General features: G+C 46.7%; 1 protein-coding gene across 1 annotated transcript; it reads right to left on the bottom strand.

Annotated features, from left to right (window-relative positions):
• Positions 1 to 39,586: 39,586 nt before the first annotated feature.
• On the bottom strand, positions 39,587 to 43,589 carry MC3R (melanocortin 3 receptor). Its single transcript, XM_077336351.1, has one exon. The coding sequence runs from the start codon at positions 42,979 to 42,981 to the stop codon at positions 41,995 to 41,997; it is 987 nt and encodes a 328-aa protein (XP_077192466.1). The 5' UTR covers positions 42,982 to 43,589; the 3' UTR covers positions 39,587 to 41,994.
• Positions 43,590 to 72,089: the final 28,500 nt, after the last annotated feature.

Genomic DNA, 72,089 nt, shown 5'->3' with positions numbered 1-72,089 from the left:
ACAACAGAACACTGGTCAAGCCATGGTGGGGAGTCCGGCCAACCAGAAGGAACCTCATTCTGGCTTCCACCTTCCACTTCAGACATATGCAGAAATAAGGGCCTATTCTGCACACACTGGATAATGCACTTTCAGTGCTTTTGCAGTTGGATTTTTCTGTGCAGAACAGGAAAATCTGCTTCTAAAGTGCACTGAAAGTGCATTATCCAACATGTGCAGAATGGAATGAGGGGCAAAACTGAAGCCAGTGTTGTATAGTAGTTAAAGAGTGGTCACCTCTAATTTGGAGAGCCCAGTTGGGTCACAGTTCTCTAAGAGTTTGATGAAATCTGAACATGCTGGAAAAGTGGGCAAATGGGAACAAAATGCAAATCAATAAGGAAAAGTCCGGAGTTCTACATCTGGGTCACAAAAATGAGACGCATGAATACTGGATGGGAGATATACTTCTCGGTAGCAGTGTGGGTAAACAAGATCTTGGAATACTTGTGGAGTGTAAGCTGTGGACTGTAAGCTGAATATAAGTAGACAGTGTGCTGCAGTGGTAAAGAAAGTGAATGGAGGGTATCAACAGAGGCATCTTATTAAAATTCCTAGATGCCATACTCCCACTGCACTGGTTAGACTGCACCTGCAGTCCTGTGTGCAGCTCTGGAGGCCTCACTTCAAAAAGGATCTGGGCAGAATTGAAGGGGGTTCAGAGGAGAGCGATGATCCGGGGCCTGGGGACCAAGCCCCAGGAGGAAAGGCTGAGGGATTTAGGAATGTTCAGCCTGGTCATGAGGAGGTTGAGAGGGGACACGATGGCTCTCTTTAAGTTATCTGAAAGTTTGACACTTGGAGGAGGGCAGTTCTTGTTGGCAGCAGGGGATAGGACCTACCGTAATGCGTTTAAATTATGTGTAGAACAATATCGGCTTGATATCAGGAAAAAATTCACAGAGTAGTTCGGCAGTGGAAGAGTCTGCTTAAGGAGGTGGTGAGCTCCCCCTCACTGGCAGTCTTCAAGCAGTGGCTGTGCAGTTACTTATCACGGATGCTTTAGGCTGATCCTGCATTGAGCAGGAGGTTAGCCAATGGCCCGTATGACCCCTTCCAACTCTATGATTCTAAGAAGAAGACTTGGTTTTTATGCCTCACTTTTCACTACCCAAAGGAGTCTCAATGCAGCCTTCCCTTCCTCTCCCCACAACAGACGCCCCACGAGGCAGGTGTGGCCGAGAGTGGTCTGACAGAACTGCTCTTTGAGAACATTTCTAACAGGGCTGTGACTTGCCCAAGGGCACCAAGCTGGCTGCCTGTGGAGGAGTGGGGAATCGAACTCTGTCCTGCAGAGCAGCAGCCATCACTCTTAACCTCGATACCAAACAGTTTTGAGTTCAGCCTTTCTGACAGTTTCACAGGTCGAGGAGGCGCAAAGATGACAGATCTGTTCTGCCCAAAGCACATCGTTAAGAAATCCTTTCCTATTTCATTATTGACAACATCCTGCGGTTTGACATGCTGAGCCAGATAACCTGCTCCAGTAGTTTTCCAGCCTGTTTGATCGAATTAGTGAGTCATCTTTGCAGCCGCTATAATTATGAAGAACTTGGCATCGCAGCCTGCTGTTAAATGAACTGTAAGTCTGCTCTATTATCTTTTACTCATTTCCCAGTTTCCTCTCATCTCTCCAAAACATCTCGTCAGTCTCTGAGGCACTGCAGAATTCAGATCTAATGGTTATTATTAATAATAATAATAATAATAATAATAATAATATTTGATTTATTTCCTGCCACTCCCTGGGTAGGCTCGTGGTGGGTAACAGTTGTCTTGAAAATCCCAATTAGAACCCCATTAAAAGACATTAAAAATCATAACATGGCGGCAGCCAATCACAAGCTACTCCCACCTGCCAAGGCAATAGAGAATGGGGGAGATGATGTATACTTCAGACCCCCCCGGGGGGGGACAACGCTCTACCTCGCAGACCCCAGCCTCAACCATAAACCTGGCGGAAGAGCTCCGTTTTACAGGCCCTGCGGAATGCTGACAAATCCCGCAGGGCCCGCAGCTCACCCGGGAGCTCACTCCACCCGGTGGGGGCCAGGACAGAGAAAGCCCTGGCCCTGGTCGAGGCTAGGCGCGCTTGTCTAGGGCCGGGAACGACCAATAGATTTTCCCCCGCAGAGCGTAATGCCCTGCGGGGGACATAGGGCGATAGGCGGTCCCTCAAGTATGTGGGTCCCAACTCGCATAAAGCCTTAAAGGTTAATACCAAAACCTTGAACCGGATCCGGGCTGCCTCAGCACCGGCTGGATGTGGGCACTCCAAGATGTACCAGTGAGGACCCTAGCAGCTGCATTTTGCACTAGCTGAAGTTTCCGGATCAAGGACAAGGGGAGGCCCGCGTAGAGCGAGTTACAGAAATCTAGTCTGGAGGTGACCGTCGCATGGATCACGGTAGCTAAGTTATCAGGGGACAGGGAGGGTGCTAGTAGCCAGGCTTGGCGAAGGTGGAAAAATGCCTGGCCTGCTACTCTCTTGACGATGTTAAGTTGTGCCCCTGCCAGGTTGGGCAAACGCGCTTCCTGGTTGTACTGCAGAACATCATAGCTCCCCTCTGAAATGAATAAACCCCAAGATTTTGGTTCCCTCAACCTTTTTGAGCCAGCTGACACCTCTGGAATTCTGGTGGGCACATCTCCAAAATGGCTGCCATAAAATGGCTACCACTAGAGGCGGAGCTAGCTGTGAAATGGTTGCCCCAGCTTCTCTTCAGTCACATGGTGAAGAGCCTTGTGCTGTGGTGACAACTTCATATTAAAAAAAAATCTCCACAGCCTATCAAATCTCCAGTTGCCAATCAAATGATTTGGTCATAAGAGCTCCACCTTGCCCCACCCACTTTCTAAAAAACCCTCACTACTTGGCATGCACCAGGGGTGACATGGTCCCCATGTTGGGGATGGAGACCAGTGCCCAAGACCAGCAGTCCCCAATCTTTTTACGGTTGAGGACCGCCTCCGGGGGTGGGGAAGAGCCGGTGGCCTGGGCGCTGTACATGTGCGTTTTTGCCAGCAGGGGGTGCTAACGCACATGCACAGAGTTGACGTGCATGTGCGTTTTTGCCAGCAAGGGGGGCTAACACGCATGTGCAGGAACTCCGTGCATGTGTGTTTTTGCCAGTAGGGGGCGCTAATGTGCGTGCATGGCAGCTCTGTGCATGTGTATTTGTGTCCGACAGTGTGCTGGCAGGCGCGCCTGCCTTTTACCCCCCCTCTTGCAGCAAGAAGCTAGCCGGGCCTTGAGCGAAGCGGCCACCAAAGTGGCCACTTCACTCACGGCCTGGTGAGCTTCTCGCTGCAGGGGGGGGGGAGAGGCAGGCGTGGCTGCCGATGGCTCGTTACAGAGGCCTTTATGGCCCGGTACCGGGCCGCGGACCGGGGGTTGATGACTGGGCAATATATTGACCTGGATTCAACCACATTCTGAAGACCCCTGCCCTCCTTGTACAATTACAGCCTCCTTTACAGCACCATCTTAGACTAACCCCTATTGCACCGTGACTGCCAGATATATCTGACCAATCAGAAAGCATTAAATACGAGACTTTACAACGGGGTCGCCCTAACTGAAAAGAAAAGCTCCAAAGGTCACTGGCACAGGGGGTTGGTCCGTTTACTCGATATCTCTCTCCATCTTGCCATAATTGCCCCCACCTGGTCTAGCTGCCTCACATACGGCTCGGTCAAGGGGAAAAAAAAAATCACAAATAGGTGCCAAGATGAAGCCATTAGATGCTTTTTTGGATTGCGCTTTTAGCTTTGCAAGGCAGAGGGGGGGGGGTCTTGTTGTTCCTGAATCTTGGGCAAAAGGTTGATTAATATTCAAAGACTGTTTGCGAAAGGAACAGCAGAAAGCCTCGTTCTTTCAGAACGCTCTTCTATAACTGCTCAAAGAAATGTAGCTCTGCATGTCCAATCAGTTCTGGGTATTGATTCACTGTCTCCCTCCCTTCTCTAATTGGCAGTGGCTTCAGACTTGTTATGGGTTAATTCAATGCCGACTTTATGGAATTGTTATGTATGGCAGGACCTCTGCCTCACAGGCTGGCACCCTGTCTTTCCACAACCAGTAGTACTGTGCAATAGTCTAGGCTTGTGCCAAAGCCAGACCCTGTTGAAACCTGACAAGACACTGATGGGACTAACTCCATCTTGGACCTCCCCCTTCAGCTTGTCCTTCATTACAGGTTAGGAATCACGGGTACCGCCTGACTCAGGAATTGCTTTCCTCCTTCTCATCCACCCCATTGTATTGCTGATTGAGTGGCCTGGCTAACATCTGTTTGCTCAGGGGCTCCTAGGCATGACTCTTTGTCTTATGCCGATGACTCATGCTTGGCCCCTCTGCCAGGGAAATCTCTTCCCCCAAACTCAGCAGCTAGACCTATTGAGACATGATCATAGAATCATAGAATCATAGAGTTGGAAGGGGCCATACAGGGCATCTAGTCCAACCCCCTGCTCAACGCAGGATCAGCCTAAAGCATCCTAAAGCATCCAAGAAAAGTGTGTATCCAACCTTTGCTTGAAGACTGCCAGTGATATCTCCTTTACTTAGAAGCCATTAACTCCTTTGTCTAAGCCCATCAACACCATCTCCGGATCTGGCCAGGGCATTGCCCAACATCCTGTTCCATGGAAAATTCCATCATTTGCTTACCTGGGTTTCATCACGTAGCCCCCTCACCAAAAACATATATAAACAGTGACTTCACAAAGCCACCTCATGCTTTCTGAGTCAGGACCCATAAGAAACACTCTTCACGCTGGTTCATGCTGCTGTTCTCTACCTCTCTACTCTCTCTTCAAGACCAGTAATTATATTGAAAACCTCTTTTCCCACTCTATTTTCCCTTATAGACTGATTACTAGTGTGCTCGATATATATATTTGCCTATTTTAATACTTTCCTTCCAATAAAGATTGTTATTATTTTTACTATATACCTGTTATCTGCCTTGAATTCTTAAGGGTGTAATCACCTTGTAAACATTGGCAAACAATCCATTTTGCTATGTTAGCACCCCTTGCAAAGCAAATTCCCCACAGCTGAATATACACGTGTCACAGGACACGTGGGTAAGTGCGTTTCTGGTAACAGAATACAGTTAAGGAATGCAAATGACAAGGAAACATTGAACACATCAACAAATCTTAGGATGCACAGACATTAAGAAGGAAACCTGCCAAGAGAAAGATTGCCTTTCTCAACTTTTTTACTAATGAGAACCCCCTATGGCTCTCCAGATGTCCATGGACCACAAGTACCATGAGCCAGGCTGGCAGGGGCTCATGGTTATTGTGGTCCATAGACATCTAGTGAGCCACAGTTTGGCTGCACCTATACACATGAAGTAGGTGATTCTCTAGCTTTCGGGCAAAACTGTATGGTAGCAGTGACTATAGAGGAAACAGAGTGATGTTAATATTAGTAGATCCCTACAAATTTTAATTTATGTAACCAGTTTGGGATTGAATTATATACCCAAGAAACTATAAGAGATTAAGTTATTTCCAACAATATTATTTCCAACAGACATTATTAGGGAAGATTGAGATTACAGTATTGAGACTTCACCGGTGAAGGAAGCAAAAATGGAATCCGTTTTGAAATTGCTTTTGATATTTTGAACATTAAATCCCTTCGCCATCGCCAGCTTGAGACTTTTTTCCTTTTAAAGCATAAAAACTGAGCAGGAAAAAAAAAGATTTCCTTCATAAAGAACCTTTCAGAAATAGATTTGATGCCATTGTTTCGTTAGACCCTGTGGCCTTCAGAGATAGAGCCCATTCTCCTGTAGATGCCATTTAGAACCAACATTCATTGAATTTATTTGCATTTATTTCTTCATTTATATACTTTTCACCCCACCTTTCTGCCTTGGACTCAAGGCAGCACATATAGACAACTGACTACTTATCGTGGCCTGTCAACCCTTGTCAAAATTTCCAAGAAAAGTTTCCTGAACACCTTGAAATTCACTCGACACGTATCTCATTTTATATAGAACTTTATTTTTGAATGGCGAATTCCCTCACACTGCAGTAACTCAGTTTTCTTATCATCTTGGCCTCTTATACACAGAGGCAGCTACTGTGTGCTGCTGCCATCCTGTTGCGGCAGGCCAGGATGCCCCGCTGTTCCCTGTGTATGCACGGGGGCAGGGAATGCTGGGCTGCCCTGGCATAGTGTGTGCGTGCGCGCTGAACGCTGGGGCCAGAAGGTAAGCCAGTGCGGCAGGGTGTGGGGGAAAGTGTGGATGGCCCAGGGAGGGAGTGGGGAGCCCAGGCCCCCTCCGCAAGCCCAGGTGTGGGCAGGGGATCGCCCGCAGGGGTGCGTGGTGTCGCCACAGGGACACCATAGGGTTGGGGCTAGGCAGGCCGACAAGCCTGGCGCTGGCGATTACGCACAGTGCCGGCCCGCCGCAGCCCCGGCTCACCCAGGAAGTTACGGAAGATGCCGCGGTCACGTAACACGGTCGTTCCATAGCTCTGGGCCAGGAGGCGCCTACGCTGGTGGCACATTGGTGATTTTAACGGAGGCGTCCTGCTGCCAGCGCGGGCATTCTGGCCCGTGCATAATAATAATAATAATAATAATAATAATAATTATTATTATTATTATTATTATTATTATTATTATTATTATTATTATTATTATTATTATTATATTTATACCCCGCCTCCCCCCGAAGGCTCGAGGCGGCACTTATAAGGCGGCACTTATTACTTCATAAGAGGCCCTTGTGAAGTAATAAGGGGGATTTTACCACACATTCGGTACAGACAGACTTAAAGGGATGGCTGCCACAGTAACTCCCACCCCGGTTGTCTCTCCCCCACTCTTGCAGCAGGAGAACATCGAGGAGGGATGATCTGTTTGGCTGAGCCTGGGAGTACAGAATTGTCAAAACTCCCACACTACTTTCTTAACAGCTTCAGCCTGATTTTAATATGATACCAGGAAAGCCAGGGAAACAACTGCCACTCCATACCCCCAATGGCTGCTTAGTTTAACCCAGCTCACCCCACCTATGTTTTCAATGTTAGAGTTTAATAGAGAGATTCCTAGTTCCCTGCGGCTGGTGGGCTGATGTTGAAGACACGATGTTGTCATAGACTGAGTGAGGCCATTGCTCTCTCAAGGTCAGAGTAGTCTTAGTTGTGACCTCGCGTGGCTTTCCAGGATGTCAGGCTGAGGTAGGCCCAGTTTAAGGATTCATGGGGCCCTAGCAGAGCACACTCAATATGCCAGCAAATTTGGAAAACTCAACAATGGCCACAGGATTGGAAAAGGTCAGTTTACATTCCAATTCCAAAGAAGGGCAATGCCAAAGAATGTTCAAACTACCGCACCATTGCACTAATTTCTCATGCTAGCAAAGTTATGCTCAAAATCCTACAAGCTAGGCTCCAGCAATATGTGGACCGAGAACTTCCAGAAGTACAGGCAGGATTTCGAAGAGGCAGAGGAACTAGAGATCAAATTGCCAACATACGCTTGATCATGGAGAAAGCTAGGGAGTACCAGAAGAACGTCTACTTCTGCTTCATTGACTATGCTAAAGCCTTTGATTGTGTGGAACACAACAAATTGTGGCAAGTTCTTAAAGAGATGGGAATACCAGAGCATCTTATTTGTCTCTTGAGAAATTTATATGCAGGTCAAGAAGCAACAGTGAGAACTGAACATGGAATCACTGACTGGTTCAAAATTGAGAAAGGAGTTCGGCAAGGCTGTATACTGTCACCTTGCCTATTTAACTTGTATGCAGAGCACATCATGAGAAATGCGGGATTAGAGGAGTCACAAATTGGGATCAAGATTGCAGGGAGAAATATCAACAACCTCAGATATGCAGATGATACCACTCTAATGGCAGAAAGTGAAGAGGAACTAAAGAGCCTGTTGATGCGGGTGAAGGAGGAGAGTGCAAAAGTTGGCTTGAAACTCAACATCAAGAAAACAAAGATCATGGCATCCGGCCCTCTCAATTCCTGGCAAATAGAAGGGGAAGAAATGGAGATAGTGACAGATTTTATTTTCCTGGGCTCCAAGATCACTGCAGATGGGGACTGCAGCAAAGAAATTAAAAGACGCTTGCTCCTGGGGAGGAAAGCTATGGCAAATCTAGACAGCATCGTAAAAAGCAGAGACATCACCCTGCCAACAAAAGTGCGTTTAGTCAAGGCTATGGTCTTCCCAGTTGCAATGTATGGCTGCGAAAGTTGGACCATAAGGAAGGCCGAGCATCAAAGAATTGAGGCTTTTGAACTCTGGTGCTGGAGAAGACTCTTGCGAGTCCCTTGGACTGCAAGGCGAACAAACCGGTCAGTCCTAGAGGAGATCAACCCTGACTGCTCTTTAGAAGGCCAGATCCTGAAGATGAAACTCAAATATTTTGGCCACCTCATGAGAAGGAAGGACTCCCTGGAGAAGAGCCTAATGCTGGGAGCGATCGAGGGCAAAAGAAGAAGGGGACGACAGAGAATGAGGTGGCTGGATGGAGTCACTGAAGCAGTAGGTGCAAACTTAAATGGACTCCAGGGAATGGTAGAGGACAGGAAGGCCTGGAGGATCATTGTCCATGGGGTCGCGATTGGTCGGACACGACTTCGCATATAACAACAACAAGCAGAGCACAATAGATGCTGTTGCTTGTGATGAGTCTGTGAGTTCGGCAGACCGAGACGCAATTTCTTCGGAAACAATCAGCTCTTTCTTAACACCAGTTCCAAGAAGAAACGCCAAACAGCGAACAACAAAACTCATTGAACTTAAATGCATTTCAGAGAGCTCCACCAAGGAACCTGATTGGCCCATAATGAGGAATTACTATTGGACCATTTTCAGAGTCTGATTGGTTATTGGCTAGTTCATGATTCTAAACATTTGCATGCTGCCAGTCCCAGGATGAACGCCTACATACACAATAACTTTTGCTGCAAAAGGAACAGTGCAACATACCTTCATCCCCTTGGTTTCTTGAACCTTGTTGGTACCCCCTTCCAGTATCTCAAGGTGGAGGTCTTTCACATCACCTATGACATGGACCTTTTAAGTGGAGATGATGGGGATTGAAACTGGGACCTCCTGCAGGTGAAGCAGAGGCTCTGCCTCTGAGCAACAACCCACAAGCAGTAGAAAAACACCTCATGAAAACAAATAAAACCAAAACTAAAATGCATATTTAAAAGCACAGGTAAGCAGGAATAAAAACACAGGTCACTGCGGGAGTATCAGAAAAAAACCTGGCAAAACAGGGACCGAAGGAGACAGATGGATAGCCACGGGCAGGCTGTGCCATAATTTTGATGCCATGACTGTGAAAGCCCGTTCTCAGGATGCTACCCGCCTTGTGTCAAAAGGCAGAGGCACCTGATTAAGAGCTTTGAAGCTTGGTAGGTCCATATGGGAGTAGTTGGCCCTTCAGGTCTGCTGGTGTCAAGCCATATAGGCCTTTAAAGGACAACACCAGCACCTTGAATTGTGCTCATAAACAGTTTGGAAGCAAGCAGAGAAGGGCCAAGAGTGGAGTGATAGGGCCCCTATGACCCATTCCAGTATATATCCTGGCTGCAGCATTCTGTACCAACTGAAGTCTTTGAACACTTTCCAAGGGCAGCCCTACCTAGAATGCATTGCAGTAATCTAGCCCATTGGCATTCTGCCTATATTAGATAATGCACTTTCAATCCGCTTGAGCAGCGGATTTTCCTATTTCGCATAGGAAACTTCAGCTGCAGAAGTAAATTGAGAGTGCATGACCCAACGTGTGTGGAATCAAATTTCAACAAGTCCTAAACTATTGCAGATGAGAGTATTTCTGAAAGAGCAAAGCTTCCTCCATTCTCGTCAAAGTCCGTCACTTGATATCATTATTTTTATACAATCCAAACAATCTGTCTCAGTCTCTTTGCTTCTATCCATTATTTCATGCTTTTAAGTCCAAGAACATGTTTTGATACCTCCTCTTGCTGTCTTAATAAAGGAGAATTATTCATAAAGCGAATCAACAACATATTGCAATCTACATTTTGGATGCGTTTGAGCTGAGCTGTGTTAAAATGCTGAAATATGGGAAACAGAATCCTAATGAGCCACATAGGAAGCCATATGTCCTTACCTGGAAATTAAGATCATAGGGAGAGGCCCTCCTGACTTCCCCATCAATCAAAAACACTTGTTCTGTAGATACACAAGAGATGGCCTTTTTAGTGGCAGCCTCCATGATTATGGAACACCTTCCTTGCGATGTTTCTGGGTTCGGAAACAGAGGCCAGAAAAATAAGAAGAGTTCAAACCTTTTTTTTTTTAATCTAAGGAGCAACTCCACAGGTTTATGCAAGCACTTAACTAGCAGGACTACTGACTTGACCATGTGACCTCAGGGAAGGTTTTCCAATTAACTTACTAGTCTAATATAAGGAAATATCTTGAAAGTGTGAGGTTTATTACTGCACTACAGTCCACCTCAGTCTTTAGGAGGGAGCAGAAAACAGTTTTATTTTGGATTATATTTATTTAAAGCAATCCTACTTTGTGATTTTAAATGATGGATGTATCACGTTGATGTATTTTATTTATATTGGAAGTAGGGGATATGTGATTTGGCTTGGATAAGGATGAAAAACCTCATGTCAATACATATTCAGGTAGTTTTCGGTCCTGTCTGAGACTAATCACAATCCCCCATTAGTTTAGATGAGCTAAATCAAAGAAGCCCAAACTGAACTTGGTTGGGTTTGGCCGACTCTGAAAGACCCCATTGATTGAGAAAGAGGATCAGCTGTTTCTTGGGGTTTTTTCTGCCTTGCAGGATCAGTTAATTGGCACTGGGTCTTTAAACTTCTCTTTAGCAGAGCCGGTCTGATGCTGTAGAGCAGGGGTAGTCAAACTGTGGCCCTCCAGATGTCCTGGACTACAATTCCCAGAAGCCCCTGCCAGCAAATGCTGGCAGGGGCTTCTGGGAATTGTAGTCCATGGACATCTGGAGGGCTGCAGTTTGACTACCCCTGCTGTAGAGAGCCAGCTGTTTCTCAGGCTCCAATGAAGCTGAATTGATTCAGGTAAACCCGAATCATGGGAACTGAATTGTGCTGAGCCAATTCAGTACGAATTGATTAAGTACGCATCAAAATTGTACTGAATTTTTTAGTGTGCACATCCCTAGGCTGACTTGAACTCCATAAGGAAGAAAGGTGACTAATAAATTTTCAACAAATAAATTAATCTATGTATTTAGAACTTGTGGTCCCTAAAGCCAGTGACTGTTGGGTGCACCCCTACGAACTTGGGAGGCAATCTGCCAAGAAGAAGATAGAGTCAGGTGGGTAGCTGTGGTGGTCTGAAGCAGGAAAACCAAGTTTGAGTCAATTGGCACCTTGAAGACCAATGAAGTGTAATTTCTTTTTATTTATTTATTTATTTATTTTTCAATTTATTGCCTGCCGCTCCCAGAAGGCTCACAGCGGGTTAAAGGGAAAGGTAAAGGTATCCCCTGTGCAAGCACCGAGTCATGCCTGACCCTTGGGGTGACGCCCTCCAGCGTTTTCATGGCAGACTCAATACGGGGTGGTTTGCCAGTGCCTTCCCCAGTCATTACCGTTTACCCCTGAGCAAGCTGGGTACTCATTTTACCGACCTCGGAAGGATGGAAGGCTGAGTCAACCTTGAGCCGGCTGCTGGGATTGAACTCCCAACGTCATGGGTAAAGCTTTCAGGCGGCTGCCTTACCACTCTGCGCCACAAGAGGCTCTCACAGCGGGATACAACCGTCTAAATAAAACCCCCAATAAAATCCCCTTAAAACAGTCATAAAATCAGATTACATACATAAAAACCCATAAGACACAGTGGCAAACTCACCCAGCTCTAACAATATTCCCAGTATCATCTTAGAGGGGGAGGGAGGAAGAGGGCGCAGATGGAATTCTGGGTATAAGCTTTCATGTGCATGCACACTGCTTCAAATACAGTGAAACAAATATACCTGAACACGTGCGCTTGCATACAAAACCTTATCCCTTGGATAAAATTTTGTGGGTCTTCAAGGTGCCGCTAGACAAGCAGAAGGTTTCGTCAAATTGCAGATTATGATGGAGAACACTGAGAGATCCCGAGATCCCTCACATTTTGGAGCAATGGAGGAAGAAGAAAAGAATTTAGCATCTTTAGAGATGCCCACCTGGATTCCAACTACTCAGATCTTGGTGATCCGAAGCAAGATGCCCTCGGGTGAGGCTGCACTGCTAAGGTCAGTTTTCGGAGAGTGTGGTCCACTGAATAAAATAGGACTTGCTTCTGAACAGACCAGTGGCAGGAGCTGCTATCTCCCTTTCAACTTACCATTTCCACTCATTTGCTTGGGGAACCTCGGAGAGATCCCCGTCACCTCGGGGGGGGGGGGTGTAGGGCTGCCAACCCACTTGGAGAAAAACAACCTGTCCTTTTAATAAAGGTATTTCTCAGGTGTTGTTAGTAAACCCCATGCAATGAAAACCTTGGGAGGGAAGGTGTGCATGGGATAGCCCATTGTCGTCCAGTCTTGAAAGCTAAAGAGAGTTGGCATCTGGAAGAGAAGCCCCCAAGGAAGACTGTAGAGGAAAGTGATAAGAAAGCACCTCTGCTTCTCACTCACCTTTCAATCTCCGTTGTGGGGCTGCCACAAGTCGGCTGCGGCACAATGGAAAGCTTTCAGCTGCCCATTTCCATGTTTTAAGCCGCTATTAGGGGAACAGAACATTTTCCTGCAGGCCTCCAGGCAGCCCTAACCGTGAAGTTAACTAGCATCTTTTAAAGAAGCATTTCCATACAGTGCCTTTGTGGCATAGCATGATGGGAATGTACTTTCAGCAGGACTCTGTAATATAGATCTCTCAAGTCCTTAAAATGATGACAACATAGAGTTGCCAGGAAATTATAAATGCCTACCTGTACATTTCATTTGTATTTCAGCCAAAGCATTCCTGCCAGGCAATCATGCACTATAATAATTGGGAACAGTTGTTAAACAAATTGTGGGCGGGGGAATGGCCTATACCTTGCCCAGGTGCCAAAACGGAGGCGATTTGCAAGGAAATCATCTCCTAATTTGCCTCCACACGGTTTTTACCAAGAAATTGTTTTATATTCCCTGTGAGTTTGCTGGTACAATAAAGTTAATAGGCACCAGACATTCGGGCTTAAAAAAAAAGAAGAAGGAATTATTAGTCGGCCATCAACAGTTTCGAATAGATTAAAATGCCTCTAATTTGCAGAGCGAATGATATGTGCTCTGACATCTATCAAAATCATTTGACAGTTTCCGTCTCACGGAGGCAGGAGCTGCCTTATTGACAATGAATAAATTTTTATTCATTTATTAGATTTTTTCCTTGGTGCACCAACATCATGATCCGCGGGAATACAACCCCTGTGTATTGAAGTAGCGATCCCCAACCTGTGGGCTGTGGACCACATGTGGTCCGTTGACTAACTGGAGGTGGGCCGCAAAGGAGGTGGCCCCCCCCCCCGGCCCTTTACTTCATCCCCCCCCAGCCCTTTACAACACACTTCGGGTGTCTACCATCACTCCCAGATGGGACTATCTTGTTGCAGAGAAACAAGCTCAGGGTTCCCATTGATTTGTCATTGTCATGAGTTAAAATTTCCATGAAAATAAAATGTTCCTTATGTTCATTGTTGTGGCGTGTCTGCATCTTATTTTGAAGGGATGTTTAAACATTACCATAGCGATCAGAGAGCGTTATGGCAGTGGTTGAGAGTAGAGGAGTAAACTACCCCCCCCACCGGGCCTCAGTAAAATTGTCAAGCGTTGAGTGGTCCCCGGTGATAAAAAGGTTGGGGACCACTGTATTGAAGGACACCTGCAGGCATAACAGAGCTCTGTGCCTTGAAATGCATGCTGTTGGTGCACCAAGCTAGTATTGGGGGAAGAAGAAGAAGAAGAGTAGTAGTTCTTTATACTCTATTTTTCTCGACCTTAACAAGGCTCACCGCAGCTTTCAATGACATTTCCTTCTTCTCCCCACAACAGGCACCTTATGATGTAGATGGGACTGAGAGAGTTCTGGGGGAACTGTCACTGGCTGAAGGTCACCTAGCAGGCTTCATGTGGAGGAGGTGTGGGGAACCAGACCCACTTCTACAGATTAAACTCTGTCACTTTTCTGTGATCCATGGAGTCTCAAAGTGACTCACAATCACCTCCCCTTCCTCTCCCCACAACAGGGACCTTGTGAGGAAGTTTTCCAGGCGGTGACGGGAAGCTCTTGTGGGGACCCTGCTCCTCCCATTGCTGGCTCCCCAAAAAGGCCCACCGAGGACTCAGCGGGTGTTCTTGGGCCGGCAGAGGGAAGTGCTGCTGGGGACTCCGCTCCTCCCTCCGCTACCACCAAAAGGCTCACCAAGCCCTCGGTGGGTGTTTTGGGGTGGTGGCACGAAGCACTCGGTGAGTGTTCCCGGTGCGGCAGCAGGAAGTGCTGGTGGGGACACTGCTCCTCCCCTTGCCACCCCAGGCAGCCGCGCTCTCCCCCGCACCCCTGCAGCACCACCAAGGCCTGGTGAGGCTGCTTGGGGCAGGGGTGAGCACTGGCAGGGGCTCCCTCCCCCTTTCTCCACCCCCACCCCAACTGGACTTGCAATCCCAGGCCCTGCACCCTCCCTCCAGCTCCCACTTACCAGCTGGCACGAAGCTGGAGGGGGATATGGCCAGGGTCAGGACACCCTTCCTGATTGGCCGTTTATTGGATGGATGGCCAATCAGGGTTGGGACAGCAGGGACAGTGTATCTGATTGGTTGGCAATGAGTGCCAACTCCTCCCAGCACCCTCTTACCGTTTTATTTATATGGAGAAATGGAGAGATGTAGATCTTGCCTTTCCTCTTGGCTCAAGCTGCCAATATCATAAGCACCTTACAGCTACAGTTAGCAGATTACAGAACGACTCTACATTATAGATCCAAGCTACATTATGATGATCAAGCTACAGAAATATAATTCGGCTTTGGCTTTTGGAAGCACAGTTTTATCCACCCTTTCCAGGATAGTTGCCCAGAATCACAGGAAATCTTATCCAGGTATGATTATCATTTCACTTCCAGTGGCAAAATCACATTATGAGTGTGCAATTTGCTGTCAGGTCTAAAAATGGGTTTTGCATGGATTTCCATGGCTGCCAGGGCACATGAGAAGCAAATTCACACAGGGATATGCATCAGATATTAGACAGGTAATTCCCCCTTACAAAGGGACATGAATTCAAAAAAAGCAGAAAGAAATCTGTGGTATTCTCTTCTAATTAACAGCGTTAGGGGACTTTGAATGCATTATGAGAAGACAAGGGTCCCTGGAAACGACAACAATGCTAGAAAAAGTTGAAGGTAGCAGGAAAAGAGGAAGACCCAACATGTGCTGGATGGATTCAGTCAAGGAAGCCACGGCCCTCTGCAAGACTTGATCAAGGCAGTTCATGTAAGGATGTTTGGGAGGTAATTGGTTCACAGGGTTGCCAGAAGTCAGAAACAAGGTGACGGCACTTCACAAATACAAGAGAGTGGAAAGGTTTGGACTTGCTCTAAGATTGTATGAGTCCAGTGGCACCTTGAAGACCAACTGAGTTTAATTCTGGGCATCAACACACAAAAGAATTAAACCTCAAGGTGCCACTGGACACAGATTTTGTTCTTTCCTACCTGGCCAGTCTTGGAAGATGTCAATTCAGCTGGGCAGCCAGCGAAAAGGGCTGTTCTTCGGCTCACTTTCCCCCAGAATGGCCAGGCACTCATGGAGTTGCAGAATTTTACTTTAGAGGGGAAAAAAATTAATTTGAATGCAAAACACCAAAGTTATGGCAGGAGAAAGTCTCCCCTTGGAAATAACCCCTGGTGGTGCAAACAACAAAAAACTGAACGAATAAATAAGAAAGCCTAAGACACGTGGGATTAAAAATGCATGAATAACTAAACAGTTTGGCTCTTAAAAATGAAAATATATGGAGAAGCAAAACAAATCCCCCCCCTGCATCCTTACAACCCTTAGGGCAAGAAACAGAGAAAAACACACACAAAGCAAACCCTTAGAGGGACCACAGGAAGCAAGCCCTCACTGCCTCAGGGATCAAGAACAGGCTCCCACTTCTTCAGGATCTTGCCCTTTTGCTGGAGACGAGAGGCAGTGTTTCTAGCTATTATATTGCTGGAGGCACAGGACTGGATGCCCCATTGTCAGAGGACAATGCTTATAATCGTAGACTCCTAGAGTTGGAAGGGGCCGTACAAACCATGAAGTCCCACCCCCTGCTCAACGTAGGATCAGCCAAAAGCATCCAGGAGAAGGATCTGTCCAGCTGCTGCTTGAAGACTGCCAGTGAGGGGGAGCTCACCACCTCCTTAGGCAGCCCATTCCACTGCTGAACTAGACTCACGGAATCCTAGAGTGGGAAAGGGTCATCCAGGCCATCTAGTCCAGCCCCCTGCTCAGTGCAGGATCAGCCCAAAGCATCCAGGAGAAGGATCTGTCCAGCTGCTGCTTGAAGACTGCCAGTGAGGGGGAGCTCACCACCTCCTTAGGCAGCCCATTCCACTGCTGAACTAGACTCACGGAATCCTAGAGTGGGAAGGGGTCATCCAGGCCATCTAGTCCAGCCCCCTGCTCAGTGCAGGATCAGCCTCAAGCATCCAGGAGAAGTATCTGTCCAGCCTGTGCTTGGTGACAACTGGTCAGGAGGGGGCTTAGGCAGTGAACTCTTTCTGCATCTTGCCCAGCACCATTGTCCTGCTCCATTCGGCTGCCCCGAATACATTAATACAGCTTCGCTTGATGAAATCATTCATACAGGGTACAGCATGTAGGCTCCTGGGGCAGCTGTGCTTTGTTCCTTTAATGTCAGGTATACAAAGCCCTGGATGCCATCCTAGCAATACGAGGGAAAGGTGATTGTAGGATAATATCCCTCCACGGCTAAAAGAGGAAAGGCCTGTGAGGGGAAGGGCAGATTCAGTCCATACAATTGTTCCTCTCTGCCCGTTAAGAGACCTCCTAACAGCGGAAGCCTGTTCTCTAGTACAACTGATTGGCAGCCATCCGTACCTTGCGGTTCTCTTAAATTAGGGATCATTTTGTGGGTCTGATTGGGCTTTTGTGCCCTGATGGTATCGGCGTGCTCCTTGCTCTTTCTCTCCAAAACGATCTGCCGGTCAAAATTTAGGACGGAACAGATGCAAGCAAGTTTTAGCTGGGAAATACGCTCCTTCAGCCCCCTGTATTGCTATACTGCAGTTAATGGGGATGACGACTGAGATGCCGAAGCCTCCCCCTCACTACATTTGCATGCAGAGACAGCCGGTCTCCTCGGTGCGCTCAGGCAGACAGCAGGAGGAAGGGTCAGAACCGGGCCGGTCCACTCTCAACCGACCGACTGCTGGCCCATCCACAGCATTGGGGCTTCTGCTGTGGCAAGTGACAGAAATGGGGTGCACCCCCCAGCTCTAGTAGATGGCTAGCAGGGAGCCTGCTTGCCCCCCTATCCATTGCAGGGCCCTCTTCTTCCAGAAGAAGAAGAGTTGGTTCTTATATGCCACTTTTCTCTACCCGAAGGAGGCTCAAAGCGGCTTATAGTTGCCTTCCCTTTCCTCTCCCCACAACAGACACCCTGTGAGGGAGGTTAGGCTGAGAGAGCCCTGATATCACTGCTCGATCAGAACAGCTTTATCAGCGTTGTGGCCAGCCCAAGATCACCCAGCTGGCTGCATGTGGGGGAGTGGGGAATCAAACCTGGCTCCACCCTCCTAACCACTACACCAAACTGGCTCCACCCCCTTCCTGTTTCCCTCACCTTCTTGTGTATATGTGGGTGAGAGTGGGGATGATGAACAGGCTGGCAGTGGTCATTTCTGCACTGCCTCTGCATCTTGTCTGAGGTTGCTAACCTCCAGGTGGCACCTGGAGATTTCTCATTATTACTAGGTAGGGAGGCCTGCCTCCGGGTGAGACCAGGGAATCCTCGGGGATTACAGCCCATCTCCAGATGACAGTGATCAATTTCTCTGTTGAAAAACAGATTGTGGACTTTATAGCATATATAGAATCATAGAATCATAGAATCACAGAGTTGGAAGGGGCCATACAGGCCATCTAGTCCAACCCCCTGCTCAACGCAGGATCAGCCCAAAGCATCCTAAAGCATCCAAGAAAAGTGTGTATCCAACCTTTGCTTGAAGACTTCCAGTGAGGGGGAGCTCACCACCTCCTTAGGCAGCCTATTCCACTGCTGAACTACTCTGACTGTGAAATTTCCCCCCTGATATCTAGCCTATATTGTTGTGCTTGTCTGATGAAGACCATTGACAGCAACTCTTTGAGTGCGGTTCTCTAACCAATTCCCTATCCACCTAACTATCGGAAAATCCAGATTGAAGTCCTTCAATTTATCCATCAGAACATCATGAGGAACCTTATCAAAAGCTTTACTAAAATCCAAGTAAATCCAAGATAATGCACTTTCAGTGCTCTTTCAAAGTAGATTATCCTGTTCCGCACAGGAATATCCAGCTGCCAAAGCACATTGAAAGTGCATTATCCTATGTGTGCAGAATGGGCCCTAAAGGTAAAGGTAAAGGTATCCCCTGTGCAAGCACCGAGTCATGTCTGACCCTTGGGGTGACGCCCTCTAGCGTTTTCATGGCAGACTCAATACGGGGTGGTTTGCCAGTGCCTTCCCCAAGAATGGGCCCTACACTCCTGTAATGCCACGTTATGGTTAGCCAGAATTCACTTCTCAATGCCAGAAGACAGGGAGAAGTGAAGCAGGAATACCCATGCTCTGGCCACAAACTAGGTTCGTGCCTGCCTATTGAAAATGAAATCTGAATGCAGCCTTGAGGAACTGCAGTCCCTAACCGATTTTGCAGGATTGTGGCTTGAATATCACCAGCAGCTATCCCTGCACTAATTTTCGGATCACATTTCAAAACAATCACTTTTGCTTAGCGGGAGAAGACAACATTTTGGTTCAAACCCTGCGTGGCTTCTGTGGAGAGGAGAGAACTAACAGGAAAACCAATCTGTTACTTTCATTGGTTAACTTCTATTTACGTCTGATGAAGTCTGACTGTTCTGATGGAGTCACTGATAGGCCCGCAATTTTTTCGGGTTCTTCTGCCTTGACATTTCGTGACTGTTTGGATCCGAGGAAAATAACGGATGCGCGCCTCTAACCTTTTGTTTGTTGGCCAAATGCGAGTGGAGCAAATGCCCCGGCGAGAGGCCAGCGGGTCTTCGGAAGCAGCTCCAGATGACCCCCTTCTTTCGTTTTATTCAGAACTGCTGTGTCCATTCTTAAGTTTTATTTACACGTTACCTCCGTTTCCTAATGAAGAGCAGCAAAAACATTACAGAAACATGCAGAAGACATGGATTATACCCTTCGGGCTCAGCTCTCCTGCCAGCTGGCGCTCGCAGCGGCAATTAGAAATGCAAAACCATGCCAGAAAGAAGTCGTTTTGGTCTCTCTTACAAGCTGTTCAAAATCTCGGTTGCCAAGACGGGTCTTCTCTCTCCCCACTTGGCCACTATCTCTCCCACTTGGGGCTACATTATCCCAGAATGTGAGGCTCTTTCTAGATCTGTGAAGGAATCTATCACTGTTTGGGGTAGTCAAACTGCGGCCCTCCAGATGTCCATGGACTACAATTCCCAGGAGCCCCCTGCCAGCAAACGCTGGCAGGGGGCTCCTGGGAATTGTAGTCCATGGACATCTGGAGGGCCGCAGTTTGACTACCCCTGGTTTAAGGCTTAATGGTGGTAGTGAGGATGGGGTGAGGGGATCAGGGCCCTGGCACGTGGAAGGAATTTAACTCTTACCCCACCCAATGCCATTTTCCCGGTCCCAAAATGTCCTTCTTCAGCTGTCCTTTGCCCCGTAGGTACGTTTGCCATTCTCCAGGTGGGCACTGGAGATCTTCCAGAATTAGAAGAAGAAGAGTTGGTTCTTATATGCTGCTTTCTTCTACCCGAAGAAGTCTCAAATAACAGCTGATCTTCACAAATCACTTATGTATTTAGATATCTTTTAAAATCATATATTCCACTTCTCCAAGATAAGTTAGATGGCTGTTTTAGGAGGTGGACTGTATGGCATTGTACCCTATCAGGGTCCCAACATTCCCTAAACCCCTCCCTCCCAGGCCCCTTCCTAAAACCACCAGATATTTCTAGATTGGGATTTGGCAGCCCTACCTGTGGGGAAAGCATACACACAATAAACACGTTTTCGGCTGTGTTGCTAATTGTTTCGATGCTGCTGTGACCCTAGTATCTGCAGGCTTCATACTACTTTACTTGGGTTTTCATTTACTGATAATAGCAAGAGAACTATTAGCAGTCAATTAAAGCACCAGTATCGGTTGTATCTGGGCCATTCTCCACAGTGGCAGCCACGCCAGTCCACCAGGAGTGCGTTGCACTGGAGCAGCATGCTCCACGGCTCGTGTCCCCATGGGAGACACATTTTGGCAGTGGAGCTGGTCCACCACTTTCTGTGTTCCCATGGGAGACACAGCCACCTTGGAAAGGTTCCATTGTGTGGGGGGCAGGGGGGTTGCAGGAAGATGGGATTGCATGAGAACATTTTGGTGGTACAGCTTGTCTGCTGCTTTCTGCATCCCTCTGGGGGACGCAGCCATGGCATAAAGGTGGGATTGAGTAAGAATGCAATCCTACTTCCCTGCAAAAAAGGAGAAAATCCCATTTGGCTTTTTTGCCCCCTCCGGGCCTCCATAGGACAGGAAAGGCCTCCATCAGACCTTTTGGCCCCCGGAGCGCTTAAGGGATCATGGAAAATATCCATGCTCCCTTAAATTGGATGGCAACGATGGTGTAACACGTGCCAGGCCCAGGTGGGGGCCAGTCGGGTGGCAGCATCATGTAGAAGCAGCGATTAGCCCCACTTCCATATGCGCGCCCTCCTGGCCTTTTTCGCCCATGTGAAATCGACCTCTGAGCAACAATTCCCAGGATCACAGTTTGATACTTTCGTTAACTTCTGTGTTAAGGCTTTTAATGGTTTTGATTGTGTACTTGTGTAACCTGTTTTGAGCACACTGGAAATGTGGGAAATATATGTTGGCAAGAAAGATAAGTTCTGTTATATCACTCTCCCTGAAAATAATGCCCATAGGCTTAATGAGATGACAGACATTTGCTTTTAGCTGATTACATTTGCTGGAATGCAAATGAGATGCAAATTGTCCCCAGGTACTGAAACCTCTGTCACTTACAGTCACCAGATTGCAAAACTGGGAAATTAGCATTTATTATTTAAATGCAGATTAGAAATTAGATAACAATGACCTGCCGTTTCTTTAGACTGCTCTTTTTTTTCTTACAGCAGTAATAAGTAATTTCTCTAGTGCAAGTGGCAGGAGGGAGGGAATGGCAGACAAATAAAAGGAACAAGGAGGAAGAATTATGTTTTATTCACTGCTAGAGGAAATTGTGAAGGCTTCAAGCATAGACAGCTTCAAGAAGGAACTGGATAAACATGTGGAGCAGAAGTCTGTCTGTGGCTCTTAGCTACAAGGTATTGAGGGAACAGTTTCGCCCTTTTCAAACTGCCTGTTTTAATCATTGGTTGTTGGAAATAGATTTTTTTCCTATCGTTTCAGGCGGTTTTAGTAACCACCTGCTACCGCAATCAATATACCTGTTCCTACAAACCCATTAGAGTTGACTTAGCAAAGCACGGTTGAGCTGTTTTTGAGAGAAACTCCTTTCTTCCGATTTCTTCCGATTTGTTGCTCTTCAGAATCACGGTGGTGTGTAGTGTTAAAGGTCCATAGTGCTTCCTACCATGCAACTTTCCCCCACCCTTTTTTGCCATGAAAACTTCTGCAGACTCCTTTTTTAACATTGTAAGTTGAGTGCTATAGCTCTAAACCAATATAGCATTTCAGCACTATATTGGTTTAGCACTATAGCGCTCAAAATGTTAAAAAAACCCCATAAACTCCAAGTTGTGAAAAAGGGCAGGGGGGAAAAGTGGCCCTGTTCGAAATGATCATAGCACGATGCCTCATTAATGGAAGGAAATTCACTGTATGAAACTGACATAGTTGTACCACTTTTTTTGAAATAACAACTAGTTTAGGACAGTAACTTAAAAGGCACACATCTTTTTTTGCACACTTTTTGTGAGTTTTCCTGTTGAGTATAACTGACCCTGGTCTAGTCTAGCAAGGGCCAGACTAGGGTCACTGCAGCCTGTTTCCTGCCCAGCCCTTTCAAAGAAGCCTTCCTGGCCCCCATAACAAAGGAGGAACGAACCATTGTTTGTTTGTACATTCCGCTACTTCTCAGCTATCCTTATTGTCTTTTACCTATGCTAACAGCCTGTAGGGGCTGGCTCCTGGTTGCCCTCTGGTATGTCCACCATCTCTGGGCATCATGGCAAGCTGGGAAGCTGCTCCTGCCTTGGGTTTCTGTGATCTGCCCTGCATTGGGTTTCTGTGAACCCTTGATAGGATCTGGAGTCCAATTGTCTCCTGGGAGTTAAGTGCAGGGTCAGAAGGCCTGACCCCAGACACAGACCTAGGTGGAAAACAAAAACTCTGAACTTTTCCTAGTCTTTGTTCATTCTTGTCTTCTTTCTCATCTTCCTACATAGTCTCGGAGTTTTGCTGCTTCTAAGAACCTGGCCACTGATTTCCCCCCGGAATAAAAATGTGAAACAAGAATGAGAAAGAAAGAAAGAAAGAAAGAAAGAAAGAAAGAAAAGATGACATTTTGGAGCTGTAAGTACCCTCATGATAGTGAACTCAAACAAGATTTGAATTTAAATCCTTGAGCATTTCTTGTCTTGAGGATTAAAGAATGTACCAAACAACAAGACCAAAAAAACTGCTGATACCAAATGTGCTGCCTGCTGATTTTTCTTATCCTTCATGGTCGATGCCTTTCATCTTGCCCCCATGGATCGGCTGCTTACTGAGCTAATTAGTAAGCTTTTTCGTCAGTCCCCATCCCATCTTTTACAGACCAGCAAAAACAAGCATGGAAAACAAATTGCTGTGAATGTGCAGTGCGGAGAGTGCATTTAGCAAAGGATTCATTGTTAGCGACTTAAACTGCACACTGATTTCCCAATATGTGCACAACATGCAATGAGAAATTGATGATGTCTGAGCCTCCTTCCTGCTGGTGAAAGTGAGGAGGGAGGGGAACCTGAGGCAGAGCCCCCCCTTTGTGGCAGAGCCCCCTCACAGCACCAAGCGAGTATGAGCTTTTTAAAGGGGAGTTTCTGTCACTCAGTGGAAGAGCCTGTGCTTTGAAAGCAGAAGGTCTGTGTTTCTATTAAGTCTGCGGGTTCAGTGATCACAGACTCCCAAGTCTTCAAAACTGCTCTTTAATTAGCAACTCCGGCAACAGACTACAACTACTGAATAGAGGAAAACAGTCAAACTCATGCGCTTTTATACCTTTCAGCCAGCCAGCTGCTGCCTCTGATTGGCTCCAAGCAGAGCAATCTGATTGTCCCTAGCGGAGCAATCCGAGCAATCTGATTGGCCCTCAAGCAGAGCAATCCGATTGGCTCTAGCAGAGCAATCCGATTGGCCCCTAAGCGGAGTAATCCGATTGGCTCTGGCAGAGTGATCAGGTTCCTTGATTGGTTAGTTCCTTGGCTAGCAGAGAACCCTCATTTGCATCTGTCTCCAAATGCCCACAGACATAACAGTCTCCATCCCAGGTATCTTCAGTTAAGAGCACAAAGTGGTAGGTGATGTGAAAGACCTCCGCCTGAGCCTGGAGAGCTGCTGCCAGCCTGAGTCAGCAATACTGACCTTGATGGGCCAGTTGTCTGATTTCAGTATAAACCGCTTCATGAATCTTCAGATATGTTCAAGGCAAATTCCTGCAATGTACATTTAACTGCGAGTCGGGTCATGCATCCACGACCCAGTGCATGTTGGTCCTGGTCAGTAAAACAGGGGTGACTATTAAAAGGTCAAATGGGAGCACTCTGTAATGTACCTGTTTGGGTCTCTGCAAACCAGATGGACTAGGAGCATGCTTGCACTAGGGATGTGTCCAAAGACATTCCTGAGATGAATACCCTGGGGAAGCCGACTGGTCTTGGCACTCTTTGCACAGCATCGGGGCTCGGTGGCTGTTTCCTGGGGGGGGGGGGCTCCATGGCTGCCACATCCTCTCTATAGAATCATAGAATCATAGAGTTGGAAGGGGCCATACAGGCCATCTAGTCCAACCCCTTGCTCAATGCAGGATCAGCCCAAAGCATCCTAAAGCATCCTGTCTTTCAAGGCTGTGTCTCTTAATTTTCATGTAGGTCAGTAGTTTGTGGTTGACCATGTCCAATGCCTCTGTTGGGTCTAATAAGAGCAGCAGTGCCAATCTGCCAAGGTTTAGCTTCCTTCAGAGATGGTCAGAGCAAACAGAGCCATCTCTAACCTGTGACCAGGCTGGAAGTTGGACTGGAAAGGGTCAAGTGCTGAACTTTCTTCCAGGAATCCCTGGAGTTGTCCTGCCACCACACATTCAGTTACCTTACCCAGAAACACTAGATGCGAGACTTGGTGGTAATTTTCTGGGTTGGTGGGATAGAGCTTCCCCCCCCCCCCACTGCCTCTTTCAATCTCTCTGGGAATGTCCCTGAAGTCAGGGACAAGTTGACAATGTCTTGGAGAGGACCTCGGATCGCCTCACCACTGGTTTTTACCAGCCATGAGGGTCAAGGGAAAAGAGGACATCGCTGGCTGGGCCACTGCTGGGGCCTTGTCTACTTCAGCCAAGGGCAGAAGTGGTCAATTCTGAGATGGTCAAGGGGCCTCTTGTTCACTTCTGGGTGCTGGACATTCTTCCTGGTCCCAGGGAGTGGGTGTGTGTGGTTTGTCAGTTGTGGGTGAGGATCGCCATGAAAACAGCTGTGGTGGGCTGGTAAATTTAGGAAGCAAGCAGAGAGGAAATGTGCTCAAAGGAGCAAGAAATCTCCAGTTGAGGCAATGAGGACACTGGAGGAGATCCTTTGAAAAATACCAGGAAGTTTCTGTTATGACTATGCTAAACACACATCTCTTCCGATGCCCCCTGCAGGATATTCTTTTTATTCTATTAAATCAGGAACACTACAGATATCCCAACATTAAAGACAAGGCATGCAGGAATTGAAGGGGAAACATTTCCTCCTTTTGTTGGGATTGACATGCTGGAAGCCATTTTCTGCTTAGAGTATCAAACAAAAAAGGCCTCAAACATCAGAACCACGGAGCTGCCAACCTCAAGGTGAGGCCTGGAGTTCTCCCAGAATCACAACTCCTCTGAAAGGCACATGTTAAGGCGGGGATGCCCAAAATATGGCTCTCTAGATGTCCGCAGACAACAATGATCATGAGCTGGTTCTGTCCCAAGGCCACCCAGCTGATACATGTAGAGGAATGAGGGATCTACACTGGTTCTGCAGATCAGAGCCCTCTGCTCTTAGCCACTGCACGACCACTGGCACCTACGCATTCAGAGGCAGTGCATTTCTGAATCACAGCAACAGAAAGCAACATCAGGAGAAGGTCTTGGCTGTTGAATCTGCTGGACCTCCTTGACATTCTTGTGCACAAAGCCACATGTGCCTCTTTGTTGTTGTTTTTATGTAACTGAAATCTCCATGTATGAAAAGTCAAGGCTAGAGAACACAATTCACAGAGCTGGCACAGAGGCGCCTACCAGGAAGGGAGCAGAAAGGAACGAAAGTACATTCTGGAAGCAGAGGGATCAAACCTTTAAAGTCTATAATGCTGCTTTCCATATATAGCTCTCCTGGTTGCTTGTGGGCTTTTTTGTCCCCCACCGAACGCTATTTCATTCTCTAAATGCTCTTATGGGTCTGCATTAGGGGAGCTGATAGCCACAGGGCAATTTAGCTCTTCAAAGCCATTCTGGTAGTGGGGAGCAAACGATTCTTCTGATCAACAGGACTAATTAGAGATGTACCAGCGGCCTTCAGGTTGGAGGGCTGGAGAAGCACGTGGAAGAAAGGGGCTGAATCGCGCTCATATTTCCCCATCTTTATGCCTTTTCTAATGAAAGGAGATAAAGGCTCTAATGCATTTTCAACTTGTTGTTTTCACCTTTAGCTTGGCATCAAGAACAGGATGCTGGTGACTCACCCAGAGTTTTGCTGTTGTTGTTTTTTGTTCTTTTGCAGTCTGTGAATTTTGCTCTGCAGCACAGCAAACAGCAGAGCAACTCTAGCTTGGATTTGCTTTTGCAACATTTAAGCAGCTGAGTCATAAAGACATTTTAATTGGCTACTCTGTGGCCAAAATTTTATAGTTTAGCTCTGCGTGCATGAGGCTTCGCTGTGTTTGTTTATTATGGGTCAAATGCTAAAGAGCTGCTCCCATCGGTAAACCACTTAAGCCTGTTGTGGGAGGCAGGATGAGGTTGCCTACAGTGGTCCAGGCAATTCTTGGAGGCAGCGGTTCAAGGGGGCAGGGTCTAGCAAGGGTGTAGGTCCACGAGGATGTGATATCACTTTGTGGTATGGTGGCCCATCAGGTTTCTTCCAGATCAAAGGTCAAGAATGGTACATCCTGTGATGTCACTTCCTGGCCAAAGGGTGAGCCCTCAGATTCCTTCCTTTCTGTGATGTCACTTCCTACTTCCAGACTTCTGATTTTAAAGACTTCTTGAGTTCCTCAGGGCCTGCAAGATGGAGCTCCTCGGTCATCTTATGTTTGAGGCCAACTTGGAATCTGGATTACATCATCTATCAAACTGAGGTCCCTCTCCTTCCCCCTTCCCCCCTCCTTGATGCCTTCCAATTTAGCTAGCCTTATGTCACAATGCCAAATAGGCCATCGGCAGGCAACAGGCCTTTTAAAAACGTTAAGTTTTAATTATAATTTTGTTTTGATGATGGTTTACTATGCATTTTTTAATTGCTCAAATGTTGTGTATTCCTTCAATGTTCACAGCCCTGAGACGGCCAGTCTGCGATAGGCAATATATAGATTAAACTATATCTAAATGAATGAGTGAATGAGTGAGTAAATACATAAGATGCAACCTTGGGTAGAACAGACCCAAATAGGATTGCCAGCTCTGGGTCGGGGAATACCTGGAGACTTGGAGCCAGGAGTGGGAGGGATTTGGGGCAGGGAGTGTAATCTATGGAGTCCACCTTCCAAATCAGCCATTTTTTCCAGGGGAACTATTCTCTGTCACCTGATTTGAGCTATAATTCCGGGGCCTCCACTAAACTAGACTCCTGCAATGTGTTCTACATGGGGCAGCCCTTGGAGGCTTCAAAAACATTTCTGCTTTATTGAAACCAACATAACGGATCAGAGCCTGAAGTCTATGGGAACAAGGTTTGTGTGTGCTTCTTGACCCGCTCCTCCTCCTGGAGTCTTTTCTGATTATGGGGAAGTTTATTCCTAGGATCAAGTGACTTGTGTGTACCAATAGGTGCACTGTTCAGAAAGCTGCAGTGAAGGGGGTGAAATCAGCTCTCTCTTTCCTTTCCATGAGCAGAGCCCTGCTCATGCAAGGGGCAAAAAAGGGCAGGGTTCTCCCTTTTTCCACCCCACTGCTGCCCCCAGGTCAAGGACTCGATTCCTCTGATGATACTTTTTAGGTCTCCGGGTGAAAACTGGGGGGACTTCCCCAGAATGCCTTTGGACAAAAGATGGCCGCATAGTCTTCTTCTTTAAAAAAAACCTGTACTTTCATTGTGTTGATCTGTCATTTTTAAATACTTTAAATACTTTCTAAATGGATGACAGCTGCCCTGGAGGATTTCAAGTCATGTGGCATACAAAAGAACAAACTAAATGCAGTACAATAAATAGTCATGAAAATGGAGTTTTCCACCAACACTATAATAAGGCAGCTGCCAGATAAATACATCTGCCTTTGTCCATTATGCAGTAGCCACAACCATGGCTATAATTACAGTAATAACAGTCCCGCAACATATTAAAGATGTTAATTGCTCTGCAAATCTCACAGGAACCATTAGATATTTGATGGCTCTGCTTCAGCGGATGAAACTGTTTGTCCTCTATTCCAAAATTACTGTAACAGCATTCGTTACTTGAGATCCGAAATACATTTTTAAAAACTCTACGGCTTGCAAAAAATCCAAGCAGATTATATTTGGCTTCCGGATTCTCCCTCTTGCAGTTTGTTGCTGTAAGGGCTTAGATCTGCTTGTGTGAATTCAGCTGGGTTAAACCAAGAACAGAACTTGCTAGGCAAATACATTATCTGTAAGTCAAAGCCCTCCGGCAGAGATATCGATATTTATATAACTAAGTGCCCAACTGTAACAGGGAACGGAAGCTTGCACAAATTACACCTATGAATTTAGTTAAAGCAGTAAGATTTAGTTAGCTAGACTCTTCCAATTTACTCCTCTTGTAAAAAGGAACGCACAGGATAGAAGCTCGTCTCCACCTGAGAAATGTAGCTGTGGAATAACAATATGACAATATGATCTAGGGTTGTCAGATTCAGATTTAGATTCAGAGTACCTTTATTCGGTTGTCAAAGTACTGGAGCTGCTTTTTACAAAGCACCTTCCTCTCCATACAACTAGGATGTAGGGGTGGCTGAGAAAGCTCTGAGAGAACTGACTGGCCCAAGGTCACCCAGCTGCCTGCCTACGGAGGAGTGGGGAATCAAACCCAGTTCTCCAGATTAGAGGCCGCCAATCCTAATCGCTACACTAAAGCTGGCCTAGCAACCAGCAGTTTCACACATCTCCAGTTATTGCCAGAAACAGTATGGTAAAAACATAAGAGCTTTTGGTGATTCCTAAGGAGGAAAGACATCCCTTCTGATTTTTCTTGGAAGTGACATCATGCCACTGGCCTGATGGCAGGAAATGGGGGACCAGCAATCTAATCTCAGTAACAATAACATCATACTAAATTTAGCCCATCCTCCCTCGGGAGGCGGTAGGTTCTCCATCTTTGGAGATTTTTAAACAGAGGCTGGATAGCCATCTGACGGAGTGGCTGATTCTGTGAAGGTTCAAGGGGGTGGCAGGTGACAGTGGATGAGCGATAGGGATGTGAGTGTCCTGCATAGTGCAGGGGGTGTGACTAGATGACCCAGGAGGTACCTTCCAACTCTATTATTCTATGACTAGGGGCAAAGCCCGCTGTACCTGGAATACAGCGGGCGCTAGTGGGGCAGCGCGCAGCCCCCGAGTCGGCAGGCCGTCATGTCCGGTGTGCCGTGGGCAGTGTTAAGATTCTATGAAGTGTGCTCAGAGGAGCAGGAAGTCCATCTGAGCAAATCAGGACACAGGAGGAGATGGTTTGAAAAATACCGGGAAGTTCCTGATCTGAATCTACTCAATCCACGTCTCCTCTGATGCCCCCTGTAGGGTAGTCTTCATATGCTGTTGAATTATGCATACGAGAGATCGTGCATGTTCCAGCATTACAACAACTGCTACAGTGCAGTTCCTAAGATAATGAGTCAAGAATTAGATTGCCAGGCCAGTGTTGGTGAATCCTGGGAGGTGTGTGTGTGTAAATGTGAAAAGAAATGGCATTATGCCATGCTATGCTACGGTGTCATTTCCTACTGCTTAACCAGAAGTCACATCACCATGTCACATGATTCCCTACGATTCCCCCCCCCCCTCCAGTAAGTAAGTAAAGTGTGTTGTCGAACACAATGAAGCCTTGGGCTTCCCCATGAAGTTCCATCTCATAAGAGGTTTTGAGATAAGAGACAAGCGGGTGGCTTGTCCTGTAGGCGATTGCTTCCCAGTGTCGTCCACGTGGGCAGATGCATTAAACCTTTTCTTTCCCCATACATCCGCCCTGATCTCAGCCGCTGCAGCCCACATCTCAATTTGTCTTCAAAACCACCGTGCAGAAATGGACACCGTTTTGAGCCTGAGTCAAGAGGGGTCTTGTCTCGACAGCTCCAATTTACCTTTTACAAAGCTGCCTTTTTGCCTTTAAAAATTCTTTACAGAGTGCTTGGTGAGGATTCTCCCAGCATCCTAGCTACTTAAAACCTCAGACAGCTGTTTGGACAGGCATTAAAGGATGCTTTCTCATGCATACTGCAGGTGGATTTTGAACTATCAGCACGGTTTTGTCCAAAAGCTTGAACCAAATATCTTCTTGTAAAAAATTGTTGTCCTCCCCCCCCCAGTCAACCGCTTCCTTTAACAGGGCTCTTTGATTTGAATGCACTCTATTCAGTGTAATTGCTGGTACTAAAAAAGGGGAGCTTCCAATGGGAGAAGAATGCAAAATCTTTGAGCTGAGATTTCTCTGTGCATGCCTCTGCCAGGGACAATAAGAGTTCCCCAGCCTCTATTCCAAATGAAGGCTATTTGCATACAATTACTACCTCCGCCTCAATAACACACAAGCCCATTTCAGTGGCAGCCCGGGGAGGGGAAGTGTTTTCGAGTGATTCTGCACTCCGCCACTGTATTGGCTGGATTCTCACAAAATGCTCTTTCAGTACTTTGCTGCTTGACCAGAAGAAGAGTTGTTTTTTATAGCCTGCTTTTCACAAGCCAAAGGAATCTCAGAGTGACTTATAATCACCTTCACTTTGAGGTTGGCGGGGCTGATCCCTGACAGGACTGCTCTGTGAGAACAGCACGATCAAGGCTGTGACAAGCCCAAGGTCACCCAGCTGGCTGCATGCGGAGGAGTGGGGAATCAAACCCGGCTTGACGAATTAGAAGCCGCCGCTCCTAACCACAACACCAAGCAGGCCCAAGAGAAATAAGGGCTAATGACTAGAGAACCTTTATTGTTCTATTGCCATGCTCTCTCTCAGGTGCCTACCATGGATAGGCGGGTGGGCATCTGAAATCTTGTGTCGAGGTAAAAGTGTACTTGTTATCATCCTCTGTTCTTCCATTTCTTAGGTGCTTCCAGTTTGGGGTAGTGGTTAGGAGTGTGGACTTCTAATCTGGTGAGCTGGGTTTGATTCTGCGCTCCCCCACATGCAGCCAGCTGGGTGACCTTGGGCTCACCACGGCACTGAAAAAACTGTTCTGACCGAGCAGTAATATCAGGGCTCTCTCAGCCTCACCTCCCTCACAGGATGTCTGTTGTGGGGAGAGGAAAGGGAAGGGGAATGCAAGCCGCTTTGAGACTCCTTCAGGTAGAGAAAAGTGGCATATAAGAACCAACTCTTCTTCTTCTTCACTTGCTTACTTGTGTGTAAACTAAAAAACTTTTTTGTTTGTTCATTTCAATTAGTTCTTTGATTACTGAGAAACTCTCTGAATTATCACCCCTGCTGTGCCTGTCAATCCAACACATGTGGGATCCTTTTGTCTTGGTTGTTAAGCCCACTCTTTCCTGTCACAAAAATCAAATCCTTCATTTATTTGATGCTCTCTCTCTCACACACATGTGCGCACACACATACGCATGCATACACAGAGAGGCAACAATCTGGAAAAGAATGATTGAGTGATTGAATTAGGGCAGCCCACGGATAGACCTAAAAATTGGTAGCTACAGATATTGAGTTAGTTTTAACCCCGCTTACTACTGCTAAAATGGAAATTGTGGCATAGGGGAGATGGGCAGAGGCTAGAAAAGGCCGGCTTAATTATAAATAAAGGAATATAATAAATCTTTCTTCTTATAAACCTGTCCTTTCTATGCAGCTCAGGGCAGGTAGCAACAAAGGGCAGGATGCTGTTTCCGATGGCTGCAGAGGAGAGGACACGCAGTAATGGGTTTAAACTTCAAGTACAACGATATAGGCTAGATAACAGGAAAAAAATTCACAGTCAGAGTAGTTCAGCAGTGGAATAGGCTGCCTAAGGAGGTGGTGAGCTCCCCCTCACTGGCGGTCTTCAAGCAAAGGTTGGATGCACACTTTTCTTGGATGCTTTAGGATGCTTTGGGCTGATCCTGCGTTGAGCAGGGGGTTGGACTAGATGGCCTGTATGGCCCTTTCCAACTCTATGATTCTAACATAATTCAAATCCATGAAATTATAAAATTACCACTAATTTTGATGGGAGTGAGGGTCAGAGTTCTCAGCGCGGCCTTCCCTCAGTTCCCAGCAGCGAGGCCTAGCCCTTCTTGATGGTCTCTTTGGGACCTGGCCATAGGTCTGCTGGAACAGCTCTGTCTCGCGGGCCCTTCAGAACTGGTGAAGGTCCCATGGGGTCCTGATCTCTTTTAACAGAGTATTCCACCAGGCCAAAAAAAGCTCTGGCCTTGGTGGAGACCAATTCCACCTCCTTTTGTGATCTGCTTTCTAATTTGTAATCTAACTTCCTAATGAACATATTATCAAAGAATGCAAAGGAAAAACTCACAATGCCCACTTTGTGTGTGTGTGAATGCTGGGCAGCTCACCAGATTAGAGGCCGCTGTTTTTAACCACTACACCAAGCTGGAGATCAGTTATAATAGCAGGAGGTCTACAGGCCCCACTTGGGCAACCTTCAGCCAGCCGTCCTCTGTCAGCTTAACCTCCCCTACAGGGTTGTTGTTGCTGGCAGAGTTTAAATATGCACAGGAGGGGTTCAGCACCAGGAGCTTAAAGAATAAATAGGTTTATTGAGAGGAGAAATAACTTTGTAAAGAAGGGCAGGAGAGAGGTAGTCCTAATAGTCTAACTGCCTAAGTTCTTCTGGAGGCATTGCTCAAAGGAGGAGATTATTTGAGAAATAACAGGAAATTCCTGGTCGAAATCTGCTAAATCCACATCTCCTCCGATGGCCCCTGTAGGGTTTTTTTTTTCATTTATGCTGTTGAATCAGGCACTCTACGGACCTTGCCTCTTCCAACACTTGTGAGGATAACACCGAGGAGCAGAGAGCCCTTCTGTATCGCCAGACATTTCTTGGAGGAAGGATGGAATGAACTGTTCTCACAGAGCAGCTCTATCAGAGCTCTCTCAGCCTCACCTACTTTGCTGGGTGTCTAAGATGGGGAGAGGAAGGGAAGCTGTAGCAATGGAAAAGCAAGACCAGAAGAAGATGGCTTGGTGGGAAAATAGGAAACGCCATTCTAAGATCAGAGAGTAGCCCTTAGAAACATTTCAGGGGGAAGTGCTTGGTAGCCTGTCTGAGCTGAATTCTGAGTCATCACTTGGGTGCATCTCACGGAAAACATAATTTTCATTTAAATAGGCGCAGACATTCATGCAAAAACCCGAACCGGGAGCAACGCTCACCTTAAGTGAAATGAATATTAATAAAAGCCTTTCTTGTGTACTGCCAACTGGTCCGCATCCTCTTCAGGCTCCTGTTATGGAATTAGTTATGCAAAACTGTCAGCTTGGCTCATGGTCTTGTCACGACAAACCTCTGAGAAATAGGAGCCTATGAAGTTTTGTAGTCTGAATGACTTCAGATGAGCAGAACAGAACTCCTCTTCCTGTGTGGCTACTGTACTTTCCAGACCTTGTATTCTTAAAATAATGAAACAGGGCTTGGCAGAAGGGAACATGTTCGGCAAAAGAAGATGGTTAATGTGTCATCTCTATTTGGACTTCATGCCAGGGGCTCATAGCAAGGTTAGGATACCAAGAACCATCTCTCACACTTCGGTTGCCGCAGCACAGATTTCCAATTTCATCTTCAAACTGGCAGCCCAGTTTTTATATTTTGACACTCCCAGGCTGCCAGCTCTTGCTAGCGGAAATGTTCTTTTCATCTTGAACACAGGTACGTGCTTTAACTGAAAATCAGCTGGAGAATTCAGTTTTTTTAAAAAAAAGAAATGTCCAGAATGCTGTGATCATACTGATAGTCAAGAATTGTCTATAGATGCTCCAAGTTTCTGATAAAGTGATCTCTGACTCACAAGGTCTGCTACTGGAATACGTTTTGCTAGTCTTTAAGGTGCTACTGGACACTTTAATTTAGGGATTTGGGTTGTTGTTCAAGAAGCCAGGGCAGAACCTCCCGCCCCCTTGTCCACTCTTCCAGCTGCAAATGAACTGGGCAGTGGAGGAAAACTGTGGAGAAAAATGGGGAGCGATTGTAAATGACATCATTGGGCCAGGAGGCCTTCTAGTATTCACCCATAACTCTATGGTTATTGGTGAAGTTTTCGGAAAACACTAGAGTGTTGCTGGCAACATGATGATATTACTTCTAGGTTGCACCAAAAATGATGATATTGTGATGCTGGCAACATTCCAACATTACATATGAGACCCACCTCCACCCAATGGAAGATTGAGGCAGCATGCATTAAGAATCATAGAGAATCATAGAATCATAGAGTTGGAAGGGGCCATACAGGCCATCTAGTCCAACCCCCTACTCAACGCAGGATCAGCCCTGAGCATCCTAAAGCATCCAAGAAAAGTGTGTATCCAACCTTTGCTTGAAGAATTAACATTGGCATGATGTCACTTCTAGGAAAAACCTGAGATAGCCAAAAAAACCTCTATGGTCAAACTGTTGCATCCTCAATTTCCAGTGATTTCTAGACAGGCACGATGTAAGTTCGAGGTTTCCCCCGGAAGTGATGTCATGCTTTTTGTCCAACTACCTTTCTTTGGTTTTTTTCCTGGCATCATTCCAAGCAGTGGCCGGAAATGACAGAACGAATCCCCAGGCTTCACCTGGAGGCGGGCATTCCTAGTTTTTGAAGTGCCAGTGGGAATGAGACCGCAGTGCAAGGCTGCCACCTGCAAGTGGCACTTCCTATGGGCAAGGGTGGCATGAAAGAAGAGTGTGCACTTTGCAAAGACATGTTAACAGTCAGATCCAAGGCACATTTACTCAGAAGATGGTCTCCCTACATTGATTGGGGAATGCTCCCGAGGATGTGCAGATATCCTTGCAGGTGAAGGATGGGACAACACACTTACCTTCATGCACAGGTTTGGCAACTCTGCCCCGTGGTGGATAAAGACTTCCAAAGAGCCTGGGAGCAAGTTGAAGCCAAGGACAGTGCAGGGGAGACTTGCTCCTAGTGGCCTGCCATTCCAGCCACCCAACAGGAAGTTCCTGGGCCAGTCTTCTCCTGATTTCGTCTACTTGGCCACTGTGAGGTCTTGGATTGGGATGGTTTGCAGGGGAGGAGGTGGAATAGGGCCTGAACCCTCTTTTCTGCCTGCATTTTTATTCCTGCAAACCCCACACCTGCCACAGCTGGGTGTCCCATCAAGTGCAGGGAAGACGCTGAGGGAGGGGTGTGCAGGGGGAAACCATCAGATCGGGAACATGTTCATCATTTCCCTTGCCTGCTGCTGTCCCACTGTCATAGGCCCTTTCTCGGAAGGATTTGCCCTGGAGAAACAGTCCACCTTTCCTTTCCCCCAAGGAGTGTTTAGGAATGTCAGACATATGGCCCTCTGCCCAGAACCAGCTCTTCCAGGACTCTTATCCGGCCTGTAAGCAACTGGTCACAACTATTGAATAGTGGGTTCAATAAGGCACAGAAGTGCTCGTAGAGTGAAACTTCAGCTCTTTATTAAGATCACAGAATTATTAAGATCCAGGGTTCCCGTCAAAGCCTGTGATTGGTCCATGCGAATCCCCGAGTTTAAATTGATTGGACCATTTAAATCAGTGGTTCTCAACCTTCCTAATGCCACGACCCTTTAATACAGTTCCTCATGTTGTGGTGACCCCCAACCATAAGATTATGCAAGGGTTCTTTCACAGAAATTAAACTGAAATTGACCAATAGTGTGAAGGTCCATTTTTCGCGATTGTTTCTTTCTTCTTCTGGCAGTTCAGTTCTGCCTCTTGTCCCACCATGCCGATCTCGCTCTTTTCCGCTGCTCCAGACAGACGAACGCTCTATCTCGATCCACCCTGCAAGTCTGTTGTGTGGATGGCGCCACTCCAGCCAAGCTGCTTGCCCTGCCACGACCCCTCTGAAAGGGTCATTGAACCCCCAGAGGGGTCCTGACCCCCAGGATGAGAACCACTGATTTAAATGATCCAGTAACAGGACGGACAGACAGATCCTGTGTGATTACAAGTGTGAATCACATTTCCTGCACTGCATATACAACAATGACCATTGTTGCCAGATGACTGAGGTTGCGCATCATGTTCCAGTATACTGCAGGGGTAGTCAAACTGCGGCCCTCTAGATGTCCATGGACTACAATTCCCATGAGCCCCTGCCAGCATTTGCTGGCAGGGGATCATGGGAATTGTAGTCCATGGACATGTGGAGGGGCGCAGTTTGACTACCCCTGCAGTATACTGTCCCAATGCTAATGAGTCATGCGCAGTGTCAGTGGGAGGGCGGGCTACAGGAACGTAAGGAAATACTGTAAGAGTGTTGATGTTGCAAGCAAATTTGTATTGTGAATCAAAAAGAATATTGTTGTTTGGGTGTGCCTGTTTCCTTTACAAACTGCACAGCTCTGGCCCCTGGCATGACATTTTATGGCACATGTGGCCAGGCACAATAAAGTGGCTATGCCCAGCTGGTTTATGGACTTGTGGGGCCCATAGCACCAGATCCATTTTAAGGATTTGTGAGTCCCTATAGCAGAGCAAACCACACTGGGGACAGAAGACTGGGGAGGAGGGGTCCCCCAGAGTGGAAAGAGGTATCCTTCTGAGTATTCTTAAAGAGCTCCATCAACCAAATAAAAGGTAAAGGTATCCCCTGTGCAAGCACCAGGTCATGTCTGACCCTTGGAGTGATGCCCTCTAGCGTTTTCATGGCAGACTCAATACGGGGTGGTTTGCCAGTGCCTTCCCCAGTCATTACCGTTTACCCCCCAGCAAGCTGGGTACTATTTCCTCCATCAAAATGGATTTTGGTTGTCTGCTCAATTGCAACAGCGGGAGATCTCGAGGTGCCATCTGGAGGCTGGCAACCCTAAAAGGTAAAGGTAAAGGTATCCCCTGTGCAAGCACTGGGTCATGTCTGACCCCCTCTAGTGTTTTCATGGCAGACTCAATACAGGGTGGTTTGCCAGTGCCTTCCCCAGTCATTACTGTTTTACCCCCCAGCAAGCTGGGTACTCATTTTGCCGACCTCGGAAGGATGGAAGGCTGAGTCAACCTTGAGTCGGCTGCTGGGATTGAACTCCCAGCCTCATGGGCAGACAGCTTCAGACAGCATTTCTGCTGCCTTACGACTCTGCGCCACAAGAGGCTCTATCAACCAAATAGCCCCCATTAAAAGTGTCTTGGAAGGGGCCTCCGACTTACCTTTGCCTTCTTTATGGTCCTGTGCAGGGGCGTGGGGCAGGCAGTGGTGGCCATATGAGCACAGGGCATGGGGGAAGGCGTGGCGGTAGCAAGGCAGCAGCTGGAGTGAGAGGGACTGGGCTTGAATGGAGGAAGACGAAGAGGGATTCTTCTTCTCCCCACTGCAGTGCAGAGACCATGTGCATGCTGGCCCAGTCTTAGTTCCTGCCTGGCATCATGGATCCACCTACTCAGGGCTGCATTTATGTCAGATCCAGCCCTTGTAACAAATGAGTCTGCCACCTCCGATTTCAAGTGTCATACAAGCTCTGTTCCGGAATGGTTTGTAAATACCTTTCTACTATATTATGGTGTGTGGGGGGTAATAGCTCAAAAGAATGACTGCCAAGGAGGTTGCAAAGGTTTTTCAGAGTAAAAAAAAGCAACTGGAGAAAGATCTCTTGAACGCAAATGTCCTTACAATTGACCCAGCCCAGGTGGATGCCAAAGTGACCCTCAGCCGGCACTTGCTTGCCCCATGAACCTGAACGACTGGCCCATTGTCGAGTTCATGCCCATTAAGGTCACATCAAGCACAAAAGTCCCAGCAGATGATTCCAAGACCCATTTTATTACTTCCCCCGTAAAGCAGCTTCAGAGAACATCAAGTATCAAGTACAAATTAAATAAAAGGCACCAAATGACTTTGAAGATGACAAAGAGGGGGGGGGGGAGAACGCATTTCGGTTCCATAACAGCGTACAAGAGGCAGACTATCACACTGAGCAGAACTGCTTAATAGAAAAGAAGGGGTTGCAGTAAGGAATTTCAACAGCTGCAGCACATGCAGTGCTCTGAGCCTTAGGCCAGCTGTACTTCCTCCATGACGTACAGCTAGTCGAATGATGGGTGATAATGGGACTTAGGGGCACCTCCTGTAGCGTTTGGGAATCTTTGAAATCTTTGGAATACGGTCTTCACCTGATCATCCTATATATGTTTATGTAGGGTTGGACCCAGGCTAAATTGGCAATCTCTACTGATTCCCCTTTCCCACTGCAAACCTCCCTCATGTTGTTCCTCCGGGTCCATTTTTGGGCGGTATTTCATGGAGATCAGTAGGGTGCAGTAGGAGGGGAAGGGAGGAAAGTTCCATTCCATGGGTGGAAAATTTAGCCTGGATCCAACCCCTCCGTCTTCAGAGCAGTGATTTCTCCCATATTTGAGGGAATTCTAGAATTCTGGATTCCTCAGCAACTGAACATGAATTCCTACCTGCCAAGTTCACAAAGGGCAGGCCAGTTTTCCTGATAGGTAGCATGCCCATTATCTGGTCTTATTCACCATTTTGAATGCCCTTTCAATATATGTGGCATGGTCCTTGTGCCCTGAAAATTGAGCTTTACTATTCCCCAGAATCCCCTATGATGCATGGCAGATTTACAGAGTTCCTTTGGAGATAAAAACAAACAAACAGGCGAAAGAATGCTTTAGGCTGATCCCGTATTGAGCAGAGGGTTGGAACAGATGATCCTGTACGTCCCTTTATGAGTCTATGTTTTTGGAATCGCATACACTGTAAAGCAGCCTTTCTTAGATTTTTCCCCATTGAGGAACCCCTGAAACATTCTTTGAACTTTGAGAAACCCCAGAAGTGGCATGATTGTGCAGGATATGGTTGGGAAGCAGAGCTGTGAATATGTCCACCTTGGCCCCTTCTTTTCCTACGCCCTCCAGTCCCATCATGACCATATCTGGTCCCATGACCCAATAACTGTTTAACAAAATTAAAGACAAATATTTGTAAAAATAATTAATTCCCAACCATTTGGGGAATCCTTCCAGGGCTGTCAAGAAAACCCAGGGTTTCACGAAACCCTGGTTGAGAAAGCCTGCTTTAGGCTGCTCCTGCTTTGAGCAGGGGATGGAACTAGATGGCCTGTACGGCCCCTATAAAACTGGCTGCTTTGGAGGGTAAGCACTATAGCACTATAGCAACGATCTACGTCACTGCTGGATTATGGACCTGCTGTTCAGACCTAACTTCATTTCTAGCTCCAAGAGCTCTACTGATTTTATTGTCGATTTCTTGTCCCGGCAGGACTCACTTTGAGGACACGTTTTGTAGGAAAGCGAGTGACATATTTTCTAAATGAATAAAACAGAGTGCAGGGTGCAGAATTCACACAACGCTTTCACAGGTGGGTCTAGGACAGGGGTAGTCAAACTGCGGCCCTCCAGATGTCCATGGACTACAATTCCCATGAGCCCCTGCCAGCGTTCGCTGGCAGGGGCTCATGGGAATTGTAGTCCATGGACATCTGGAGGGCCGCAGTATGACTACCCCTGGTCTAGGATAAGAACAGAGGATGGGAATAAATCAAGGCGTGCCAATTAAATGCCCATAGACTAACAGGGAGGGGACATTTTAGGATTTGTCCAACACAGCCTTTCTGAGAAACCCCTGAAACATTCTTCAGGCTTTGAGAAACCCCAGAAGTGGCCCGATTGTGCAGAATATGGTGGGGAAGCATAGCTGTGGACACGCCCACCCCAGGCCCTTCCCCTTTCTACCCCTCTAGGCCCATCATTAGCCATTTTGAGAAGGCACGGGTCAACATGACCATATACGGCCGTATCGCCTGATAAATGTTTAACAAATTTAAAAAATATATTAAAAATTAATTCCACCCAATCAGGAAACGTTTCCATGGCTGTCAAGAAATCCCAGGGTTTCACAAGACCCTGATTGTGAAAGCATAATGTTAACATGTAACCCAGCAAACTGAATGCCTCATTCCAGGAAGCATTCCACGTAAACTGGGGAGATGAAAATACTGTCCACAGAGCTTTCCTTTTAATCTGGAAACAGAAACTGTCTCCACTTTTATGTTTGTTTGTTTTGTTGATCGTTTCCACTATCACAGTTCAACCACACATCGATCTGTTCTGGGAGAGCTCTCTGCAGTTCAGCATTGATCTTCCTAACACTATATTGTTTCTCAAATGACAGCTCTCTTTGTATCATGGTGAAGAAACTATGATAAAATAACTCTGAGATCGACTATCACTATATTTAACAGATAACATGCTTTCACAGTGTAGCGGCAAAGAGAGCTTTCCTGCTGAAGCGAAAATGTTTGCCTTGACGTGCCTGCGGTTTTATTTTGGAGAATAGGGAAGGGATGGGCATGAACCTAAAAATTCTGCTTCAGTTCAGGGTTCAGGGTGGTCCCCGAACTGAACCCTCAACCGAACCAAAATGTTCCTGAACTGACCAGTTCAGACCCCCTTTCTCCGAAGAGCAGATTGCTCAGGAAGGGTTAAATATCCTGCAGCCATTTAACCCATCTGTTTTGCTTTTAAGCAAGGCCGGGGAGCAAAACAAGTGTGGTTAATAGCTCACAGCCATTTAAACCTGATGATAGATGGACCCTCCAGGCTGTTAGGCTGAAATGGCTGCGAGTAATTTCATCAGTCAACTTTGCTTCCAGGTGGGGAAAGCAAAACGGACAGCTTAAACAGCTGGTGGGTGAACCTGTCCTGCGTAGCTTTTAGATCTAAGTGGCCCAAATAGCTGAATCAGACAAAAGTCTGGTAAATGTTCGAGGAAATTGCCTTCCCAGAACAATGGTTCGGAGGCTACGACCAGGGTCACGTTTGTGCTGAACTTGGGCTCATGAACCAACTGGTGCTCATCCCTAACAGAGCCCCTCCCTGACAGCTGCTGCTTACATCACTAAGATAAAGACAGACTCTTACAAGATGCATTATTGATCTGAGCTTTGCCTATGGCACATCGATCAATCAGCTAGTGGCGAAATCTGTCCTCTGTAACTATTCTTTTGTAGTTATCCTGAGAAGTAGAAGGACAAGGATCTAAGTCTTATCAAAAACCAGTTCTGTTACCTTCTGCCCTTCCTCTCTCTGGAAATGGAATGGCTGCCATTAAAACAAGGAGCTTAAGATACATCTGTCGGACTGCTGCTGGCTTAAGGGAGCCAGCCAGTTCACAAAAGAAGAAGTTCAGGGTAAAACAAATACTAGCCTAGTACCTTGAAATAAAGCTCTAACATCCAGGACAGCCAACCTTTAAATATTTGGGCTCCAGAGGAGTCCAGGAAAGAATTCCTCCAGGTGCGTCTGCTCAGTCACCTACACCAGGGGTAGTCAACCTGTGATCCTCCAGATGTCCATGAACTACAATTCCCAAGCAAACGCTGGCAGGGGCTCATGGGAATTGTAGTCCATGGACATCTGGAGGATCACAGGTTGACTACCCCAGACCTACACCGCTGTGATTTGAGAAGGTGCATCTGCAAAAACCCTCTCCTTTTGTTATGTGTGCAGAAGCCCTAATGCTACAATGGACATAGTTTCTCTCAATAATGTAATGGAGGGGATCTTCTCCCCATGCCCACCTATGTGAATTGGCTTCTTTTAGCACGAGGCAAGCAAAAGAAAACTGCACTCTTGGACAAATTTGTGCCCTTAACACGGCAAGGGAGAAGAAACTCCACAGCTCCCCCCCTAACCCACTAGTTCTAACTTGTCCTTTGCACACCGACTGCAGCATGGCAATTTCAGCCTGTCTTAAGGGAGTTTAATTTTGCCCCAGCATCAAGTACTGAATGTCTGTGCAAGTGGTAGCAACACGTGAACGCCTTAGAGTAGGGGTAGTCAACCTGTGGTCCTCCAGATGTCCATGGACTACAATTCCCATGAGTTTGCTGGCAGGGGCTCGTGGGAATTGCAGTCCATGAACATCTGGAGGACAACAGGTTGACTACCTCTGCCTTAGAGCATGCATTGCCCTGAGCTCGTGCCGTAACAGCAGCACACGATCTCCTTGAACGTCTTCCGCATCTCCAGGCTGCGGAACGCGTAAATCAGAGGATCGATTACCGAGTTGCACATAATAAGGACCAGGTACGTGTTAAAATGTGAGGTGTAGCAAATGCAGTGTGGGTTTGTCGGGCAGGAGATGATGAGGATGAGGTGTAGGAAAAACGGTGCCCAGCAGACAATGAAGACCCCCAGGAGAATCGTTATGGTGACCGCCCCTTTCATACAGGTGCGCTGATGGGGGACCCCATCGACGGGCAGGGCAGCGATGCGCTTGACATGGAGGCGCGCAAACAAGAACATGTGGACGTACAGGGAGGCCATGAGGAAAAGCATGGTGAAGAACATGGTGATGAGGCAGACAATGACAGTTTTGCTTTCGTAGTAGACAATGAACATGATGCCACAGATGATGCAAGCCACCCAAATGACTCCAATCAGGGCCAGGGCTTTCCTCACGCTCATGATGCTGTGGTAACGGAGTGCGTAAAAAATGGTAATGTACCTGTCGACCGCTATGACCAAAAGGTTGCATATGGAGGCCACCAAAGAGATACAGATCATTGAGTCAAAGACATTGTCCATGTTCTGGATGAAACGGTCGTCCATGACCAAGTACCCGTTGCTCAGGATGGCTATCATGATGGTCTCCAGGGCGTTCGACATGCTCACGAGGATGTCTGCAGCGGCCAGGCTACAAAGGAAGAAGTACATGGGGGAGTGGAGGTTTCCATTCTTGATCACGGCAAGGATGACAAGGACGTTCTCCAGAAGGCTGACGATTCCCAGCGTCAAGAAGACCTCCGCCTTGATGGAGACTTGCTCGCAGAACCCGTGGTCGGTCCTGCTGATGTAGAGGGCTGAGTCGTTGACCTCCCTGCCGGTGGCATTCGACAAAACGGGCTGAAACGTAAGAGCCCAATGCTTGGTGGTGTTCATTGTCTGAGCCGATGTTCCAGTCGACAAGCCGCTATGGAAACAGCATCGCTGCGAGTCATTGAAGGGAAAAGTTCGTCAGGAACGTCTCAAAGCTCTTTACTGAGCCAGATGGAACAAGATGCTTGGGGTGAAATCAACAGAGTTGTCCCCTTTACTCCAAGCAGCATTCTGAACCCATTGCTCAAGAGGTTTTGTTTGTTGCATGTCCTAGAAACGAGATTCCTTAAGGCTCTTTTCTGAATGAGATCGAGCCAGATAAACACAGAGCAAAAGAGTCCGGCTGATTCAAAGTAGAATTCCGAAGCCTCTGCTCCGAAGAATCGGTTTCTCTCCGGTGAAGTAAGATGACATCAGTAGCTGATGCTACCAGGATTTCTGAAAAGAAGAAACAAATCGTGATTGTAGTCCCTTTGGTGATCTACCTGTTGATCTTAAGCCAAGTGTCTTCGTGCTCTGTGATCCTGTCCTGGGATTGCTGCTCGACTGGAGTATTCAAAAGCACTTCTGAGCGTCTCTTCCTGCTTCATCTGCAAGGAGGAGGGAAAGCATAGTAAAAAATGAAAAGCCCTGGGTTTTATACATTCATGAAAGGGGGGGGGGACCCTCCTACTTAATCTGTGCCTCACAGTGACCGCAGGAGAGCAAGCAGCCCTTTGACTGACAGCTGCAGTCACAAGACCGAGAATCCTTCTTACTCAAAGATGCCGCGATCCAATCCAAAATGATTTGGTGCCCTCTACAGATCAGTAATTGTAATCGGAACGCATTTCTTGGGAAAGTTCTGTTGCTCTAGGACGAACTGCAGCAACTAGGAAAGGGCATACGCTAGAATACAGGAGAAATGGATATTTATGAATTAATGAATAATAAGCAGGCTACATTGATAACATCTTCTTTGCTCAGAATGCTTTTCATTCAAGAAGTCTACGAATGGACAAATTGTCCAGAATAAATGCATTCTGGAGCTAGTGTGGTGTAGCGGTTAAGAGTGCCCTCTGATCTCACGAGCCGGGTTTGATTCCCCATTCCTCCACATGCGGCCAGCTGGGTGACCTTGGGCTCATCGCAGTCCTGATTGTTTTGTTCTCATAGAGCAGTCCTGTTAGAGCTCTCTCAGCCCCACCCACTTCACAGGGTGTCTGTGGTGGGGAGAGGAAGGGAAGGCAATTGTAAGCCCCTTTGAGACTCCTTCAGGCAGTGAAAACAACTGTTCTGTTTAAATGTTTAAAACATCATTCATTCATTCAATTTATAGGCTGCCTTTCCATGGAAGTGCACGTTGGTTGGCTTACAGTGTATTCCCCATGGCATCAGTAAAAACAGAACCAACTGTTTGCAAAAATTCTATTATTTTGAATTTTGCTATTGTAGTTTTCAAATATCTCATTGCTGTTTCATTCCTTTGCTGCTCCACTGGCATTTTCATATAGATAGAATGAAATGAAATATTTGAGAACAGAATTAGTGAGTGCAGGCACAGAGTTCAAATCCTGAGTCAGCTATGCCATTTGGTAGGTGATCTGGGGCAAACCTCTCTCTCTCTCTCTCTCTCTCTCTCTCTCTCTCTCTCTCTCTCTCTCTCTCTCTCTCAGTCTCATCTACCTCATAAGATTATTGTGAGTAGATGAGAATCATGCATGCTGGAGTGTACAGTAGCAATTAAATAAAATAGGAGGGGTGTTGAAGAGGGATGTTGACAAACTGGAACGTGTCCAGAGGAGGGCAACAAAGATGGTGAGGGATTTGGAGACCAAGTCGTATGAGGAAAGGTTGGGGGAGCTTGGTCTGTTTAGCCTAGAGAGGAGACGACTGAGAGGGGATCTGATAACCATCTTCAAGTATTTAAAAGGGTGCCATATGGAGGATGGAGCAGAATTGTTCTCTCTTGCCTCGGAGGGATGGAACAGAACCAATGGAATGAAATTAATTCAAAAGAAACATTCGGAAGAAGTTCCTGACAGTTAGAGCGGTTTCTCAGTGGAACAGGCTTCCTCGGGAGGTAGTGGGTTCTCCATCTTTGGAAATTTTTAAACAGAGGCTTGATAGCCATCAGACAGAGAGGCTGATTCTGTGAAGGTTCAAGGGGGTGGCAGGTTACAGTAGATGAGCGAGTGGGATGTGAGTGTCTTGCATTGTGCAGGGGGTTGGACTAGATGACCCATGAGGTCTCTTCCAACTCTATTATTCTATGATTCTATGGATGGGACCCAGTGAGAAACCAAGCAAGGAACCAGTAATAAGGCCTTGGGACTCAAATATGATACAACAAAATAATCCAATGTAGTAAATAGACATCCAGGGAGCCTTCAATAAATTGTTTAATAAGCAGAATTCTTAATCAGTTCCAACATGTTTCACTGTGTGGCTTTATCAAGGGACATCAAATTCTTAAAAATATACATATAAAAGTATAATTAATAATTTTTCAAAAACAGTGACTGCATTAACAAAGGACAAATTGTTTTCAACTGGAAACATCAGTTTAGGAGATTAATCTCTTAACAGAGAATCTAACATAAAGTAAAATGATGGAAATCATTGTAATAACTCAGCATACATATAAACGTCTGTATTGTAAAAAGGAATGAATGAAGCGGCTGGGCCAAAGCCGAAAGGACGCTCAGTTGTGGAAGTAACTGGTGGCGAAAAGACAGTCCGATGCTGTAAAGATTTTTATTCCATAGGAACCTGGAACGTCAGATCCATGAATCAAGGCAAGCTGGACGTGGTTAAACAAGAAATGAAAAGACTGAACATCGACATTTTAGGAATCAGTGAACTAAAATGGACAGGAATGGGTGAATTTAATTCAGATGACCATCAGGTATACTACTGTGGACAAGAATCTCGCAGAAGAAATGGAGTAGCATTCATAATCAATAAGAGAGTAGGAAAAGCAGTCTTGGGATACAATCCCCAAAATGACAGAATGATCTCAGTTCGAATCCAAGGCAAACCATTCAACATCACAGTGATCCAGGTCTACGCCCCAACCACTGCTGCTGAAGAGGATGAAGTTGATCAGTTCTATGAAGCCCTACAACACCTTCTAGAAGCAACGCCCAAAAATGATGTGCTTATCATCATGGGGGATTGGAATGCTAAAGTAGGAAGCCAAAAGATAACCGGGATAACAGGCAAGTTTGGCCTTGGAGTACAAAATGAAGCAGGGCACAGGCTGGTAGAATTTTGTCAAGAGAATACAATGGTCATAGCAAACACTCTTTTCCAGCAACCCAAGAGACGACTCTACACATGGACATCACCAGACGGTCAACACAGAAATCAGATTGACTATGTGCTCTGCAGCCAAAGATGGAAAAGTTCTATCCAGTCAATAAAAACAAGACCAGGAGCTGATTGTGGTTCAGATCATGAGCTTCTTGTTGCAAAATTTAGGCTTAAATTGAAGAAAGTAGGGAAAAGCACTAGGCCACTCAGGTATGAACTAAATCATATCCCTGACGAATACACAGTGGAGGTGACAAATAGATTTAAGGAATTAGATCTGATAGACAGAGTGCCTGAAGAACTATGGACGGAAGTTCGCAACATTGTACAAGAGGTAGCAACTAAAACCATCCCAAAGAAAAAGAAATGCAAGAAATCAAAATGGCTGTCTGAGGAAGCTTTACAAATAGCTAAGGAGAGAAGGGAAGTGAAAGGCAAGGGAGAAAGAGAAAGATACACCCAATTGAATGCAGAATTCCAGAGAAAAGCTAGAAGAGATAAGAATGCCTTCTTAAATGAACAGTGCAAACAAATAGAAGAAAACAATAGAATGGGGAGGACCAGAGATCTTTTCAAGAAAATTGGAGATATGAAGAGAACGTTTCATGCAAAGATGGGTATGATAAGGGACCAAAATGGTAGGGACCTCACAGAAGCAGAAGAGATCAAACAAAGGTGGCAAATTTATACAGAAGAACTATACAAGAGCGAGCTTAACATCCCTGATGACCACAATGGGGTAGTTACTGACCTGGAGCCAGACATCCTGGAATGTGAAGTCAAATGGGCCTTAGGAAGTCTGAGCAACAATAAAGCTAGTGGTAGTGACAGCATTCCAGTTGAACTATTCAAAATCTTAAAGGACGATGCAGTAAAAGTGCTACACTCAATATGCCAGCAAATTTGGAAAACTCAACAATGGCCACAGGATTGGAAAAGGTCAGTTTACATTCCAATCCCAAAGAAGGGCAATGCCAAAGAATGTTCAAACTACCGCACCATCGCACTAATTTCTCATGCTAGCAAAGTTATGCTCAAAATCCTGCAAGCTAGGCTCCAGCAATATGTGGACCGAGAACTTCCAGAAGTACAGGCAGGATTTCGAAGAGGCAGAGGAACTAGAGATCAAATTGCCAACATACGCTGGATCATGGAGAAAGCTAGGGAGTACCAGAAGAACGTCTACTTCTGCTTCATTGACTATGCTAAAGCCTTTGATTGTGTGGAGCACAACAAATTGTGGCAAGTTCTTAAAGAGATGGGAATACCAGAGCATCTTATTTGTCTCTTGAGAAATTTATATGCAGGTCAAGAAGCAACAGTGAGGATCGGAGACCTCAAGATGGCGCCATAAGAAAGCTGGACTTTAGTTCAGCTCTTAAGCCATGCCGAGGGTCAGGGGCTTATGCACCTGGCTGACCTGAACAGATACGCAAATCTGCTCACCGGTCGCCCCAGGAACCGGGAACGGTGACCTGAGGGTCCTACAGATCCGTAGGGAGAAGCAAGATCTCCCTGGATTAATAGCGGCATTGAGCTCAAGGTCAAGATGGCGTCTTTGTCGCAAACAACTTTACAAGCTTGAAACGACCAGCCGACCTCACATTCTTCCCAGACCATCATTTACCAGATCGATAGGAGCAGAAGCTGACAGAAGCTGGAACCTACAACAGTAAGAATTGAAAGCTTTCTGGCTTTTCTCTCTCTCCTCTCACAAGCTCTTCCCTCCCCCCCCCTCAACCAACTTACAAGCGAATTCCTTCTTTCCCCCGAGTGAGAGACTCCCAGCTAATTACACCCATTAACCAAACAAAGAGAGTGCTTTGAAGATTTATGGGTGAACGTTCAGTGGGAGAATTTGACTTGATACGGAGATCGACAAACTGATAATTTGGGATCGCTCGTGCTCCCGCGAGACCTCACGAGACTTTCTGTTTATAGTTTGTGACTGTCTAGAACTATGGAAGAATTTACAAAGGCACAGCTTTTCCATTTGTTATGCAAAGGAAACTCAGAGATACTGAAAGCAATCAATAAGCTGGAAAAGGAAATTCGTGGGACTAAGGGGGAGTTTTTGGATGGAGCCCAAGATCCGGAGAGACCAGCTGATGACGCAGCTCAGCTAACAGTAAATCAAGTGAAACTTCAGGAGGGAGAGAGTGCCAGAGATGTAAAAACCCAAAGTATCTTTAAAGAACCCGGGAAAACAGATTCATGGAAGGAAAGTACCAAAAACCTGGAAGTCTATTCAGAGCAGGAAATGACTTGGATCAGCAAAATAAAAAGAGTCTACTCAAAAGCGACAACAACTAGGAAGCTATCAGGAGATATTTCTGTGCGACCAGAGATCCAGATTGACAAAGGACTCAGAGCCCCCTCAAAGGCGACTACAAGCAAGAATCAAGCAAGAGATTTCTCTGGCCCTGACAGAAGGACAATCAGAAACACTCTACTATGGAAAAAAATACAATTTCATTTTCTGCGACCACCTGAAAGATGAGCTGAACAATGGAGTATTCTCCTGGCTTCTTGTGAGAAAAAAAAAAAGCAGTAGCAACCTTTAGGACAGGTCTAATATATGAAGGGAACTGACTTTATATCACTTAAGACAATAATAGAATATATCCTTATAACAGATTATACCTTCCTATGTAACAACAACTACTTTGTTAAGAAAGATGGTAATAACCCCTAGATCAGGATTAATATGCGCTGGGAATTGAATATGTATGTTAATATGTATGCCAAAAGAGGATGACAAACCATATTTTATAGGCATTAACAAGACAACAGTAGTAATTCTTGGGTTAGTGCCAACTTATGAAGGAGACTGACCTAATATCATTTAAGATAATAACAGAATGTACTCCTATAACAGATCTCATATGTATTAATAATCACTTGGCTAAGAAACGTGGTAAAAACTTCTAGACTAGGAATAATATGTGATGAGAACTAAATATCTATGTTAAAAGAGATGGCAAACCATATCAACTGGTCGCTTTCTCAATACAACTTCTCTGTAAATGCTTTATATAATAATAAACAATAAAATTATTATAAAAAAAAAAAAAAAAAAAAAGAAGCAACAGTGAGAACTGAACATGGAATCACTGACTGGTTCAAAATTGAGAAAGGAGTTCGGCAAAGCTGTATACTGTCGCCTTGCCTATTTAACTTGTATGCAGAGCACATCATGAGAAATGCGGGATTAGAGGAGTCACAAATTGGGATCAAGATTGCAGGGAGAAATATCAACAACCTCAGATATGCAGATGATACCACTCTAATGGCAGAAAGTGAAGAGGAACTAAAGAGCCTGTTGATGCGGGTGAAGGAGGAGAGTGCTAAAGTTGGCTTGAAACTCAACATCAAGAAAACAAAGATCATGGCATCCGGCCCTCTCAATTCCTGGCAAATAGAAGGGGAAGAAATGGAGATAGTGACAGATTTTATTTTCCTGGGCTCCAAGATCACTGCAGATGGGGACTGCAGCAAAGAAATTAAAAGACGCTTGCTCCTGGGGAGGAAAGCTATGGCAAATCTAGACAGCATCCTAAAAAGCAGAGACATCACCCTGCCAACAAAAGTGCGTTTAGTCAAGGCTATGGTCTTCCCAGTTGCAATGTATGGCTGCGAAAGTTGGACCATAAGGAAGGCCGAGCGTCAAAGAATTGAGGCTTTTGAACTCTGGTGCTGGAGAAGACTCTTGCGAGTCCCTTGGACTGCAAGGCGAACAAACCAGTCAGTCCTAGAGGAGATCAGCCCTGACTGCTCCTTAGAAGGCCAGATCCTGAAGATGAAACTCAAATATTTTGGCCACCTCATGAGAAGGAAGGACTCCCTGGAGAAGAGCCTAATGCTGGGAGAGATCGAAGGCAAAAGAAGAAGGGGACGACAGAGAATGAGGTGGATGGATGGAGTCACTGAAGCAGTAGGTGCAAACTTAAATGGACTCCGGGGAATGGTAGAGGACAGGAAGGCCTGGAGGATCATTGTCCATGGGGTCGCGATGGGTCGGACACGACTTCGCACATAACAACAACAATAACAACAATTGTAAAAAGAAAAATCTATCTGGTAGATATAGTTCTCAGCCTGATTACCATTACAGCCAACCACTGTAAAATTCCACAAAATAAAACTAAGAATTGGGATGGATGAAGAATTCTGCTGATTAAATTGATTGAAGATTGAAGACTCCCTGGATGCCTGCTAATTCCATTGGATTATTTTGTTGTACCAGATTGGAGTCCCAGGGTCTTCTTGCTTGTTCCTTGTTTGGAGTGTACAGTAGGCCGAACCGGAGCAGAGTACAGCGGTACCATCACCTCCCGTGATCTGGACACGATATTCCGTTTGATACAGCCCAAAATCCCATTTGCCTTCTTAGCCACTGAGTCACACTGTTGACTCATGTTCAATGTGTGGTCTACTAAGACTCCTAGATCAGGGGTAGTCAAACTGCGGCCCTCCAGATGTCCATGGACTACAATTCCCAGGAGCCCCCTGCCAACATTCGCTGGCAGGGGGCTCCTGGGAATTGTAGTCCATGGACATCTGGAGGGCCGCAGTTTGACTACCCCTGCTCCTAGATCTTTTTCAGACCCTCCGAATGCAAGGAATGGGCAGTTCGACTTGGATGTACCAAAAAAGTCCACAAATCAGCACTGATTTGGGTACTCTTTGGCTTATCCAAGCCGAACCAGCCATGCCTGGCGAGACAGTCTCTCCACTCGCAGCCTTCTACCAGCCGACGATTTTCATGGGATCCAAGGCATAAACTCTTATTTCGATACCAAATGAAATGCTTTCCTGCCGCATTGAAATATCCTGGACCTGAAAGCCTTCTTCTTCAACAGTCTATTTTCAAACGCATATTATGTTTCTAAGGCTGCTTTTCTTTCCCGTTAATGCATTAAAATTAAAAACAGACAGAAACGTGTTTCCCAAGGGCAGCCAACAAAGCTCAATTGTATCATTTTGCTGCCGTTGTTGTCTAGTTGTTCTTGGATATGGGTCCTTGGATGCGTCCATCTACCATCCCTCTAGGCTTTCCATCTACCGAGTTAGCCTTGGCTGCATTACTGTAGAGAAAAAACAGATTAAAAAAAAAAAATCTACATCACTGTTCTGAGCACAGTTCAAGCCAGCACAAGTTTCATTCTTCATTGTAAAGCAGCCTGATCAAGGAAACGTTGCATAATGAAAAATGTCCAATCACAGAGCAGTCGCTGGTTCTCTCGCTTGGTTCCCTTCTTCCTGTAGTGTCTTGTGAGGTACGTGATGTTTCATGGTGTACAGAGAGCCCCGCCTACATCACGCACCACTGGCTGCAGAGGGGAGGTCATGCAAAATCCTGATGACATCACACATTGGCATTTACAAAGAAGGGTAGTTTTAAAAAAGGGATGGATTGGTTGGATCTTCTTTTATAATAATAGGGTTATCAACTTCCAGATGGGGCGGGGAGATGTCCCGGTGTTACAATTATTGACCCATGCTGAACGGGGGAGAGGTTTGGTATTTTATTGTTCTCCATCTTGCTATGCTATTATATTTTGTATGAAGGGGTACTTTAGGGGATTTTATTGTATTTTATTGATCTTGTAAACCGCCGCGAGACATTCGGGAGCTGCGGTATATAAATATAAACATAAATAAACAATTGACTTTGAGAGGACAGAGATCAGCTCCCCTGGAGAAATTCCAAAATAGAAAGACCTGTCAGTCCACTGACAAAAGAATATCCCTCAGAAACGAGTACTTTATACTGGAGTTTGTTTTGGCCTGACTTATGACTTTCATTAAAAATTGAATTTGACACCTTGTCAGCTGTTTGATTAGCCCTTGGAGAAAATGGCTGCTCTGGAGGGGGGACTCATTAGTATTATGCCCTGCCAAGGTCCGTCCCCTCCCCAAATCCCACCATCTCAGGCTACTCCCCTCCAAATATCCATGTATTTCCCAAATCTACACCAGATGAAGTCTTCCTTTAGTGCAGTGGTTCTCAACCTGGGGGTTGGGACCCTTTTGGGGTCAAATGATCCTAATACAGGGGTCATGGCAGGGCGAGCAGCTTGGCTGGTGGGGGGAGTGCCGGTATTGTTGCCGTTCCTCCTGCAAGCGCCCACGCTCAGCCGCTAGCCTCTCCAGCAGCATGTCCCGCATGGTGTAGTCTTTCGCCAGGCATTCCAGGTGCTGACATGAGATCGGCATGGTGGGACAGGAGGCAGAACTGAACCGAGAAACCCTGGAAAAAAACCATTTATATACAATCATGAACAACGGATCTTCACGCCATTGGTCAGTTTCGGTTTAATTTCTGTGAAAGAACTCTTGCATAATTTTATGGTTGGGGGTCGCCACAACATGAGGAACTGGATTAAAGGGTCACGGCATTAGAAAGGTTGAGAACCACTGGTTTACCACTTCCCCTGATGCAGGAAGTTCTGGTGGGAGAGCTTCCTGGGTCACGGGAAGACCTGATTGCACCAGGGCAAAGTACGACTGTTAGTCAAATGGACCTTTGAGTTTGAATCCACGGAGTACTCTTGTCTGTCTCTTGAGATGTAGATAGAATCCTTCTCGGAAAGCCAGCGTTTTATACCTTTATTTCCTCTGATCTTTCAGGGAAACACTAATGGGAAAATCTGATGCTCATTCATGTTTCTAATTCTCACTTTAATCTTTATACATTCAAGTCACTCATGTCTCCAGTTAATTTCCTTAGCCGCGTTTAGAAGAATGCTCCCTTCTTAATGAGCCTTTGCTCTTTGCTTCCTGTTACATTTGCAAAATCACGGCTTAGGCCAGGCCCCTCATTATCCGTAATACATTTGATTCATCGGGGCAAAACACATTGAGTTCCATCAGCTTCAAATACAGTCCCAAAGGAAAACAAAACAGAAGAAGAGTTGTCTTTTTTTGTACCCTGCGTTTTACTACCCAAAGGAATCTCAAAGAAGCTTACCATCACTTACCCTTCCTCTCTCCCTGTGAGGTAGGGGAGGCTAAGAGAGCTCTCAGAGAACTGTGGTTGATCCAAGGTCACCCGGTTGGTTTCATGTGGAGGACTGGGGCATCCAACCTGGTTCTCCAGATTAAAAGCCGCTGCTTTTAACTACAGGAGTGCATTCGGTTTAGCCGAGTTGAGGGGGAAAAAAAGATAAAATTCCTCACTGGTATATATTCGGTATCCTTTTAGCCAAGTACAGATTCTCTAATCCATTTTGGCTACTGAAATGGCTGACCTAAGTTAAAGCTGGTTTTGTTTTGCTTTTATTTGGGAAGAGTCAGGTATGGAAATCAGGGGTCCCTTTTGCCCCCACCCCATCACCTCCACCTGCCTAGCCTCCTTTCCTTGCCCACCCTTCATGACGTAAGACAGAAAGGTGGCAAGAGAAACAGATATATCAGACCATGTTTTAATTTATTTTAACAGTGCTTTTATATTTATTGTTGTCAAGCGCCCTGAGCCCATTTCTGGGGAGGGGCAGTGTATCAATTGAATTTTCAATCAAGCAATCAACCAAGGGCCACTGGGCAGCAGTTTAGTTGATTGTGGATTTCCCCAGTTCAGTTTTTGCCTCTTTGACCCACATTATGGAGTCCCAATAAAGAGCTGAAATGAACTCCTGGCATCCTGGGCCCATTCTGCACCCAAGGGTTAATGCACCTTCAGTGCACCTTAGAAGCAGATTTTCCTGTTCTGCACTGGACAATCCAGCTGCAAAAGCACATTATTTATTTATCTAGATTTCTATACCGCCCATTTCTTTACAGCTCTGGACGGTTTGAATGTACATTATTTTCCATGTGCAGAATTAGCCCTGGTCTTTGACCCCATGCATTTAACAGGTTAATTAAAATACCCTGGGAAAGTGTGTGTGTGTGTGTATGTGTGTGTGTGGGGGGGGAGAGTACAACTAATGATATGCTTGGTGGCTGCTGCAGAAACTCTCACCAGTCAGCTTTTCAGTGGCCCGTCAGACACTTTGCTGGGTAAGAACTCCATCTAGCCCCACACACTTTCTAGAAATACTTGGTGGGCTCCAAAGAGGCACCAGGGCACCCAGGGGGCACACTGGAGACCCCTGATCTATCACATGCCACTCAGCACTTCACCCACTCAGAGCAGCTGTCCCACCCCTGAGTGCCTCCTCCTCCAACCAGCTTGCCTGTCTCTCCAGTGGACAGCCAATCACCTTCCATCCCCCACCCTTGACCACCTCCTCCTTCCATTTTCCTCGGTGGCTTAGAGCAGGGGTAGTCAAACTGCGGCCCTCCAGCATTCGCTGGCAGGGGGCTCCTGGGAATTGTAGTCCATGGACATCTGGAGGGCCGCAGTTTGACTACCCCTGGCTTAGAGGCTGCAGATCCCTGCCACGTGAGAGCTGCCTCTGCTGGTGAGGTCCCTAACAGCTGCCTGCAGGCTTTCCAGATCCTGGGGAGAGGGGGAGGGCACCCACAGAGTTCTTCCACTCCAACCCTCCTAATCTTGCGCCGGATGTATTCCTGAACGCAAGGGGCTTGGCCCCTAGTTAAATATAAACTGTAGCTCATTACTGAGCACAGTCATTTGACTGTGATTCTTACCGCTGTTTATTCAAACCCCCAGCTTTTCTTTAAGGATTAAGCAGGAGAAGACAAAAGAATCCAGCAGCCGAATTTATATAACAGATTCTGGAAACAGCTCTCTTTTTCCCGCCCCCAGCTACCTGTTATAATTTAGAAGTAAAATAAATGGGGGGTATTTGACAGTAACTGCATGTATCCAATTTAGGGCTTGGAAAACTTGCCTCTTGTGGATGTAATTGCCTATAGCTCTGGGAAATAATTGGAGTTCATGAAGTAACAACTAACACTGGCTAATTTGGGGGAGGGAGGAAATAGGTTACGGTAATGTCCACGGGAGTAGACTGTGTATTCACTGGTGTAACAATTGCCAATGTTCAGGTCAATTCAGAGTAATTAATTAAAAAGCAGCAGAAGAAAGAAACCCTGAAAATGTGTTCAGGGCTTTCTGTACGCGGTATCTGTTTCCTAGAAACCAGAGACAGGTGGTAAGTTTGCATCTTACAGGATGAGCTCCCGGGAGAGCTGAGGGCCCTGATGGAACTATCAGCGTTCTGCCAGGCCTGTAAAAAGGAGCTCTGCCACCAGTTCTTTGGTTGAGGATGGGTTCTTAAGAAGAAGAAGAAGATTTGCTTCTTGTATGCTGCTTTTCTCTACACGAAGGAATCTCAAAGCGGCTTACAGTTGCCTTCCCTTTCCTCTCCCCACAACAGATACCCTGTGGGGTGGGTGAGGCTGAGAGAGCCTTGATATTACTGAAGAAGAAGAAGAGTTGGTTCTTATATGCCACTTTCCTCTACTCGAAGGAGTCTCAAAGCGGCTTACAGTCACCTTCCCTTTCCTCTCCCCACAACAGACACCCTGTGAGGGAGGTGAGGCTGATAGATCCCTGATATTCCTGCTTGGTCAGGACAGCTTTACCAGTGCTTTGGTAAGCCCAAGGTCACCCGCTGGTTGCATGTGGGGGAGCGGGGAATCGAATCCGGCCTGCCAGGGTAGAAATCCACACTCCTAACCGCTACACCGCTGGTTCCTTAAGATCACTGGGTCTCCCTCTGGCTATGCCATATAATCCAGTGGAACCCCTGATGGTTGATTGTGGGGGAGAGAGGAGAGACTTATACCCAAAACAAGGGAATAGTGGTGACAGTGATCGTCTGCCTAAATCAACTTTAATCATTATGAATGTGGCCTTCATTCAGTCACACTGAAGACTCAAGGTTCTGAAAAAGTAAAAAGTAAAAGCAAGACAAACATTTCCTGGCATTTTCCTTGTTTCTTTAACGTTGGCTGAAACAAAACAGTGAAGACTTCGGTAAATAACCAGCAAGGGAAAACAAGGAGGTTCAAGGGGCAACCTTTGGCCTTGGCGTTAATTCCCCTTTTCACAACTTCTTTGAAACTGGAGCCCGGCAGCTTGGATGAAACAATTCTTAATGGCTTCACGAGCCTTCTGTAAAATCTGCTCAGGACCTTTTTAGCGATAAACGTGGAGAATCCAAGGCTGTCTCTTATTTGAATGCGCAGAAAGAAATCAAGTGGAAGCCTTCATAGAAGGCGCTTGTAATGCCCTTGGATATGGTTGTCTGTTCTCTCTGGTGTTCAGAACTGGCAAGTATTCCCAGTATTTTTACTGTGTGGGATATTCTTCAGATCCTGGCCTCCTTAGCGCACACTTAGGCATTGGAATTTACTAGTACCTCCCCTTTCTCCTCAACAGAGACCCCAGGCCACTGACAGCTTTCTCCTCTCCTTTATTTCATCCTCACAACAAAACTGCGAGGTAGGCTTGAGCGATTCGGCTCCGTTCGGTCACTTTGGCGATTACTGAAGCCCGAGGTAGGGCAAAGGAGGCCAGCGCTACAGCATGGAGAGAAGGGATGTCAGTGGCCAAGGCCAAGGCCGCAGCCCAAGTAATTCCATGCAGAGGCAAGGCAAGGGTAGTTCTGGAGGCCTCACTTCAAGAAGGATGTAGAAAAAAAAATGAAAGGGTATAGAGGAGAGCGACGAGGATGATCTGGGGCCAAGGGACCAAGCCCTATGAAGATAGGTTGAGGGACTTGGGAATGTTCAGCCTGGAAAAAAGGAGATTGAGAGGGGACATGATAGCCCACTTTAAGTATTTGAAAGGTTGTCACTTGGAGGAGGGCAGGATGCTGTTTCTGTTGGCTGCAGATGAGAGGACACGCAGTAATGGGTTTAAACTTCAAGTACAACGATATAGGCTAGATATCAGGAAAAATTTTTTCACAGTCAGAGTAATTCAGCAGTGGAATAGGCTGCCTAAGGAGGTGGTGAACTCCCCCTCACTGGCAGTCTTCAAGCAAAGGTTGGATACACACTTTTCTTTGATGCTTTAGGATGCTTAGGGCTGATCCTGCGTTGAGCAGGGGGTTGGACTAGATGGCCTGTGTGGCCCCTTCCAACTCCATGATTCTATGATTCTATGGTAGTCAGAAGACCAAGGGGCTATTGGCATTCCTCGAACAGTGGGGAAGAGTGCAGTAGCACAGGCCCAGAAATGAGAGGACTCCTTTGCATGATGAAGAGGCTGGAGGGTGTGGCTTGTCCCCATAGGGAGACACTTAGAGTTGCTTAGTACTACTTCAAGAAGATTTTTTTGTCTCCAGAAAAAATCTAGGGAGCCTAGCCTCTGCTTGAGGGAAGGAAGAAGAGCCTCTGCGTTGCATGCAGAAGGTCCCAGATTCTATCTCCAGCACCTCCAGTTAAAAGGAACAGGCAGCAGGAGAGGTCAAAGAATTCAGAGACCTGCTGGTAATCTGAATGGATGATACTGACCTTGAAAACCAATGGTCTAATGCAGTATAAGGCAGCTTTGAATGTGTCTATGTGAGCTGGATTAACTGGAGTTGGGCTGGGTCAGCACTGGCACTCCATGGTCTCCTGAGAGGGTTTAATGCCTGTCTTCACATACAGTACTGTATCAAAGGGGGTGAGCTTCCATCTTTACCCCTATTTTTACCCATAATTAAAGCCAAAATGCATGTTGACTCACACCCTACCTGATTGGTTTTCTGGGACATGGGCCCCCAATAGGCAGTGTCAATTCAATGGTGGGTTTGCCCCTCTCCCATCTTCCTCCTCCTCCTTCCATCAAGAAGAAGAGCCATCCCAGTCTGCTGGCCCACTTTGCAAGATAAGCTGGGCCTTAGAGCGGGATGGCTGGGAGGGAGGCAGAACCTCAGGATGCCTGAATACCCCATAGGGCCCAGGGTGGCCTCTGCACCTGCCCACTTGAGATCCTGGGGGTGGGGGAGGAAGGCCCTGCAAAGGCTGTCCACTGGCCCTATGGAGCCCAGGGCAGCCTTTAGACACTGCTCTGCAGCCCACCCAACTCCAGAGGGAGCAGAAGCCCCTGCAAAGACCACTGAAAAAGCCCTATGGGCCCAGTGGGAGCCATTAAGGGCTTCAATATGCCCCCCTTAGTTTGAAGAGGCCATGGAAAGGCTTCTTCTATCAGTGGAGGGTGGGTGTGTGGAAGAGCCCTCCCTTTTGCACTGACCGAGTAGTTCAGCAGTGGAATTGGCTGCCTAAGGAGGTAGTGAACTGCCTGTCAGTCACTGGTGGTCTTTAAGCAGCGGCTGGACAGCTACTTATCCTGGCTGCTATAGGCTGATCCTGCATTGAGCAGGGGTGGGTGGGTGAGACTAGGGCAGAGTCTGCACTTACTTTCTTTATTCCATTGTCAATCCTGTTGAATTCAGATCGCTTTGAACTTGGGTCTTCCTCATCCCCCCCCCCCCCATTGAAACAGGAAAGTCTTCTGCACGTGGTTAGGGAGGCTCAGAAGAGTGGGGGAGAGGCAAATGGAGACTCTTTCTTTGTTTTCTTGAAGGGGGGAGAGGCCAGAGGAGGGAGGAAAAAATCCTTTCTTTTCTTGAAGGAGGGGGGGGGAAACGAAGAAGGCACACAAAAAAATCCAAGGCTGACAGAAGTTGAGAGAAATTAGGGGTTTCTCCTTTGAGGCAGGCTTGTCACATGACCACCTGTAGCCAATCACGGGTCCTCTACCACGGAGGGGAGCCCAGATTCAAAACAATGCGATTTTCTGAATATATTCAGGATTAGCAGCACTCCAAGATATCGCACAATAAAGGTAGGGTCACTCCGGATCAATTCTTCTTGCTGCAGAAGTAAATTTTAAATTGCCCAAAATCCAAACGGAAATCACATTCTGTGTAGAGGGCAGGGACTGAATCTATCTGGGGTTGGAATAAAAGCCCCGTGCAGTTTACACCTAGGCCTGGATGTCACCTTACAACTCTAGGATTGTATGATTCTTAAAAGGAGTTTTCCCCTTGAAGGCAGAGTTATTCACAATTATAATCATCTACTTAGTTTATGTGACATCATGAAAGGCTGATACAGGTTTTGTGAACTGTGTTAAATCTGGGGAACACAGTTTGAATTCCATCAACTAAGTCCACTAGGTCAGTGGTCCCCAACCTTTATTAGGCTGGGGACCGGCAGGGCATCGGGCCGCGCCCGCAGGGACCGCGCTTGTGCGGGCCACACCCACGCTTCGGGCCACGCCTGCGGGCTGCGCCCGCGGATCGGGCCGCACCCGGCCGCGCCCACAGGCCGCACCCGCGGATCGGGCCGCGCCCGCGAGCCGCGCCTGGCCGCGCCCGCGAGTCGCACCCGTGGGTCGGGCCGCGCGGGCGCGGCCTGCACGGGCGCGGCCCGGCCCTGATTCCCTCTCCCCGCCCTCCCGCAGTAAGTAGCTTCCCAGGCCGCAAGCTTGCGGCCTGGGAAGTTTTTTACTGCGGGGGGGGCGGGGAGAGGGAGCCGCGGCCCGGCGCCATGGCCTTTGCGGCCCGGCGCCGGGCCGTGGCCCGCAGGTTGGGGACCACTGCACTAGGTCACCAAACACAATGGCCGATGTGAGTGTAAAAGAAGTGACCTCCGTGAAGGTTACTGGAGCATCTTCTCTGCCACTTACCAAACTTAAAGATGTGCTCACAACTGATGACCCTTGACAACATCGAGACTTCTTCCGCATCGCCTGATTGTATTTGTCCGTCACTCCAAGGCTACGTGTGTTGATTAGCCTGACCTCATGGCAATTTGAGAGGCCTTTCCACCATCCTTGAGATTGGAAGAAGCACAGCGAGAGTCTCTAAATGGCCATTGTTTGATGGATGTTGATAGAACACTAGCATTTTGCTCCTGAAGTGGGGACGGGCTGTTTGCATTTGAGTGGAACTCTAAAGCACCCTGCTTGACAAATGCTCTACATTGAGCTGATGGATGCCTTCTGGTCCTAACTGTGTTTATTCAGAAGCCAGCTCTATTGATTATAAATGCACATTGTAAGTATCGGTAGCAATTTTTGAATGCTGACAAATAGCTTTGGGGGGGGGGGAAAGAGCAGAAGGAGAGGCATTTGTGCTACAGAATTGTATCACTTTCCTGTCTATTACGCATAGCATACCTCATTTGTTATAAATAAATAAATAAATTGTAAAATGGTTATTGAATTCCAGTCATTTAAAAATGGCTCAGTTGTGCAGTTGTTTAATTGCTGGAGGGAAAAAAATACATGACAATAAATAGACCATGTTGATACAAAGTGCCGTTCAGTTGCAGCTGACTTGCGGTGGTTCCATCAAGGGGCTTTCAATGTGAGTGAGAAGCAGAGGTGCTTGGCCATCGTCTTCCTCTGCAAAGTCTTCCTTGGTGGTCTCTCTTCCAAGTATGGACACAGCTTAGCTTCTGTGACCTGGTGAGATCAGGCCATACCATTTGTTTTTCTGTTGAGGCTTTTGGTCTTGGCTTGGTGTTGAGTCCCTCCTGAGAAATAGAGCTGCAGAGTAACACTGCATTTGAAAGTATGCAATTATTACTTACCTTTGTGGATGAAGCACAGATCCAGACTCACAGTGCTTTGAGATATAAAAGAGAGTAATTTTTACTAGGACAGATAATTTATATATCATATTCATCTGCTTCACTCTCCTGCAGAGTACAAAAGCTTATAGGGTGCCTATAGGTTGCCTAAGGAGGTGGTGAGCTCCCCCTCACTGGCAGTCTTCAAGCAAAGGTTGGATGCACACTTTTCTTGGGTGCTTTAGGATGCTTTGGGCTGATCCTGTGTTGAGCAGGGGGTTGGACTAGATGGCCTGTGTGCCCCCTTCCGACTCTATGATTCTATGATTCTAGGGCTCTTATAGGGCCTTCTATACTGGAATAAGCTAAGTAATGGAGGGTTTGACAGTGGCCAATGGTAGAATGGCCTCTTCTAAATCCTGCTTGGTGTGGGTGTAAGATATGGTTGTCAGCAGCCCAGTCCTCTAGTTTATGTAAGAGGAATTTTCCATAGAGTTTAGATGCACTATTTAGTAAACGGAGGGGGCGGTAGTCTTGTTAACTCTTTTGGGGGATGGGAACCATTATGCTCATCTTCCAGCCATTGGGGAAAATGCCCAATTCATTTATCTGAGTGAAGACCCTGGCTAAGACTGGGGCCCACCAGTTAGGGAATATACTTTAAATAAACCAGGTGGAATCAGGTCTTCTCCAGGTGATTTATTGGAAGCTAAAGATGTAATAAGGCCTCTGACTTCAGCCTCTGTGACTGGGGGCCATCACAACAAGAACACATGAAGCTACCATACACGGAATTAGACCACTGGTCCATAAAGCTCGATATTGTCTACCCAAAGTGGCAGCCACTCTCCAGGGTGTTAGGCAGAGCTTTTTCACATCACCTGACCCTTTTCACTGGAGATGAGAGGGGCTGAACCTTCTGTATGCTAAGCAGATGCTCGATGACTGAGCTGTGTCCCTTCTGAAATCAACTTAAGCTTCATCAGATGTGAAAGCATTTAAGCATGACTGATTTTCTTTTGAGTACCATCTGTAAGATGATTTCCATTCAATGCAAAATGGGCACCAGGAACTCACTAGCAAACCCTGAGGAGCCCATGGGTCCTGCTTCAGGGATTACTACTCTAGGTGGTTGATATTATGGTTTTTATTGAAGCATAGACATGGCAGCAGACCCCATAGCTGGTCGGAACATTGTTTCACCTAGCCCTGCTTATCTGATATCAGCATACAAGTGTCTCAGACAACAGGTCTTTCCTTTCTTGACACCACAGTTGAGAACATTCTGGAACAAATATTTATTTTTAAAAAAACTTAAAAAATAACCATGGAGGGCTTGAATCAGATCTAGGTAGGGTTGGGAAATACCAGGAGACTTAATTTATTTATTTTATTTATTTATTTATTTAGATTTATATACCGCCCTCCCCGAAGGGGCGGTGCTGGGAGTGGGTGGGATTTGAGGCAGGATGGACCTCAGTGGACTATAATGCCATACAGTCCATCCTCTAAAGCAGTGGTCCGCAACCTTTTTCAGGCTTGCGGACCAGCGACGGCAGGGAGGGCGATTGGCCGGCCGACTGCGCATGTGCGGCCGGGTCGCGCATACGCATTTGCGCCATGCACGGCTGCAAATGTGCATGTGTGGCACTCCCGCGAATGCGTGAATGTGTGAGAGTGTCGCACATGGGCATTTGAGGCCACACATGCGCGGCACGCATGCGCAACCCGGTCACGCATGCACGTTTGCGGTTGCACATGGCGCAAGCGCGGCCTGGCGCAGCCCGGTGCCAGGGCCTTCGCGGCCCAGTACCGGGCCCCAGCCTGGTGGTTGGGGACCACCACTCTAAAGCAAGCACTCTCTTCAGGGGAACTGATCTCTTTCGTTTGGAGATGTACTATAATTGCAGGGGAGCCCAGGTCCCGACAGGGAACTGATATACCTATATCTAGGCCATGACTCTGAAGGAGGAAGCTCTACAAGGCCCTTCCTCAGATGCTTTTTGAGCTGTGGGAGGAAACATAAGGAGACTTTATAGGCAGGCTTGCTAAGAATCTTGAGGGGGGAAATGTCCTACCCCTTTTGTTGTTAGTTGCGAAGTCGTGTCCAACCCATCGCGACCCCATGGACAATGATCCTCCAGGCCTTCCTGTCCTCTACCATTTCCTGGAGTCCATTTAAGTTTGCACCGACTGCTTCAGTGACTCCATCCAGCCACCTCATTCTCTGTCGTCCCCTTCTTCTTTTGCCCTCGATCGCTCCCAGCATGAGGCTCTTCTCCAGGGAGTCCTTCCTTCTCATGAGGTGGCCAAAGTATTTCAGGTTCATGTTCAGGATCTGGTCTTCAAAAGAGCAGGCAGGGCTGATCTTAAGAAAGAAGAAGAAGAAGAAGAAGAGTTGCTTCTTATATGCCGCTTTCCCCTACCCGAAGGAGGCTCAAAGCGGCTTACAATCGCCTTCCCATTCCTCTCCCCACAACAGACACCCTGTGGGGTGGGTGAGGCTGAGAGAGCCCTGATATCACTGCCCGGTCAGAACAGTTTTATCAGTGCCGTGGCGAGCCCAAGGTCACCCAGCTGGCTGCATGTGGGGGAGTGCAGAATCGAACCTGGCTCGTCAGATTAGAAGTCTGCACTCCTAACCACTACACCAAAAAAGGCTTAATGTGTGGAAATGGGCAGGGGACACTTTCCTTGGCATGGCGGTAAATGACATCATGTGGTTAAAAATTTCCCATTAATCTTTACTAAAAGGGTATCCCCTCCACCAGGTTGCTAGCAACCCTACTTATGGGTGTAATAATTCCACAGCACCCAATACTGAAACAGTTTAGAAGGTCACTGAAATGAAGCAAGTCCTGGTTTGAGTCCTGCCAGGCCAAATCAGCTACAATCAACATGAGGAATGAAAAGTGAGACTAAGTCAAAGGCTTCTTTCTTAAGGGGCCGTGTGCGAATTACTATATAACGAAGGAAACATCACCAAATGGACAGGTCCCTATAAAAACAGGAACCTGTAAGTTTCTTGAAGTACAGCAAACATCGGTTTCAGGGAAGGGATTTTGATACATTAAAACCCTTTGTCACAGCTTCCCAACCTATTCCAAGGCTCTCTTACTGCTTTTAACCTGAAGACAGGGGTGGTCTGATTGAGGCTGTGCTCTACATCAGATCCGGATCTGGGCTCAGGCCTTCTGCAAGCAAACCAGTAAATTTGTCTGCCGACCCAAGAAGCCTCTCTAAAATGTTGTTGTTGTTGTTGTTATGTGCGAAGTCGTGTCCGACCCATCGCGACCCCATGGACAATGATCCTCCAGGCCTTCCTGTCCTCTACCATTCCCCGGAGTCCATTTAAGTTTGCAAAAAATACTGCATCGATTAAAGCCCAGCACAGTTCTTGCGTAAACTTAAATGCATAGATTAATCAGACACGTCAATTAAAGCCAAACACAGTTCTTGGTCTTCTCTTGTCAACTGGGTTTTTCAATCAGTTTAAATCAGAGGAGAGATGAGTTTGGTGTCACCGTCTGGTTTGATAGTTTTGGAAGGGACGCTTGGGAAGCCGGTTCCCTTTTCGCTTTCTTGGACTCTCAATGGTTCAAGTGGGTAGCCGTGTTGGTTTGAAGCAGCACAATAAAATCAGAGTCCGGTAGCACCTTTAAGACCAACAAAGATTTATTCAGGGCGTGAGCTTTCCAGTGCAAGTCTTCCTCAGACTATGATCTCCTTACATGACAGGGAATATATAGCGAAAAAACAATCCTGTTATATCAGTAGTTATATCAGTAGGGCAGTCTTCAAGCAAAGGTTGGAGACACTTTTCTTGGATGCTTTAGGATGCTTTGGGCTGATCCTGCATTGAGCAGGGGGTTGGACTAGATGGCCTGTATGGCCCCTTCCAACTCTATGATTCTGTGATTGTATGATTCTATGACCCTCAGTAATGGGTTTAAACAACGTGTAGAACAGTACTGGCTAGATACTAGAACAAAAATAATTCATAATCAGAGTAGTTCAGCAGTGGAATAGGCTGCCTAAGGAGGTGGTGAGCTCCCCCTCACTGGCAGTCTTCAAGCAAAGGTTGGATACACACTTTTCTTGGATGCTTTAGGATGCTTTGGGCTGATCCTGCGTTGAGCAGGGGGTTGGACTAGATGGCCTATATGGCCCCTTCCAACTCTGATTCTGTGACTCTATGATTCTAGATAACCAAATGATAATCCTTTGTCAAAACAGCCAATCAATTCCCTGAAATTCAGTGTAGTTTACAAAAATACAAGGAGAGACCAAACTGCCTGTTATCAGTGATCAAATGCTCTCACCTCATCATATGCTCCTTGCCCCATCTGTCTCCATACAACTGTGAAATTCCTGCCAGGAATCTCTAAGCGGCCTACAGTCGCCTTCCCTTTCCTCTTCCCACAACAGACACCCTGTGAGGGAGGGGAGGCTGAGAGAGCCCTGATATTAATGAAGAATGAGAACAGTTGGTTTTTTTCTACCCGAAGGAGTCTCAAAGTGGCTTACAGTATCAAAGCAGGGGGTGGTGGTATAAATAAATAGATAGATAGACAGACAAACAGACAGATAGACAGACAGACAGACAAGCCAGCCAGCCAGCCAGCAGTCTGAGAACATGCCTGTACAACCAGCTCTTTTGCACATAGGACAAGTTCTGCAAATTCTTCAGCTACAAATAGCTTGTCAAATGCCTGATGCAGAGATGATTTTCAAAGGGAATTTGACAGATTCACAGAGGTGAGATCCCTCAGTGGCTGCTAAAGGTAAAGGTAAAGGTATCCCCTGTGCAAGCACCGAGTCATGTCTGACCCTTGGGGTGACGCCCTCTAGCGTTTTCTTGGCAGACTCAATACGGGGTGGTTTGCCAGTGCCTTCCCCAGTGGCTGCTAGACACTGGCTAACCTCCACAGCCAGAGGTAGGAAAGCTCCGGGTACCAGTGCTAAGAGACATACAAGGGTCCTCTTGAATGGATCTGACAAAATGCGCAGTGACCCACAGAGAGCTCATCCTCTGCCCCAAATGTGGTTAGTCATTAAGGTGCTCCTGGGTGCTACCACTATAGACACACTATCATGACTATCCATCTCAGGATTGCTGCATGGAAATGGGCAGCTGAAACTTGTCATGGAGTGGAGGTAAATGACACCACCGGGCACATGGCCTCCATTTAAGGCTCTGTTATATGGACAGAATCCTTTTTCTCTAGTCCGCTGGCAACCCTAAAGGAAAGATGCCCTTGCCAAAACATCTTCTTTTGTGCAACTGTTCCAAGTGCAGTCTTAGGCATGGAGTTGCTGAGGATGGGCAGGTAGTTGTGAATTTCTTGCATTCTGCAGGGGGTTGGACTAGATGACCCTGGAGGTCCCTTCTGACTCTAGGATTCTATAGAATCCCGGTTGGATTCATCAGGACTTGAATTTGCATTTGCAAAGGTACAGGCTGTTAGCCAAAGCAGCAATTGTCATGATGGCCATTAGATGGCTCTGTTGGCTAACTGGATTCATTCTCAAACTCAGATGAAAGTTTCTTTTTTCTTTTCATTCTTTAGGGGGGCGGGCATGAATCCCACATCCCTAGTCCAGTCAACGTTCAGCTATAGTGCAGAATATATTTCTTGGTTAAAACAAATGGAATTAAAAGCTTTCTAGGTACGTGGATGTGATTCCCCCCTCCCCTCCACAAGTCTTTCACTTGAAGGTATGTTCTCTGTTGAGACATCTGGCTGGTAACAAAACGAAAACACGAAATTATGATTCATTTGGAAAATGCTGAGGATCACCAGATAACTGTTTTTTTTAAAAATATTACAAAATGTATATGCCACCTTTCTGCCCTCACAAGGGCTACCGAGGCGGCACACTAATTAAGACAGACATAATAAAACCACATTTTAAAACTGTTGGAGCCAACAAAAAAGCCCAAATGCATCCTTAAAGCAATTAAAAATGGAATTGAAATGCATGCAAAAACATTGGAAAAACATCAGTTAAAGTACTGGAACACCAATGGAACACCAAACCAAAGAGAAACATGGCAAGGATAGAATCATAGAACAATAGAGTTGGAAGGGTCCATACAGGCCATCTAGTCCAACCCCCTGCTCAACGCAGGATCAGCCCTAAGCATCCTAAAGCATCCAAGAAAAGTGTGTATCCAACCTTTGCTTGAGGACTGCCAGTGTGGGGGAGCTCACCACCTCCTTAGGCAGCCTATTCCACTGCTGAACTACTCTGACTGTGAAAAACTTTTTCCTGATATCTAGCCTATATCGTTGTACTTGAAGTTTAAACCCATTACTGTGTGTCCTCTCCTCTGCAGCCAGCAGAAACAGCATCCTGCCCTCCTCCAAGTGACAACCTTTCAAATACTTAAAGAGGGCTATCATGTCCCCTCTCAGCCTCCTTTTCTCCAGGCTGAACATTCCCAAGTCCCTCAACCTATCTTCATAGGGCTTGGTCCCTTGGCCCCAGATATTGTAGCATCTGAGCAGATGCAGCAGAAATCAGCATATTTGACTTGAACTTCACAGGCTGAAATCTTGTGCCTGGTGGCATCTTTGAATCTTATGAGGGGGGTCCAGGAAGCCTCTTTCTGTCAGCTTCAGGAGCCTTTGTTCAACTTGCAAGGCTCTTTCTCCAATGGAAGAGGCACTGAATCTGAAGGAAGGGTCCTTAGGGTGAAGGAAGGCTTTCCTGAGTCCAAAGGAAAGGTGAGGTATAATCAGTCAAGAATGTTCAACTGGTCCAGAACGCACCTGCCCAGGGCCTGACAGGAACCAGGTGAAGAGAGCACATTTGACTAGTGCTCTCCCAGCTGCAATGGCTCCAGATTGAGGACCGAATCAGGTTCAAGGGGTTGATATTCACCTTTAAGGCCTAGGACCTAAACAGTCTGGAATCTTTGTATAGGTGGGACCGCCTTCTCCCTTATGCCCCACAGAAAAACCTGTGATCAAGCACACAACACATTGGCCCCAAAGAAATAAACCTGGCCTCAGTTAGCAGCCTGGTGGAACACCACTGTTCATGATCGCATGTTAAAGCTCAATATGATTTCTGCGGCATATGCTTTTGAGTGTCAAGGTTTCTTCCATCAGATTCTGACAAATAACCCTGTCAGACAGACCTGTTGAATTCATGTCCAAAGAAGATGAATGCAGACAGAACCCAATCTCACCAGCCATCAATCTTCTCTCGGATTGACAGGATGGTTGTAGTTTAGTTATTTGTTTACTTGAATTGATGCCTCACTGTTCTGCTCTCATTATGGCCACTGAGAGTGCTGCTCCCTACAGAATAGAATCATAGAATCATAGAATTGGAAGGGGCCATACAGGCCATCTAGTCCAACCCCCTGCTCAACGCAGGATCAGCCCAAAGCAGGATCAATAGGCAATAGGCATAGCTGTCCAATCAGCTGCATTTGACTTACATGGGCCTCACCCGAGGGCTGGTGTGCCCTCGTCCACTATCTGTAATGCTATGCTTCCACCTGCAGACACTGGGGGAGCCAGGATGGTGTTGTGGTTAAGAGCGATGACTTCTAATCTGGCGAGCTGGGTTTGATTGCCTGCTCCTCCACATGCAGCCAGCTGGGTGACCTTGGTCTAGTCACAGCCCTGATAGTTCTGTTCACATAGAGCAGTCCTGTCAGAGCTCTCTCAGCCTCACCTGAAAGTTACTCCTTGACCCAAACTTCGTTTCAGTGGCCAGAGAAGAAATGCAGACGGTGCATTCTATGATTCTATTCTATGATTGCAGAAGCTAAGCAGGGCCGATCACCTCCAAATGTCTCTTGCCTTAAAAACCCTACAGGATTGCCATAAGTCCCATCCTACCACTTGTGTTATGAGCAGGCCGTTGGGAGGGCTTCGTCCTGCATGTCAAACTACACCTGTCAGCCTATTGTGTAATGCACCAGTTCAATTATATTTCATTATCTTTATGCTTGCTTCGGGCAGATCCATTCCACGTCCTTTACCCAAGTGGCAGTTGTGGCCATGCACACCTGTAAAATCATAAGCACACCCTGCAGTTCAGTTCAGAATGCCTGTTACCACATTAGAGAAAAGCAGGTTGGATTCAACGCAAATTGCCCCCTATATCCAGAATCCAGTTGTTCCCAAGGCGGGTGCATGAGCATGTTTTTATAGATGGGGAAACTGTGTACAGAACCCTCGGAGTCGTGCTGTAATGTGCAATCTGCTATTTTTGTTTGCAAATTTAAAAAAACGGTTTGAGGTTTGATCATCCTTGATTGCTGATGAATGGCGCTTCAGCGTCAGAATTACTTTCCATTGAGAAAAGTCAGGGAGGTTTCCGAAGGAGGCCTGGTTCCTGTGGCTAAAATCTATCCGGTGGCTTCAGAGGCAGACGGAAATGGAAATCCTCAGCCAAACGGGAGGGAGGGAGGGAGGAGGAAAGCTGGACTGAAATGAATGTACATAAACAGCCCAGCATTTTCCCATTCCACCAGTACTTGCGTAATCGCTGATGGATCGTTCTATGCATCACCTGCAGTGCTTCATTTGTAAGGCAAAAAGTGCTAGGAACCCTTCCTTTTTAGCCACGGTCCCTTGGGTTCTGGCCTCAGCACTACAGTGGGGAGTGAAGGAGACTCTGCACGTTCCTAGAGGCATAAACCTCTTTTGTCCAGAGTGAAGATATTAGTATCTCAGTCCAGAAGGTGAATGGAAGACAAGAACACACCAGGCCTGAGTGATGGTGAGTCAGGTGAAGCTCAGAGACACTTCCTCTCTTCTCTGGTACACAGACTTAATCAAGGGTCACCCTGAGATATCACTGCTGCTCCAGTGTAAATGTGGGATGTTCAGAACTGATTATCACAAGCAAACCGAGCGAGTGAGACAGAGAGAGCATACATACGGGCTTGATTTTGGTGTCTGAAGAGGTTGTGCCAGGATACATGAACTTATGCAAGCCCAGTGTTGCTGTAGCCCCACTCTGATTCTCACTTTTGAAACAGCTCCTGAAGACTGGAGAAGCTATTCAACTTGCAGCTATTAGCAAGTGATTACAAAAAAGCTCCATGTCATATAAAGGTTTCCTATTAGGGTGGAGCTCTGGGCTGATCTTGCACTTACTTTTTTTCCCATTGTAGGTCCTGCTGAATTCAGATGGATTTGAACTAAGGTCATCCTCTATCCCCCCCCCCCCCCGCCAATTGAAGCAGAAAGTGTTCAGCATTTAATTGGGAAAGCTCAGAGCGGGGAGGGGAATCAAGCGCAGCAAGAGCCTCCTTTTTTTTTCTTGAAATGGGGGGTGGGGGGGAGGGGATTGAAGACAGCAGAGGAGGGGGAAAAAACAAGAGGCAAATCTCTGCTGAGAGATGTTAGGGCTTCTGGAGCACAGTCACTTTAAGACAAGCCTTGCAACCGGGAACCAGGAAGACTTTGACCTGACGTCCTGGCCAATCAGGGAAGATTTCTTTGTTACTGTGTTGGAAGCATGAGGCAGCAAGTTAATTTGCAAAAAGCTGAGATCTGAACATATACTGATGATGATTTTTCAAATATCAAGGCTTATGTGCTCATCAGGATATCATGGGGGAAAGGTAGGGACACTCCGGATCAATCATGCATGTTGCAGAGGGAAAATTTAAAGCACCCAAAATCAAAGTGGAAATTGAATTCAGTGTAGACAGGAGGGATTTATTTGAACTGGGACTGGGTAAAAAACCCTGTGCAGACCACACCCTGGAAAACAAAATTGTCAGGAAACCCAAAAGTGATGGTACATCTACCCTGTAAAGACCATAGAGCAAGCTTTTTCAACCCGGGTTTTGTGAAACCCTGGGGTTTCTTGATATCCCTGGAAGGGTTTCTCAAATTGGGGGGGGGGAGTTATAATTTTTCATATATTTTTAAAATTTGTTCAACATTTATTGGGTAATATGGCCATATGTTGACCCGCCCCCATCATGTTGACCCGCCCCATCCCAGAATTGGCCAATGGTAGCCTGGAGAGGGTGGGAAGGCAGGGGCTCTGGGTATGCATGTACATAGCTATGCTTCCCAACCATATTCTGCACCATCAAGCCCCTTCCGAGGTTTCTCAAAGCTCAAAGAACATTTCAGGGGTTTCTCAACTGTAAAAAAGTTGAGAAAGGCTGCCATAGAGTGTGGTGGAATTCCTAGGGTGCCCCAACCTCCTGTGGTGTCACTTCTTATTTTGCATGCAAAACGCTCCAGGTCTAATCCTTGGACATCTCCTGTTAAAAGGCCCAAGAAGCAGATGATTTGAAAAAGCTCTGCTTTGATACCCTTGAGAATCGCTGCTAATCTCAGTAGACAAGATTGACTTTAATAGAGGAATGATCTGACTCAGGATAAGGCAGGTTCACACTTACATTGGACTTCGCAGAGCTCATAAAACTGTGGTTGAGAAAGTCCAGTCTAGCCTATGTAGTGACATGCTAGGTTTTTAGGTGAAGACATTCTTTTCGGCAGGGAAGGGCATCGATTGAATCATTTGAGCCCCACCTGCAGTCTGAAGCGGTCCATAGAGTTCTTGTTTGCCACCCAGATTTTCCCCTTTCCAGTCAACCTGCTGTATTGGTCTTGTATTCTACTAGACAGACAGAGAAGGGAATGGTTTTTTCAGTGTGTGTGTGTGTGCTCTCCTCCTCCAGTAAACGTTTCTTGACCTGCCTCTTTATCTTTCCCTGGAGATCCATAACTGTTAAATGTATTGCTTTCCTCTCCTTTGTGTGTTTCAGTTCAATGCAAAAATTGCAGCTTTATTTGGTGTGCCGTGCACGCCAGTGCGACCTAGTGTAGCGCTGTCCTTGGAGACCCCGCCATGTCGGTGTGCTGCTATCCAGCAGCCTCGCAATTACCCATTAGCCTGGGCTGAGTCATGGATTCTGTGTAGTGCAATATGTATTTCCTTCGGTACATGACGGCTACCCTTCTTGAGCCTTGTTAGCAGAGCTTTGTTCTTCCTTATCGACTCAGGGGCCAAAATATAAAACTAGCCCACCTCCTTTCATTCCTCTGGGCCGCCCTGTTGCCCTGTCTCTTCTGGTTCTGCCTGTACGGTGGCTCCTCTTGTACATCGGAACTACAAGCAGATGGAAGGAAGATGCACATTATGTACAAACAGCTCTTAGCTTAGGGCAGGGATGACCAACCAGGGATCTGTGAGAGTTCTAAAGGGGGTCCATGGGAGCTCTGAAGTGGCATGGTATGGGGGGCATCTGGGCTGTCTTCTCAGCTCCTACTCTTCTTTCCAGCCTACATGAGGCAGAATTGCCCTAGTAGTAGTAAAGATAGGGGGAGGGGGAGAGCAAAAGGAGGGCTAAGAGTGTGGGTAGTGATGTCACTTCCAGGGGTGTGGCAGAGGATGTAGCCAGCTGACATCACTTCCGGGACTCCTTGAAGTCTGAAAACGTATTTCAGGGTCTCCTC

Source organism: Paroedura picta, chromosome 4 (genome assembly GCF_049243985.1).
Source record: "Paroedura picta isolate Pp20150507F chromosome 4, Ppicta_v3.0, whole genome shotgun sequence".
NCBI classification, from domain to species: domain Eukaryota; kingdom Metazoa; phylum Chordata; class Lepidosauria; order Squamata; family Gekkonidae; genus Paroedura; species Paroedura picta.
Note: the sequence above shows the minus strand (reverse complement) of the source record. Positions and strands in the feature narration are given on the sequence as shown.

Coding starts and splice junctions, on each gene's coding strand:
- MC3R (XM_077336351.1), bottom strand. CDS start 42,981: ATGAACACCACCAAGCATTGGGCTCTTACGTTTCAGCCCGTTTTGTCG.